Source organism: Mesoplodon bidens, assembly GCF_964165515.1.
Source record: "Mesoplodon bidens genome assembly, chromosome: 1".
NCBI lineage: Eukaryota > Metazoa > Chordata > Mammalia > Artiodactyla > Ziphiidae > Mesoplodon > Mesoplodon bidens.
Genome location: NC_138176.1, coordinates 102,216,544 through 102,277,491, shown reverse-complemented (window position 1 = coordinate 102,277,491; position 60,948 = coordinate 102,216,544). Strand labels below are relative to the sequence as shown.

General features: G+C 43.3%; 1 protein-coding gene across 1 annotated transcript; it reads right to left on the bottom strand.

The window, feature by feature from the left end:
• Positions 1 to 609: 609 nt before the first annotated feature.
• NOCT (nocturnin) lies at positions 610 to 21,163 on the bottom strand. Its single transcript, XM_081250276.1, has 3 exons — positions 20,628 to 21,163; positions 2,749 to 3,021; positions 610 to 1,644 (listed from the first exon to the last, which is right to left on the bottom strand). The coding sequence occupies exons 1-3, from the start codon at positions 21,124 to 21,126 to the stop codon at positions 821 to 823; spliced, it is 1,596 nt and encodes a 531-aa protein (XP_081106402.1). The 5' UTR covers positions 21,127 to 21,163; the 3' UTR covers positions 610 to 820.
• Positions 21,164 to 60,948: the final 39,785 nt, after the last annotated feature.

Here is a 60,948-nt window from a genome sequence, read left to right as displayed (position 1 = left end):
TTTTATTAGACCCCAAGTAAGAACATCTTTAACGCTTTAAGAAGATTACTATAAATTACTCTATAACTTATGTTTTGCATGGTTTTTAAATGTTCATAATGCTATAATTTATTTACTTAATTTTACACGAAGATATAAAAAAATAAATATTGCCATGCATAACTTGTTGATATTTTTAAAAAACCACAAATAAATAACTCGAAATGTTGTCTAGAGAAATTGTTCCTGCATACTTGTTAATTACAGGGGACTCGAGCAAGTCTATTTTAATATAGGATCCTCAAACTGAAAAAGCTTCCAAACAAAGCCAAATATAATGCCCTTAAATGATCAAAATGGGGCTTCCCTGGTGGCGCAGTGGTTGAGAATCCGCCTGCCGATGCAGGGGACACGGGTTCGTGCCCCGGTCCGGGAGGATCCCACATGCTGCGGAGCGGCTGGGCCCATGAGCCATGGCCACTGAGCCTGCGCGTCCGGAGCCTGTGCTCCGCAACGGGAGAGGCCACAGCAGTGAGAGGCCCGCGTACCGCAAAAAAAAAAAAAAAAAAAAAAAAAAAAAGATCAAAATGTAATTAATGCTAAGGGAAAGAAAACAATACAAACCAAAACTGGAGTGCAAACACCTTTTTTGCTGTAGGTTTTAATGGAAAAGGTTTGTGAGCAAATGGGGTTCCTTCCCAAGGGCATGCTGGAAACATGGAAAGTGAAGTGAGAGGAACTGGGGAGCCTTCCTCAGTCAACCTCTTATTTGAGCTTCCTGAAACGTCCCTGGTTAAGTCTTGTGATTAAAGAGACACAGACAAGCATTTATAAATGTCCATCAAGGTTCCTCGTTAAAGCTAAAGTCACACACTAGGGACAGGTGGTCCGAAGGGTAATTGAAGGACGGTAGTCGGTTGGGTCCAATCTGCTCCTCGGTGAGCAGATCCAGGGCTGACCTCACGCTGAGTGCATGCTTGGAATACCAGATATAATCCAGAGTGTGGCGGCACTCACCCGAGGTCCGGATCTTCCAGGTCGTGTACGGAGGTTCCGACTGCCCATCCGCGCTCAGCAGCTTGTAGGCGCTGTTCAGGTTGAGGCTGGAGGATGCGAAGTGCCTGTAGACCTCCTCTGTTGGCTCTGCGTTGAAGTCCCCACAAACGATAAGGGGGATCTTGGCTCCCTGGGTGAAGCTCTGCAGCTTCTGGAGAAGGTCACAGCCTTGAGCCGATCGAAACCGCTCCCAGCCAGTGCGAGCCTTTAGGTGGGTGACGGCGATGCAGAACTGCCGGCTGGACTCCTTGCACTCTAGGGTCTGGGCAATGGCCACCTGGTTGGTTTTCAACGTCATGGCCGTCAGCCTGATGTTGGCACTGTTGACTAGCTTGAATCGGTTTTGGAGAAAAAACAAGGCACAGCCATCTGGTCCATTGTTGTGTTCCACATCCAGACAAGGTGACCAGGGCTTGGGGAAAAACGCGCCCTGATAGCCCAGTCTACTGAGGAGGGGGTGGAAGGTGTCAAAGTAGTGGTCCACCTCTTGGAGGCACAGTATATCGGGCTGGTAGGCTAGGATTTCTTCCAGGATGAGACATTTCCTTTCTTCCCACTTGAGTGCTTCAAGGGGGCACTGTACAAAGTTGTCTTTGCCTTCTCCAAGAGCTGAAAGAAAAAAGCCGGTCAGTGGTCAGCTACTAAGAACCGCTACTAAGTACCTGCGAGTCTCCTTAGGTTTGACGCTACCCAAGACCTTCAGAGTGCTTCCCCTGCTTCAGATGCTCTGGGTGGTTCTTCTCCTACTGCACCGACCTACCAAACTGAATAACCTCTTACCATCCAGATGAAGCAAGCAACTAACTGACCCTTTCGTATTAAAACTATTTCTTGTCACTATATTCTAGGACATAAGATCTTCTTAAGTTTTACCTTTAGACAGTGTTCTGTGGCGTCCAACAGATCTAAACTATGCCAGATGAAGTAAATACACTTAACTCTATAGAGTGCTTTCAACACTGACTTATAATAAGCCACACTAGGCCTTTATAGACACCACTTAGAATAAATGACACCCATTTAAAATGGGCAGCTTTTCCCTACACCTGGAAAAAACAAATGAATCAAAGATTGGAAAGTCAGGGAGTATGCCCTTCTTTTCCAGAAAAAATGGTGACCCTGGTTTCTTCTTAAAATTTCAACTGCGACATGATCGGCAATAAAGTTGACTGACACACCTGTTTTTTAACTGAGCCGACCCAGGAAAGGAGTCCTTTCTACCGTACAAAGTAATATCTTAAAGCACAGAGAACTGAAGCAACATCTCTGGCCTCAAATTATGAAGAGGCGTCTGGATGAGAACCTGGCCTCAGGAGTACCCCGACTCAGCACCACCCCTACACAGCCCCCATTCCCTGCAGAAGGTTCAGGGTCACCCGTTCGGTAGACTCAGTCTCCCCCTTCCAGGTGCTATCTTAGTGCTGTGGACTCAAAGCGGGAGACAACTGGTGAAAGCTTATGGGCTAACAAGAGACAGGAAGCACGTGCCGGGAAGCAGACACTTTCCCCGAACACGGAAAGTCTGCACACGTGGAGGGTAAGGAGTACGTCTTCAGCTGATGGATAGAGGGCAGTGAAGGCCAGACGACACCCCTTCCTAGCCTCCCCGTGTGGGAGCTCCCCAGGCCCGCCTCCGCAGGCCCGCCCCGCCCTCTCCCTGCGCACAGGGCGGGGCACAGGCGGGGCAGGCAGGCGGTCACAGCGCAGGCGTACCTTGGGCAAGGATGTTCCACTGCATGACCCGGATAGGTGCGTGGTTACTACTGGGGCCATCGGCCCTCAGATCCACGAAACCCCGCTGGAAGCGGGGAGGCCGAGTGTGCAGGACGGCCCTGCACTCCTCAAGGAGCTCTTTAGGATCAATGGGCTCCAGATGTTCCGGGTCGGGTGCCACCAGATACTCTGGGTGCTGGGAGGCGGAGCTGCCGTCCAGGGTCTTGGTGAGAGCGCTGTAGAGCCGGCTCGTGCCGCTTCCCATGGGACACGCTGCGGGGAAGGAAAGCACAGTCACTCGCCCGGCTCCTCGCCAGCTCGGCTCAGCCAGAAGATAAGGCACTTACTGTCCACGGAAGCTCGCGAGCTCCCTTTAGGGCGATGTTGCCACGTTCGCGTTCTACAGGGTGGATCAAAGGAGTTTCCGGGTTCTAGCTTTCTCTTAGGGCGGGTACTTGAAATATCGCTGTTGAGATACCTCGATCTTTATGGCTTATTCTAACCTAGAATCTGTCTTTATAATTTACAGACACAGCCTTATGAAAGCATAGCTAAACAAAATCCATATTCCTTTTTCTGTGCATTTTAAGTGAGAACGTGAAGACCAGTGTGTACAGAGCCAGATATCAGAAAGCCCAGTTAATCCTGGAGAACAGATTCGGTTAGAGCAGGCTGTTGCCCTAGCCATGTCACCTATACAGATCCCTCTGCTATGGCGAGAATCGGCTGGATTAAATCCATATCCCACTTCTCGTACATGTTAACTGTACACCAGGGATCTGGCTTTCTGTGGGACTCTGAACATCATTGAGCAGTGTGGTCTGTAATCTAATATCGATTGCCAGATTTTTAACAAATCAGAAAAGGGGTTGGGAGCAGAGGCAGTTGTCCACATTTTCTGGGATCCTGGGAGAAGAAAGGGTGCAGGAAGCACTGTCAGTGCACTTCCTAGGGCTTCCTCTTGTTATCTAACTGGACAATAACTCACTAAGGAGACTACAGCACAACCTTCAACAAGTCCGCATGAGGAGAGTTGTGCCCGGCACCTGGCTTGTAAGTAGCCGCCTGCTCCTTTAAAGGTCAGCCTTGTTTCCTCTTCATTATAGTGTGAATTAGGGGCACGTTCTACCTGGAAGCACCTCCTCGATTCCACACCTGGTTCCTGGTATGGAGGAACCTGGATTTCCCTACCCCGTCCAAGTCCTGGCCTCCTCTTGAAGGACACAAAGTTTCCTTCATAAAACGTATTATTTGGCAAGCTGATTGCATCTGAAACTAGCAGTTGATCGAACTTGCTGTAGCACGTCACAAAAGCAGATTAAAGTGTTCACCACCAAGGGTTAACAAGCATGCAAGCATGCTTTCTATTGTTCCCTTTCATCAACTCAAAAGTAGTGCCCCAACAAGAAAGCTAGATGAAGGCAAAGAAACACACCAGTTTTCCCAACATACATTTCTGTGCACGTGCAACTGCCAGCAAGCCTGTTCTTCTCACAAACGCACATGCATGAACACACGCACACACCTGTTCCAAAACTGTTTGATTTGAATATATTAAATTCCTTTAAATAAATTTGTTTGCCTATCTGAGTACATGGGTCCAGAGGAATTTTCTTCTTGGCTGGCAGTACAACTCTGAAAATCTTTCTTCTGTACTTCTAGTTTTTTGGGTTTTTTTTTTAAGGCAGTAAAAATATTACTCAGCCATAAAAGGAAACAAAATTGAGTTATTTGTAGTGAGGTGGATGGACCTAGAGTCTGTCATACAGAGTGAAGTAAGTCAGAAAGAGAAAAACAAATACCGCATGCTAACACATATATATGGAATCTAAAAAAAAAAAAAAAAAGATTCTGATGAACCTAGCTGCAGGACAGGAATAAAGACGCAGATGTAGAGAATGGACTTGAGGACATGGGGAGTGGGAAAGGTAAGCTGGGACGAACTGAGATAGTGGCATGGACATATATACACTACCAAATGTAAAACAGCTTGCTAGTGGGAAGCAGCCACAAAGCACAGGGAGATCAGCTCGGTGCTTTGTGACCACCTAGAAGGGTGGGGTAGGGAGGGTGGGAGGGAGACGCAAGAGGGAGGGGATATGGGGATATATGTATGTGTATAGCTGATTCACTTGGTTATACAGCAGAAACTAACACACATACACAAATTTAAAAATAAATAAATAAATAAATAGATAAATAAATAAAAGGCAGTAAAAAGTCCTACTGGGGGACTTCCCTGGTGGCACAGTGGTTAAGAATCCGCCTGCCAACGCAGGGGACATGGGTTCGAGCCCTGGTCTGGGAAGATCCCACATGCTGCAGAGCAACCAAGCCTGTGCACCACAACTACTGAGCCTGCGCTCTAGAGCCTGTGTGCCTAGAACCCGTGCTCCGCAGCAAGAGAAGCCACCGCAATGAGAAGCCCATGCACCGCAATGAAGAGTAGCTCCCACTTGCTGCAACTAGAGAAAGCCCGTGCACATCACGGAAGACCCAACACAGCACCCCCCCCCCAAAAAAAAAAAGTCCTACTGGTTTCTCAAGTGTGGTTTCCAGATCAGCAGCATCACCCTAACGGTCGACCAAACTGTCACAGGGCGTCACAGCAAATCCACAGGGGCTCCAGTGTGTGGCATTTGTCAGGCTCTAGGCAAATGACCAGCCTGATGCAGCTCACTTTCAATAGGACTGCTCTACATCCTTTTAATGCCATCATATCCTTGCCAAGCTGAGCTCTGGGGTAGTTGCTGTGATAAAAAGCAAGTACCATGTGAAAAGGAGTGTGAAAAAGAGGGTAGCACAGTGTCCAACAGGAGTCGAAGGTTTGAGGAGTTTCGTGAAGCCAGAAAGACTATCCTGAGCCACACTTCTTTCTAAAAACGTAGAAAAACCTTCACATGAAATGAATAAGGAACAGGTTCACGTCTGTTCAGACAATAAACGTGTGCTGGAAAGATACAGTGAGAAAGCCAATCAAAATTGTATCCTATTGCAAAATGAGCTAAAAGACAATGACAGAATAGCCTAAATTAGAAAACTCAGAAGTGAGGCAACACAAGAAATTAGTAACAAAAAACATAACAAAAAGAAATGAGGAGATAAAGCATTTAAGAGACAGTGGCAAACATTATGTACTAATTTTAAGTGAAGATGCAACATATGGATAAACAGGGGTTCTTGTAGCAGGAAAACCAATGCCAGGAAATGAAACAAATACTAAAAAACTGTAAATCAAGAAAACTTTTTTTTTTTTTTTTTTTTAAGAAAACTTTTAGGAATACAAAGTTTCAGTCATGCAGGATGAATTCAGTTCTGGAGGTTTAACGTACAGCATGGTGACTATAGTTAACAATAATGTATTCCATACTTGAAATCCTCTGAGAGAGGAGATCTAAAGTGATCTCACGTCCCCACTCCCTCAAGCACACAGGGTAACTATGAGAGTGAGATATGTTAATTAGCTTGACTGAGGTAATTATTTCACAACGTTTACAAATATCAAAATATCGTGTGGTTTACCTTAAATACATACAATTTTTATTTGTTAATTATACCTCAATAAAGCTGGAAAAAATAAAGTGAATGGTTTAAAAGGTAAAAATTATGAGGTTAAAAAAACATGTATCATGGACACACGTACCTGAGAATATCAACCCAGAATGACCAACACCAACTGGGCTGTAAAGAAATAGAAAAAGAAAAAATCCCTTGGGCTCTAGGCAAAAACAGCAAAAACAAAACAGCAAGGACAATTAGAGTATCACCGGACTTCAACTGCAATGTTTTATACCAGAAGCAAATGAAGTTACGTATTTCAAATATATGTCAAACTTTATATATATGGCTCATCAGTACATGAGCCAAGGATTTTATATCCAGCAAAACTGGAATACTGATGCCAGGAGCACTTCTTCCAGAAACTACTAGAGTAGGGGATGGCAAACTGCAGCCAGATGTATTTTAGTACAGTCCTCAAGCAAAGAATGGTTTTAAAGAGATGTTACACACACACACACACACACACACACATAATGCAACAGGATTGTTTTTGGCCCTCAAAGCCTAAATGTTTACTATCCTGCCCTTTTCAGAAAGGTCTTTGCCACCCCTGGAACCAGAGAACAAGATTTAGACCAAAATGACCAGAGACACTGATTTAAAAACTGGTGGTACTATATTAAACATATAGCCACTTAGAAAATCAAGTCTAAATGAGGTTAAAAGACAGAGTACAATATGCAATGGCTATGCGATCTGATAATGAACCAATGAAGATTTAGTACACCCAAAAAAAGCATGGAGGTGGGGGGAAGCAAGGACCAGAAAGAAGCAAGCATATTCAATTAAAAATTGTTTAACTGTTTTTAGGGAATTCCCTGGCGGTCCAGTGGTTAGGACTCTGCTCTTCCACTGCAGGGAGCATGGGTTTGATCCCTGGTCGGAGAACTAAAGATTCCCGTAAGCGACATGGGAAACGGTGGTGGTGAATTTAACGACAGCGATTTTTGATTTTTGGTGGAGATGTTGGGAAAATAGGGAACAGGACAGAGAGTAGAGATGTATTTTGAGAAAATCTTGCCCCCCTCCCCCAAAAAAGGAGAGAAATGGAATGGTGGCTGGAGATGGAGGCATGAGAATTTGGGGAAGCTGCAGTATCATGTTTGTTTGCTAACGGGGGTGACACAGCAGAGGGAGAAACCCACGAAGCAGGAGACTTCAGGCATGACGACATGAGGAAGCCGACAAGTCCTCCCCCCAAACAATTATCAACCCGGGCGCGAGTGTCAAAACCAGCCATTTCAGTGCTCTGGATGTAGACCAAAGGCATACAACGAACTGAGAAGCTTTTATTCACGAAAGCTATTGAACTTCAGTTAAGGACAGTGCTAGCCTGTGCCCGGTCCTGCCGGGGCTGGTCCCACCCCTCCCCCTCAGCTCCATGGAAGTATTCAACTAGGGCAGCAAAGGTACTAAATTAAAATCTGCCCAAAAGAAAGGCCCAGGCCCTGATGGCTTCGCTGGTGAGTCTATCAAATATTTAAATAAGAAGCAGCAATCCTTCACAAACTCCCACTTACTACTTCCCACGTACAGCCACTCTGGAAGACAGTTTGACAGTTTGGCAGTTTTTACAATACACATAGAATTCATGCCTCTAGGTATTTACCTAAGTGAACTCCAGTTCATTCAGGAATATGTATGCAGGGACTTCCCTGGTGGCACAGTGGTTAAGAATCCGCCTGCCAATGCAGGGGACACGGGTTCAATCCCTGGTCCTTGGCATGTGGAAGATCCCACATGATGCGGAGCAACGAAGCCCGTGCGCCACAACTACTGAGCCTGCACTCTAGAGCCCGCGAGCCACAACTACTGAGCCCGCGTGCCTAGAGCCCGTGCTCCGCAACAAGGGAAGCCACCACAATGAGAAGCCTGCGCACCGCAACGAAGAGTAGCCCCCACTCACCTCTAGAGAAAACCCGTGTGCAGCTATGAAGATCCAACGCAGCCAAAAATAAATAGAATAAATTAAAAAAAAAAAAAGGAATCCCATGATACTGAGCTGGAGTCAGAGACATCAGCCTGAATTCATGTTTCACTTACTATACATATATAGATGTGTAGATACAGAGATAATTAGTGACGTGGACGGCTCTGTTTTTCCACTTGCTGTCTGCCATGAGCTAATCATTTGTTTAGTTAATGCTACCATCCACCTGCTTTATTCCCATGCTACAAATGTCTATTTTATATCTTTATATGTCCGGGGTTATTGTGAGGATAGAAACATAAATCTAAAACATTTTGGTAAAATATAACATTACTTCTTAAGGAATTTTGTTTGATTTTTTTGTGGGACCCTAGGAGGTCCTGATGCCTTGTCATGCCCCGGCAGATAAGGTACTTCTGTGGCAATGAACGCTTTCAGTTAAAACTGTCATTTTTACATGATGCTATGTAAACATATATAAGAAATACACATGAATATTTATATATTTACATGTATAACATAAGCTATATTTAGCCAACAAGTATAAAAATTGAAACGGACACATTCTACACTCACAACTCAGCGGGCGCACACGGCATACATAGATATCTAAGAGGAGGTTCACAGAACAGCTTTTTTCTGCATGACATCTGGGCCATTTTCTGGTGTATTCCATTTCTTTTTTAAAAAATGCTAGTTGTGACCCGACTACGTTTGGTTTCCGACCCACTGATGAGGCGCTGCTCCAGCAGCAGCTCAGGGCGTGGTTCATGGGCCACTGGGGATGTGTGAGACTCTTGGAGCCATGCACGGCCAAGGTTTTCATGACGCTGAGACCCCACGTGTCGTGTTCTCTGTCTTGGTGCTTGTTCTCCGCACAGCCGTGGTGACCGCTGCCCTGTCAGCACGTCTCGGGCACCGAGAGGCCCCAGGCTCCACTAGTGGCCACTGTGCGCATCCCCATCACTCAGGGTTTTAGTTTAAAAGTGCCTGTTTTACTTTAAAATGTCCCTTAGTGAGGTAGTAGTATCTCTGTTAAATGTGCAGCCTCGATGGCATATCTTTAATATGTGACAAAATGGAGCGTCCACAGAAACACTTACGCTGCACGCAAAATACGCTGCCTTAAGGAAAAGCGCTCGGGTGAGCGTCTGAGCTGCAAAATGAACTCGTCCCTGTCTTCATGGAATACCATTTCACCTCGAAGAACCGACAAACTATAGTTCATCACATATGGACACGAGGCAGACACTTACCCACTAAAATGTAAGAAGAAGTCAGCCTGGCACAACTGACAGCGTTTTTGCCCACGAGGAAAACGTCTGGAAAACATATCTGCCATCAGATATGGCAATTCTGGAAAACATATCTGCCATCAGGAGCCTGACAGGTCCCCAATACTTAAAAAATGTTTCTGACAAGATTGGTGGTGAGAGTAGCTACAGTTATTTCTATATTGTGTAACACTTGGAAGATCTGCATAACCCAGTGAAACACCACTTCCCAAATAACCAATACCAAAACTTCATTGATATATATGGTATCAGATTCCACGTCACAAATAACTACGTATTAACATAGAGACTACCACAAAAAAAGACTATCCACAATTATCTTATAAGGCTATTAAAATACTTTTTCCCAATTATATTATCTGTGAGAGACTAAATTTTCTTCATATATTTTAACCAAACTATATCACAACAGATTGAATGGAGAAGCAGATACGAGAATACAGCTGTCTCCTATTAAGCCAGACTTTAAAGAGATTTCCAAAACTGTCAAACAATGCCACTCTTTCACTAACTTTCTTTTTGTCTTGGAAAACAGTTCAAAAGTGTTACTTAGGTTAACACTGATTTTACTATTAAATGACTTGATAAACATTTAAAAATTCTCATCTTACTTTCTAACATGATATATAAACATAGGTCATATTAATTATTTATACATTAACCCACATAAACAAAATTCGGTGGGACCCTCCGTATTTTTTAAGATTGCGAAGGGGTCCAGAGAACAAAAGGTGAGACTGTCTCTTCTAGACCAACCGTCACCTGAGTGTAGACATCCCGTTCCAGGGGATACGAGCAAAGCAATCCCCGGGGAGAAAATGAGAACTAAAAAAGGTGAAATGAAATAACAGAAAGTAGACATGTCTGTAATTCACACAGCGCACGTATCTGAATTTTTCTCAAACTGACAGAGCATCTGATCACAAAAGGTGGGAGAGGTCACTGCTGCTAGGCTGCCTCCACGGCACTCCAGAGTCTAGTCCTACCTTCAAATCACGGACAAGCTTCCCTGACCTCTGGCCTTATATTTCTAAGCTAGATTTTCCATAGCTCAAAAATATTCTTCTCATAAAGTCAGGTTACTGAACCAAATCAGCAGGGATCTGGGTTAGTCCCAATTCATTTCTTCCTGTCTTCAGTTATTCTTTTCAGCTTTTATCCTAAGAACATACGAGCTTACTCAGTTATTTTTCAAGGCTTTATTTCCTAAAACTTTCTGGTAACATACAGACATCAATTCAAAGGAAGTGCTAGGGAATTAATAACTCCAAGTGGACACCATGGAGACTTCACATGCTATTTTTGTACTTATAACACCATCGTAGCAAGGCTCAGAGCCACCCAAGAACTGCTAGGTGGTAAGGCAAGTTATTTAAATTTGAGAACAAAGGAATGCTGAAGAGCATGTGACACCCTTCTGCCCCTCCCCCACCCTGAGGATGATGCCCATGACAGCTAATGACTGCTGAATGCTTACTATGCACCACTCGCAAATTAAGTCAATCTCACTCCATTCCTAGGAGGAAGCCACTCTGATTATTCCCCTTTTACAAGGAGGGATCACTTAGTAACAATTCTCTCACCTGTTTTAAAAAAGTCATTTTTTTTTTTCTTTTAGAGTATCGACCGTTTAAAAAATCTTTTCACACGTAAATACAAGTCCAATTCCAAAATTGCTTGCCTTTCTGCTGAAGTTTTATACCTTAATAGGGTTTGCCATTCAGGGCTTTAAAACGATCATCAAAGGTTCAGGACAGCAACATGGAAAGCCACTTTCCTGAGGCAAGGCAGCACAAACAATTCATCCAGGTGGTTGCTAAGATACTGGAAAGCATGAAATCTTGACAAAACCTCTACTGAACTTTTATTTGGCACTCATACTAGCTTCTGGGTCGAATTTTACATGTGTTTGGAGTGTTATTTATTTGACCCCATATTATATTCGGTTTTTGCCCCAAATTCATTTTTTTCCAGTCACTTTACTAGAGAAAGTATCAGTCATCATTTCAATGTAATGCATACGATGTAATTTATACAGGCAAAAGGCAGATGACAACAGCTTTATTTCTCACGCCTTTATTTCTCATTTAGCTGCACCACTCCCATCTCTTGCCACTTCCCAATCCTGTAAGCATATTTCCATATACACTGGGAACTGGATGCCTGCATTCCGTGATGATATGATGACGGTGAATAAATAAGTCACTCCTATTTTACTTTATAGGAATAACTCTTCTTACCTTTGTTAATAGCCTTTAAAGGTCTGCCAGAGAATTCAGATTATTTAGGTTCCAGAAATACAGCAGTGATATGTAAACTTCCCCCATTTTGTCATCCCTTTATTTTCCTAATAAAGCAAAAGTGGGCTAATTATTAAAATACAGAATACATTTACTCTTTAAGCTACTGATGACTAAATCAACTCTAAAGCAACAGGCAGACCAACCATGTGCCAGCTATCAGAGGCAAATGATCAGGGTTTAATGAAAACACCGTCAATCAGTAACTAGAAGGCTGGATGAGAACCCAAACTGACTGGGCTCACCACCCCAAGCAGTCCTAACAGCACTCAGAAATCTCAGCAGAAAAACCTCTCTCCACGTAACATTTCTCTACTTACCCAGCAACTGCTTCTTCTAGAGTCTGCCCAAACCTTTCAGTCTGTTAATAATTTCTCATAACCAGCCTGAGCTTAGTCTCCTGAAACGATGGCTTGGCAAAAATACTGGTTAAAAAGCAAAAACTGAAGGAAAGCCAGGATTCTCTGGGTCCACGTCTGAGAAGCTGCTGGAACTGACCAGGCTTGGGCCCACGGAAACCTCCAGGCGTAAAGTACCCAGAAGTGTAAAGCACAGACGTCACGGGAAGGCATCACTGAACAGCGAGCCTGTGCTGCCACCTACTGGCCGCGTGCTGAACCACCTCGGAAGTTTAGACGGCTAACTCAGCAGCTAGCTTTCACGGGGCTCCTTAGAGCAGCTTCCTGAACACACGCGGCCACCTTCAAAACAGTCACAAGATAACCATCGACCTAAAACAGCCTGGGTGTTGGATATGTGGTATAGTTCGTATTTACTGAAGAAGTCAAAGCTCCCCACCTCACAGCTTCATGGAGCAAGCCCCAGTGGCTCCCTTTTTCTTACACGTGGTCTTCTTCTCTTACTTAAATGACCCTTGACATTTGAACTACAATCCCTGTCCTTCACTCATTAGTTCTGTGAGGAATAGGGACTACATCTGCCTTGATTACCACTTCCCCTGGTAGCCGGTACCCGGCCTAGCGCTTTAAAAACGTTGATAAAAGAAAGGATGGCAAGTGGGTGCAAAGTGTTAATTAAGGACCCCTGTCAAACACTGGCAGAAGAACCGCCTTACGTTGGTAGAGCACTTTATGGTGCACTAGGCACTTTTACTTGCTGAGACACCTGTTACCCTCTCAAGAACCCCTTGGCTATTTTATAGATGAGGCTCAGAAGTGACTTGTCCTGAGTCACTATTAAATGTACTCTTTTTGGAATTTTGTGAGACTGTAGTCAGGGTCCTCTCTTTGTGTTTATGTACCCATCAGCTAGAACACCGAAACTCAAAACAGTGCAACACGTCCCCGGAAGGTCCACCTGGTAAAGGCACACAACCACCTTCAAATTCTGTGACGCAGTGTGGACTTGTAGTACATTACACTCCCTGGGTCCTAGAGACCAGATTCTAAGCATGGGAAAGCCTTACGGCGAAAGCTTTCACTTTTCTCAGTGAGGCAAAATGGTCTTAAACACATGGACTCGGGTTAGGCTGCCTCATTTCAAATCCAGGTTCCTCCTTTACTAATCAGATCCTGACCAAAGTATTTACCTCTGTGGCTCACTTTCTTCACCTGGGGATCACTGTGACCTACTTCACTGGGTTACTGGCCGCTGAATTAAACTAGCTATACCCAGCACATTGGAAATGGGAGCTAAATGTTAGCTACTTTGTTACTGTTAGTGAAGCTCACTTTCTGGGTTTCAAGAGAAGCTGCTTTTAACATTTGAGAGCCCAGCATGTGCCATACTCCTTGCATGTATTTTCATTACTCTTTCCAACAATCCAGCAAAGTAGGTATTGTGTTTGCCTACTTTTATCAACACGGAGACTGAAGTTAAGCGATTACCTGGTTCTCTCAGGATTGCACAACTGGCAAAGGGTCAGGCCCTGGAGAAGGCTGCCTGCACCCTGGACCGCTGCTCGTCAGCATCCCCGACAGTGCTGAGCCAGAGTCAGGACAACGGGACGGAGCCACACCAGGGGTGTGCACGGGGTCAAGAGGTCGAATTCCACCTCCTCCCTCTGCGAGGACGTCACGAGGACGTCACCGCCGGCACGGTGCGCACGCTGGCACAGCACAAAGTGTACAAAGCGGTGTAATGACCCACATGGAGTTACTAGAGATATCAAGTGAAGGTCACGGCTCTCAACCTAGCATGTCTAAAAATACAAGATCCTAGACACAGTGTGACAACCCCAACGACCTCTGCTAGGCAGCAGTCACAGACAGGAACGCCCAAGTGTCTTCCAGACAAGGCTAAGCGGTACCTTCAGTCACGCCCGATTCAGCTAGAGAATATGGCTAAGGGAAAAAGAAACCCCTCCACGATGAAAGCTGAGGTTAACCTGTTAAAATTGGTGCTCGATTGTTAGTGGCCTGGCCAAGCATTTCCACAAGCCGGGCTTTTCTAGCATAATGCTCTGCAGTGAAACTGAAAAGGCAGAAATGAAAAGAATCTGGTGGGACAGCAGCTCTCCAATAAGACATCAGGTCTGTGTTACTACCTGATGCCCATCACTAACATTCCCGGGATACTCAAGAAGTGGGCCAGGTTTACAGCTATGAATGGAAATATGGAGTGTGGGAGCCAAGAGGACTATTTTGCTGATATTCTTCCCTCTAGATCAGAGGTCCACACACTACAGCCCGGGAACAACATCTGGCCAGTGCCCTGTATTTGTGCTGCCTGTGATCTTTTACATTTTTAAATGGTTGAAAAAAAAACTAATAATATTTCATGATGTGAAAATCGTTTGAAATTCACACTTCAATGTCCGTAAATAAGGTTTATGTATTGTCTGTGGCTGCTTCCACACTACAGCAGCAGAGTTGAACAGTTGTAACAGATATTTGGGCTATAAATCCTAAAATACACATAGCTACATATATTTACAACTACATAGGACACAATGTAAGAGTAGGCTTCTGTGAAAAAAAGGAGTGGAGAACTAGAAAATGTCCAGAAATTGTAAACAACTGCAAAATAGACACATTCAGAAAATCTCATGAAATAAAGACTTGAAAAAATGAGAGGAGCCATAGAGGGTGGATCCATATGGACAACAATCTGTCAAACGGGACTTTTTAATAACATGAGAAGGGGGAATGATTTAGTGATGAATATGATAAAATAACCCAAGAAATAATAGAAAATTTTCCTGTGCTAAAGAATGGGATGTCCTTAGACTGAATGGGCTCACCTGACGCTGAGACATTTATCCTGACAGAACTTTTGAACACCAAGGACAAACAATCCTAAACTTCTGGTGATAACCAGTACTGACAAAGACATTTAAGCTCTGAGGGAAAATATTTTTATTAATGGGCATGTGTAACTTGTGTAATTAAAAAAATTATTTAAAAAAACTATCATGATGAAAAGCTGCTCGACATGACTAATTATTAGAGAAATGAAAGTCAAAACTACAACGAGGTATCACCTCACACCAGTCAGAATGGGCATCATCAGAAAATCTACAAACAACAAATGCTGGAGAGGGTGTGGAGAAACGGGAACCCTCTTGCGCTGTTGGTGGGAATGTCAACTGATACAGCCACTATGGAGAACAGTATGGAGGTTCCTTAAAAAACTAAAAATAGAACTACCATACGACCCAGCATTCCCACCACTGGGCATACACCCTGCGAAAACCATAATTCAAAAAGACACATGCACCCCAATGTTCATTGCAGCACTATTTACAATAGCCAGGTCATGGAAGCAACCTAAATGCCCATCGACAGACGAATGGATAAAGAAGATGTGCTACATATATACAATGGAACATTACTCAGCCATAAAAAGGAATGAAATTGGGTCATTTATAGAGACATGGATGGATCCAGAGACTGTCATACAGAGTGAAGTAAGTCAGAAAGAGAAAAACAAATATCATATATTAACACATATATGTGGAACCTAGAAAAATGGTACAGATGAACCGGTTTGCGGGGCAGAAATAGAGACACAGATGTAGAGAACAAACATAGGGACACCAAGGGGAAAAGTGGCAGGGTGGTGGTGGGATGAATTGGGAGATTGGGATTGACATGTATACACTAATATGTATAAAATGGATAACTAATAAGAACCTGCTGTATAAAAAAAAATAAAATTCAAAAAAGAAAAAAACTATCATGAAAATTTTCCAAATAAAATTCAGCATGAACCACCTAAAAGAGAAATGCACATCAACCTTGAATTGCTAAGTATTCATCAAATGTGATAACCATTCAAGTGGTTATCAAGGTCCTATGAATCCCGATTAGAGTGACTCCTAACAATAAATATATATGCTGAGGGTTTCCCTGGTGGCGCAGTGGTTGAGAGTCCACCTGTCAATGCAGGGGACACGGGTTTGTGCCCCGGTCTGGGAAGATCCCACATGCCGTGGAGCGGCTGGGCCCGTGAGCCATGGCCGCTAAGCCTGTGTGTCCGGAGCCGCAAAAAAAAAAAAAAAAAAAAAAAAGTGTATATATATATATATATATATATATGTATGCTGAGTCTCCCTCTTCCTTCCAAGAAGCTGAATATACCTGCCTCACCTCTTTTAGCAAACATCCCATCACAGGAACCTACAGAGTACATATTTATCCACCTACCTACTCTATAAATTGTACACTCCCGTTACGTCAGTGTCAAGTTCTGTCTCACTGAACTTTCACAGATACACCAGTTCTTTCCTTTTCTTTTTTTTTTTTTTTTTTTTTTTCTTTTTGCGGTATGTGGGCCTCTCACTGCTGTGGCCTCTCCCGTTGCGGAGCACAGGCTCCGGACGCGCAGGCCCAGCGGCCATGGCTCACGGACCCAGCCGCTCCGCGGCATATGGGATCCTCCCAGACCGGGGCACGAACCCGTATCCCCTGCATCGGCAGGCGGACTCTCAACCACTGCGCCACCAGGGAGGCCCCTCTTTCCTTTTCTTGAAGCTCGCTTTTGCTCAGGTAAACATTCTTGCTCAGGCGTCTCCTGAATTGTCTTAGGCCCCAAGCTCAAAACTCTTAACACTCTTCCAGAATTCTCTCCGGGTTTCCCAAACTTTCCAGGAGGAATAAGTACCTCTAGGAGTGGAGCTTATAAAATACTCCCAGATGATTCTCAAGTACCCCTTTTCCCAGGGTGTTCATCGCTGTTCCCACACCTGCCACCTTCTTCTGGCACATGGTCTTCTCTCACCCTCCTTTCTCACATTCAAAGCAAAGTTTTTTTCCAACAAATCTAGCCACACTCATGTCTTTCTTCTCAATCTCTGCTGCAATTAGTCATGAGAAGCAATAAAATATTTGGCCTTTTAAGTGTACTATGTTCAGTAATACTTGTGGATCAATTGATACCAATTTATCTTATTAATTTTTTTTTCCCTAGGAAAAGTCCAGCAAGAGAAGTTAAATGATTTGCAAGTGTTCATACAAGTGTGTTGAATGTGAGTCTGGAGCCATGGTTACTAATTCAAAAGCCCCCAATAACTCACTGTATTTAAGCTCTTACCATTAAATGCTACAGGAAAACAATACCTTGGTTCTCCTACAAAGAAAGCAATTTATCTTTGTAGAAGCTTGATAATTACAAGCTTTTGCATTTCTTCTCTCTCATAAGCAGCTTACTCACACCGTTAAGGGACATACTAAATAAAGCCGCCTCCTCAAATGAGCCGGTATTTGCTTTTAAAATTGCACCAAGAAAAAAAGCAACATGTTCCAGTGATGGAAAACAGTAATTCAGCCAACTCTTCATTAGCTGAGGAGGAAGGCATTTATAAACCCACAGATGACACTGGACCAGTACAGTCATCCAGCACAGTAACTGTGGCACCTGCTGCTTCTTTATGGGGGCTGCTGTCCTTCCATAAGAAAAGGTAGCAAAACACTGCTAGGTCCCCCTTTAAATTCTAATAACCCAGCATTTGATGACTGCAAAGAGGCTGCACTCATCTTTCCAGTGACTTCTGACTGCCAAGGGGCGTTAAGTTAGGAAGGAACTGATTATCAAATGGGGTCAAGTGTGGGGCTTTATTACCCATCCCCCTGCAAAAAGGTGCTGAAGGGAAGAATGGCTTCAGTTCTCTGAAGGTTTCTCTAGCCAGATGTCTAAACCTTGGGGTCTGTAAAAATAATCTGGTTTTTATCATTGTTGCTATTTTGTTAAGTAATGTGGAATCTGGGGCCCACCGGTAACGATTCTGTTTAGTAAGTCTACAGTAGGATCTATGAATCTGCATTTATTTAAAAAGCACCTAATGCTGGTTCTGAGGCTCTTTGGGAAACATTTTGCAAGGTATCTCTTCTCTCACCCTGCCACAACCATGCCTCATGCCTTCCACTTTGCTCCTGGCTTTTCCCAAGCGAAGTGTTCTAATCTCTTTCCATTCTAAACTGCACTTCAAGGCCCAGCTCAAATGCCAACCACGTTTTGAAGCCAAAAAAGATCACCAATGCTAAAAGGGACTTTGCGCTCTCTGGCATCCTTGTGCCATTTACAAACCTTTAATTGTAACAGACTAAGAATAAGAGGTGTTTGATTTCATTAAACAGTCATGTCTTTGTGCAAAACTCACCTCTTACTGGGCACTAAACTCCTTAGAGGCAGGCTAAGTCTCATGTTCTTTTACCTCCTATAATAAAGCACCTACAGAGTGAGATAGACTGTAAGTTTTTGAATGAATGAGTGATCAAGCGATGAGCTGATGAATGCATTCATGAGTGTCTTCCAACAAGTAGCTGAAGCGAAAACTGCGCAGAAGCCAGAAAATTGCCTAGATCTTGTAGTAGTAACTGTCTATAATAGTTTACAATAGTTTAACTACCATAAAATATTTCAATTCCCTTCTAAAACTTCAGGGAACTTCCAGAAAGTTCATTAAACACGTTTCTGGGTCCAAAGCCTAAGATTCCAAATGTTCTGGCCTTTCTTCCTCAGCCAACAGCACAGCTCTCTGTATGTGTGTTACGTAAGCTATCTGTACTCCCAAGATGAGCCTACTGACTAACTGCCCCGAGGGGCCTGGAGGAAATTTAAGGTGAAAGGTTAAGACAGGAGAGACGGCTAGGAAGACCCCAATTGGTTTCCTTTCATCCCTTCTCCCACCTCAAACCTAACAATGTTCCTCTTGAAAATTTCCAGCAAGAAAACCCACTGACCTTCCCTGGTGGAGCAGTGGTTAAGCATCCACCTGCCAATGCAGGGGACACGGGTTCGAGCCCTGGTCCGGGAAGATCCCACATGCCGCGGAGCAACTAAGTCCGTGCGCCACAACTACTGAGCCCACGTGCCACAACTACGGAAGCCCGCACGCCTAGAGCCCGTGCTCCGCCACCGCAATGAGAAGCCCTGCGCACCGCAACGAAGACCCAACGCAGCCATAAATAAATAAACTTATTTTAAAAATACTTTATAAAAAAAAAGAAAAAACACTATCAGATATTAGGTGGTAACCATTCTAACAGTTATTTTATTGTGCCAAACTCCTATAGAACTGGAAAGATCTCAGTGACTGCCAAATTCACCCATTTTAAGGACACTGAAGAATTTAGAGTCTCCGGTAACCACTTTAACATCCTAATTTTATTTTACTTTATTTATTCATTTATTTTTGGCCGCACCGCAGGGCATGTGGGATCTTAGTTCCCCCGCCAGGGATCGAACCTGCATCCCCTGCGGTGGAAGCGCCGAGTCTTAAACCACTTGACCGCCAGGTAAGTCCCTAGTCACATTCTGGGTGATCACTTTAAGTAAAGAAAGCCACACTGAACATATTCTTTTTACTGCTCAATCTGTCCTTAAGTAAATCTGGGAATTCCCTGGCGGTCCAGTGGTTAGGGCTCAGGGCTTTTACTGCCCTGGCCCTGGGTTCAATCCCTGGTCTGGGAATCCCGCAAGCCACGCAGTGGGACCAAAAACAAAACAAAACAAAACAAAAAAACCCAAAACCGTTAATCCAGAACTTTTGGAGCAAAATGTAGTTATTTACAATCTAAGATGCTCTTACGTCTTAAACAGCAATAAACTTGAGCACAAACAAAATACACTTTTTTAGTGTGATAAAATTGCCAGTTTTGAAAGAGAAGCTTTATTCCTCATTTTGAAAAGTATGACTACTTTGTATGTAAATTGTGGCCGCGGTAATGGGTCCTCAGGCAGAACCTCGTTGGGCAAAAAGGGGAAATCCAGAGCACGTGACGTATAAAATTGGCTCTTGGCCAAGACGGCATCACCTTTGCAAGATCTTAAGCCAGGTATACAGGACGCAGAATGACGCAAATATTAAGACGGGAAGGCTCCCGAAAGATTTCAAATGTATGTCCAAAGAGTCAAGGCGTGTTATAACACACTGTTCACATGACATTTTTCAAAATTCAGAAACCTAAAAGACACGCAGGTCACGTGATCCGATAAGTGTAACTTTAGATTTTTTGTTTGTTTGCATAAAATGTTCCATCATTAGTGCGATTAGAAACAAAACACAAATAATCTGTGGCCTCGGAAGGGGAAAACTTACAGGTCAAGAGCGAGAAATACAAAAACCACGGCATCGAACGCTAAGGATCAAACTAGAAGCTCCCGCGGGGTTCCGGTTCTTACCGGACGCGGTGCAAGCCCCAGGCAAGGGAAGGCGAGGGCAGAGCCGCAAAGGGGAGCGGAGACAGCGGCTCAGGGAGAGAGGGACCCGCTTCCCGGTCCGACCCCACCGCCCGGCGGCCCCCGGCTTCCCATTCATTCCGCGCCGTCTCCAGGTGGCGGCCGCGCGTTGGCCGCCGCCGCGTTCTCCGCCCGGAACCGCCGCGCACTCACCTGTTCGGGAGCACGACCTCGCGACGCCGCGGGCCGCCGAGGCCGCCGCCAGGAGCCGGGGGGAAGCGAGGCGGGGGGCGGCGGCGGGCGCGGGCGAGCGGCGGCGCGGCGGCGGGCCGGGCGGGCGGCGCAGGCCGGGCGCGTCCCTCTGCAGCAGGGCGGAGCAGAGCCGCCGCGGGCTCTGATACATGCCGGGCGCCGCCGCCGCCGCCGCCGCGGCCCCTCGCGCGCCCGACCCACCCGCGGGCCTCGCCGACGCGGGCAAGCCGAGCAGACTCTCGGGGGCGTCCGAGCGGAGGCTCCCGGGCTCCTTCTCTTCCCGCCGCGGCCCGGGGGAAGGTGCTGGGCAGGCGAGCCGGAGACTGAGCAGCTGATGCTGCGGCTGCTGCGACGCCAAGGCGCTGTCTGCAGCCAGCGGGCGAGAGCTGGGGGGTAACCAGCGAGCGCAGAGCGCTGACAAAGCGGACGCTACCAAGCGCAACAGGGAGGGGGGATCCATGGGACGGGAGCCCGGCGCGACCAGGCAGGGACTCCTCGAACCGGGGTGATACTGATTTGGGAGGAAGTGGGTCTTAAGCTATTCATAGGATGGGGGCTGTGGGAGGTTCAAAATAACAAGGATCCCTTGAGGAGGTTTTAAAGGAATGAGCCTCCCCTTCCGCTGGCTGCAGTGGAAACGCCCACAGGCTGGGAGACCCAAGACTGCTCCAGGGCTGTGGCCCTGGAGACACGTGGGTGTCCGAGTAGAAGACAGCATCCGTGCATGCGTGTGAGTGTACGTGTGAATCCGGTAAAGGGTGTCCGCCCCCGACGCCGTCGACGGGACATGTTGCGTTAAACGAAATTAAGCACGGTAAAGCCCCCACTGTGTGCGAGGGCGATGCTGAGGAAGACAACGTCCCTTTCCTCAAGAATGTTATCCTCAGGCAAAGGGGGGCGAAGGTGGCAAGAGAAATCAGACCATAAAGCTTTACAAGGTAGATTAAGATCAGTGCCACAAGTTTTCGCAAGTTTGGGGATAGAGGTCATAACAGGCCTGCGGTTTCTAGAAGGTTTATTAGAAGACTTGGCATTTGTGTTGGGCAAAGACTTGGAGGTCTCGGTTTTACACTTGTGGAATTTGGTGGGGGGAGAGAGTGATGGTGATTTACACGTGAAAAAGGGGAATAAAGAAAGCCCTGGGTGTATTTACAGGAACAACTCTTAGTTATGTAGGATGGAAGCTAAAAAGTAAGAAGACAGATGCTTGGATAGGTTATACTGCGGGTGGCAGACGTTATATTAGACGTAATTTGGTAGGAAACGGTGAGCTGTTTTATGAGCTGCGCAAGGATATGATTTGGGGCTGTGGTTTCCTTGAGGTCATGTATCTCGGGCATGTGAAAAGGCAAGAGAGAGAAGTAGGCCAGCTGATAAAAAAAGTTATTCTAGACTTGCATCTAGTACTGGAAAAGAATGAATGGAAGAAATCTCTCAGCTAGATTTGGGCAGGAAATGATGACTAACCAGGAAGGGAAGTGGGGTGAGGGGGAGGGAGGCCCAAGACTGGATTCCTCTCTGAATGATTTATGACCTAGAAATGTTTTCTTGCCGGATTTCCCATGGTTCTGGTGATTCTCCTGTCTTGAGGAATTGGAAGCTTTTCGTTACCGAGGATATTCAATGTATGTTCAGGCCTGGGCTATATATCTGACAACCCGAAGGTGTGGTTGCCATCAGCTGGCACAGGTTGATCATAACTCCTGGGAGATATACTTCTTGGCAAATCATTAACTCTCTTAGTCTCACTTTCCTTGTCTATAAAAACAGACAGAATCATACCTTAGTCACTAGGTGAAATAAAAAGTGCTGATAAAACTAGCCTATAAAAAGTGTTTTGCAAATATAGCAAAATGTTGAATTAGAATCTAGGGTCCATGGGAGTTCACTTACAATTCTTTTTCTTTCCATCCCATGTGTTTGGAAATATTCATAATAAAGTGTTGGAAGAAAAGTGCTTTGAGGGACTTGCCTGGTGGCGCAGTGGTTAAGAATCGGCCTGCCAATGTAGGGGACACAGGTTCGATCCCTGGTCGGGGAAGATCCCACATGCCGCAGAGCAACTAAGCCCGTGTGCCACAACTAGTGAGCCTGTGCCCTAGAGCCTGCGTGCCGCAACTACTGAAGCCCGCGCGCCTAGAGCCCGTGCTCCACAACAAGAGAAGCCACCGCAATGAGAAGCCTGTGCACCAGAACAAAGACCCAACGCAGCCAAAAAAAAAAAAAAAAAAAAAAAAATGTGGTGAGATTATTAAAAAAAAAAAGTGCTTTGAAAAATCAAAAGTACTTTCAAATATAAACTGTCATTATTAAAAGGGACTCAGGGACTTCCCTGGCGGTCCAGTGGTTAAGACTCTGTGCTTCCACTGCAGGGGGCACAGGTTCGACCCCTGGTGGGGGAGCTAAGATCCCACATACAGTATGGTGTGGCAAATATATATAAATAAATAAATAAATATTAAAGGGATTCAAAGAGCATGCTGTCCTAAAAGTGGGTCAGTAGTATCATTTTTGTTATATGTTAAATACTGTATGGGAATTCCCTGGCTGTCCAGTGGTTAAGACTCCGTGCTTCCATTGCAGGGGGCATGGGTTCGATCCCTGGTCAGGGAACTAAGATCCAGTGTGCTGCTCAGCGAGGCCAAAAAAAAAAAAAAAGAAAGAAAAAGAAGAAAAAGAAAAAAAAATACTGTATACTTTAATCAATCAGAAAAGTGTAAATTAAAACTTTATTCATGAGCTTCCCTGGTGGCGCAGTGGTTGAGAGTCCGCCTGCCAATGCGGGGGACACGGGTTCGTGCCCCGGTCTGGGAAGATCCCGCATGCCGCGGAGCGGCTTGGCCCGTGAGCCGTGGCCGCCGGGCCTGCGCATCCGGAGCCTGTGCTCCGCAGCAGGAGGGGCCACAGCGGTGAGAGGCCCGCATACCGCAAAAAAACCCCACAAAAAACAAAAAAAACTATTCATTTCAAAAATCCATTCAGTAAGCATTTGTTGAGTATGCATTATGTGTGGGTCTCTACATTAGGGCATACGATAATGAACTGAACAAAGTGTGCTCATAGTTTAGTGGGTGAGACATTGTATAAACACAAATACAATCATCCAATAATAAATATAGAATCATGATATGAACAAGGTCCTGTGGAAACACAGAAGAGGAAGTATCTAACTGCCTGGAGAAGTCAGGAGAGGTCTTGTTTTTGAACAAGATAACTTCCAGGTGGAAAGGGCTGATGGAGGAGATCCACCGAGAATAGCAAGGGAAGGAAAGGAGGAATGTTCCAGGAACAGCAAGCAGCACACTTCCTTAAGGCTTGAGTGCAGGGTGCCTGTAAGGGAGTGGCAGGAGATGAGGTGGAAGCTGTGGGCAAGAACCACAGTGTCAAGGGTTTTCTGAGGAGTTTGGACTTTATCCTGAAGGTTTTGTGGAACCTCTGAAACGACAGATAGGTTGCACTTTGACAGTTGCCTTTCGGAGAGATCATCTGTCAGCGGTGTGGAGGATGGATGGGAGACCAGGGGAGAATAAGAATAGCGTGGTGAGGAAGAGGATGTGCTGGTTCAGAATCTCTGGAGGAGGGGCAGGACAGGCACACTTATTTAAAAAGAAAACCAGGGCTTCCCTGGTGGCGCAGTGGTTGAGGGTCCGCCTGCCGATGCAGGGGACACGGGTTTGTGCCCCGGTCTGGGAAGATCCCACACGCCACGGAGCGGCTGGGCCCGTGAGCCATGGCCGCTGAGGCTGCGCATCCGGAGCCTGTGCTCCGCAACGGGAGAGGCCACAGGAGTGAGAGGCCCGCGTACCGCAAAAAAAAAAAAAAAAAAAAAAAAACCACACAGGTGATTCTGATGCACATTCCTGTTGCTCCCTCAATACTACCTCCCAAACAAATAAATTGGGGGCAGTGATGCAAAAGAGATGGGTTTAAGAAATATGAAGGAGACAGAAACTATGGGGTTGAGTTAGAAATTAAATCCAGGGGGTGAGGGAGGAGAGGACAGAATCTAGGGACGACCTGGGTGACTGGTAGATGATGATGCAAAATAAGGAAAACAGGTGGAGATGCCTCTCTTAAGGCGGACACTCCCTGAGAGTTAAGATGGGAACATATCATTGAGACGCGCCCATGGAACACCCAGGTGGAGTCACTTTGTAGGCAAATAAAACTAAGGACTGGATGCTCATAGCAGAATCAGGGCCAGACATGTTTGAGGGTCCAGTAGTTGAAGCCATGGGTAATGAGATCACTCACAAAAAGTCTCTGAGTGAGAGAAGAAAAGTGTTAAAGGATGAAATTCCTGTGAAACACATAGCTTTAAGGATGGCTGGAAGGGGAAAAGACTTGAAACCTCATCAGAGAAGGAGAACAGGGGGAGACTGGTATCTTCGAAGTAAGGGAACCGAAAGTTTCTACAAGGGTAGAACAGTGACGAATGCTCCCAAGAGGTCAAGGCAGCGAGTGGATCCTTTGGATTTGACAACGGGAAGCCCACTCTTTTTTTTTTTTGTGATACGCGGGCCTCTCACTGTTGTGGCCTCTCCCGTTGCGGAGCACAGGCTCCGGACGCGCAGGCTCAGCGGCCATTGCTCACGGGCCCAGCTGCTCCGCGGCATGTGGGATCCTCCCGGACCAGGGCACGAACCCGTGTCCCCTGCATCGGCAGGCGGACTCTCAACCACTGAGCCACCAGGGAAGCCAGGGAAGGGCACTCTTTACGTGAACAGTTGTAGGTCGGCCGTGGTGGTGGAAAGGAAGCGTCAGCCGTCAGCGAGGCTGGAAGGCAGGAGACCGATGAAAGGACAATGGCGTAAAGAACCAGGTGAGTGTTTTTTCTCTGAAGATTGGAGCAGCCTCAAAATAGAAATAGAGGAGATGGAGCCAAGAAACATAGAAGTTGTGGTTTTTCTCCTGTTGAGACTTTCTGCTTAGCACTGCTGTTTGCCCAGCAGTTTCACTAGTTCCTTTGTTAACGTCTAACTTCAGCTGTCTGAAGTGAAGCTATATACACGTGTACACATATATGTATACACACATACATAGATATACACATATATGAGCATGAGGGGAAGGGAAATCTCTCTCTCTTCCTCTTCTTATAAGGCCACCTATCCTATTGGATTAGGGCCCTACCCTTATGACCTCATTTAACCTTAGTTACCTTCTTGAAAACCTTATCTCCAAATATAGTCATATTGGGGGTTAGGATTCAAAATAGGAGTTGGGTGAGGCGACACATTTCAGTCCATAGCACTGTCAAAGACCGGAAGTACATCAGTCAATGAATAGTCCAAACAAAACAGAGTAATGAGGTCTCTAGTTCTATCACTATAAATGATTCTTCACTTCTAACTGAAGTGATATCATCTTTAACATATTTAAAAATGCAGAAAAATCCCAATTGCTTTGAGTGTATTTTTATATTTATTAAAGAAATTCATTCAAAAATGTATGTTAAATTCTGTTGGAGTTTTTTCACTTATTATATCCCTTTTCTCAGAAGGTAACACTGTTCCAGGCGTCTTTTCAGAGGATCATCAAGTATCCTGAACCAGGAGAATGTGGCTCTCAGACCTCTCACTGGGACTGCAAAGGTATGATTGATCCATGCCCTCAGTGGCTTTGCTCTGACACCCAACACCGCTGTGGAGCCGGGGCCTTGCTTCTTATAAAGTGGGCCCAGCCCACTGCTGAGCACGCTGGGAACACTGAGGCAGGCGCGTTCCTGCGAGACAGGGAGTGAGAGGTGAATTTGGCTGGGGAATTCCCCATGGCCTTACCAAACTCTTATAATTGCACTGCCACCTATGGTCCTGTTACCCCAAAACTGGTTTCTCCTCTTGGCGGGTGTCGAGACAGTGGACACAACCAAGCCGCACATTGGGAGAAGGAAGCATTTATTATCATTTACAGCAAGTAAGGAGAACACCGGGGATCTTTCCCAAAGCAGCATCACCCTGAACAGCAAAACTGAGGAAGTGTTTTGTTTTTTTTTAATAAATTTATTTATTACTTATTTTTGGCTGCGTTGGGTCTTCCTTGTTGTGCGCGGGCTTTCTCTAGTTGCGGCGAGCGAGGGCTACTCTTCGTTGCAGTGCACGAGTTTCTCATCGCGGTGGCTTCTCTTGTTGCGGAGCACGAGCTCCAGGCGCATGGGCTTCAGTAGTTGTGGCACATGGGATCAGTAGTTGTGGCTTGCAGGCTCTAGAGCACAGGCTCAGTAGTTGTGGCACAAGGGCTTAGTTGGTCCGTGGCATGCGGGATCTTTCCCGACCAGGGCTTGAACCCGTGTCCCCTGCCTTGGCAGGCAGATTCTTAACCACTGTGCCACCAGAGAAGCCCAGAGATTCCATCCTGAGATTCCATCCTTAAATTTACCTCATTGTATACGGCAGGGCTGTTGGAACTATCATGTCTGCATTCTAGGCAGGAAGCAGAAGAAGGAAAACAAGGGACCGCATCAGCGATTTGTTCCCATTTCAAAGATATTTTCTAGAAGGAATTCCAACAATTTCTGTATATATCTTAATGATTATCTGACCACAACCTCTCTGCAAGGGAGATTAGAAATGTGGTCTTCTAGTCGAGTATATGCTCTTCAAGATAGCAAGAGAACCTGAAATCAGATTGGTAATTAGCAGTTTCTCTTACACATAAGAACTAAGGAATGCAACTTTTTTATCTGAAGTAGACATGCAATAAGTGATTCAAGCTTAAATTGTGTCATGATAAATAATACCAGAGAATGAGATGGGCATAGGGACATATTCACTTGACAGTTCTGTTGTAACCTGTGATTAAATCTTGCCATTGGGACTACATAATCATGATTCAAAAACAAACTTCTTCTTATTTCATTTGTTCTTGAAACAAATATTTTAATGTCTCCTATATGCCAGGCACTGTTTAGATGCTTGAGATATACCAGTAAACCAAGATTCCTGCCCTTGTGGAGCTTATATCCTAACAGGAGTATAGAGACAATGAGCAATACATAAATACTTCAGAGATGAAGATGTAACATAAATTCCAGGTCTTAAATCACACTTTGTAGCACACTGTCAAATGACCAAACTAAAACCATTTACTTATACGTTTGAGATCCTTTATTCAAGGGAAAATAACCCATTGCTTGGGGGAGGACAGTGCTTCACAAGCAGTGGGGCCTTCTTCTGAAGGGATTTTGGGCAAGATTTGTACAGAGCTTTAGAAAGGGCAAGCAGAAACAGGGCATGATTGGCCTGGAGGTTGGGAATTTCCTTGTAAGGCTGGCAAGTCCTGTTTTCTCGGGTAAGGTTAGCTGGTTAAAGCTGATGTGGAGGACAGTGATTAGTGTTTGTTCGGTTTCCTTGACAGTGAGGCATTTGGGGTAAGTGCAGGCTGACTTAGGTTTAGATTTGTGACATGTGTAGGGTTACTGGGGTGCCTCCATTCTGTGGGTCCCAATATACAAATTAACTTTATCACTTCTCAGTATAAATAAACTGGTACAACTTTTGGGGAAAATGCTACGAAATGGTCCTGTCCTTTGTTTCATTAACTACTTCTTAGGAATCAGAATCTATCCAAGGAAATAATCCTAAATACCAAAATGCTTTCTGTATAAAGATATTAATCCTTTTCCCCCATTAAGATAGGGGAAAACAGGAACCAGTCAGTGATAGGGTAATGGTTAAATACATCATGACACCTCCATGGGCATTAAATGACGTTTACAAAAAACTCTCTGGGGAATTCCCTGGCGGTCCAGTGGTTAGGACTCCACGCTGTCACTGCCGAGGGCCAGGTTCAATCCCTGGTCGGGGAACTAAGATCCCACCCGCTGCGTGGTACATCCAAAAACAAACAAATAAACAAACCACCTGATGACATGGAGATAGGCTTATAATATAGTGTTATGTGAAGAAAAAACTATGATGCACGATTATTGGAAGAAAACACTCCAAAATATTAATAGTGATTATCTTTGAAGGTTAGCTCCTTCACCGCCCCAACTATTTGGATACATTTTTCTAATTTTTTTGACTGGTCATCTATAAACTGGTTAAAAATTAGAAGTTAGCACAACCACTTGATTTACTTGATTCTAATGTGAGTTTTTTTTTTTGTTTTTTTTTTTTTTTTGCTGTACGCGGGCCTCTCTCTGTTGTGACCTCTCCCGTTGCGGAGCACAGGCTCCGGACACGCAGGCTCAGTGGCCATGGCTCACGGGCCCAGCCGCTCCGTGGCATGTGGGATCTTCCCAGACCGGGGCACGAACCCGTGTCCCCTGCATCGACAGGCGGACTCTCAACCACTGCGCCACCAGGGAAGCCCTAATGTGAATATTTTTAAAAAATATATTTATTTATTTATCTTTGGCTGCGTTGAGTCTTGGTTGCTGCATGCGGGCTTTCTCTAGTTGCGGCAAGCGGGGGCTACTCTTCGTTGCGGTGTGCGGGCTTCTCATTGCGGTGGCTTCTCTTGTTGCGGAGCACGGGCTCTAGGCGCACAGGCTTCAGTAGCTGTGGCACACGGGCTTCAGTAGTTGTGGCACGCAGGCTCAGTAGTTGTGGCTCGCGGGCTATAGAGTGCAGGCTCAGTAGTTGTGGCACACGGGCTTCAGTAGTTGTGGCATGCGGGCTCAGTAGTTGTGGCGCACGGGCTTAGTTGCTCCGTGGCATGTGGGATCTTCTGTGACCAGGGCTCGAACCCGTGTCCCCTGTATTAGCAGGCGGATTCTTAACCACTGAGCCACCAGGGAAGCCCTCAATGGTTTTGAATACATTTGCAGAATTGTGCAACCATCAGGACAGCCAATTTTAAAACATTTTGATAAACCTAAGAGGAAATGCCATAGATATTAGCAGTCACTCCTCATTCTCTGCAAATCCTCCATCCCTGGGCAACCATGAGTCTACTTTCTGTTGTTGGGGGGAAGAAAATTTCCTCTGTAGTCTTAGGTTCTCCTGGCTGGTCTAAGAATTATATTGACATGGGACTGATTAACAGGAGAAAATCAAACCACACTTAATATTACATGGGAGAGACACAGAAAAAAACAGTAACTTGCCAAAAGGGCCAAAGACCTTATTCTAAATACCATCCTCAGCTAAAGAGGAACGATGATGTTAAGGGTAGGCAGAGTCAGTTGTGGGAGGTTACAAGGAAAAGCAGGGTTGATAAGAGTTTGTAGAGATTCGGTAATGCTCTTTCAGGTACGGGGAGGGAGACACCCTTACAAATGGAGATTTCCCTTACAAATGTAAGTGTTTCTTACAGAAAGCAACTCCCTACTTGGTTTGCAGAGCCCATCCCTTGCCTGCTTTTTCCCAGAAAACAACCAGTTTAGCACAATTAATAGGCCAAAAACATATTTTAGGGTGGGAAATTCTCCTCACCTACTCTGTCTCTATAGATTTACCTGTTACAGACATTTCCATAAGTAGAGTCATAATACGTGGTCTGTTTTTTTTTTATATAAGTTTATTTTATTTGACTGTGTTTGGTCTTCGTTGCTGCACGTGGGCTTTCTCTAGTTGCAGCGAGCGGGGGCTACTCTTGGTTGCAGTGCACGGGCTCCTCATTTCAGTGGCTTCTCTTGTTGTGGAGCATGGGCTCTAGGCACGCGGGCTTCAGTGGTTGTGGTACATGGGATCAGTAGTTGTGGCTCGCAGGCTCTAGAGCGCAGGCTCAGTATTGTTGACACACGAGCTTCAGTAGTTGTGGCGCGTGGGCTCAGTAGTTGCAGCACACAGACTCTAGAGCGCAGGCTTAGTAGTTGTGGCTCACTGGCTTAGTTGCTCCATGGCATGTGGGATCTTCCCAGACCAGGGTTTGAACCTGTGTCCCCTGCATTGGCAGGCGGATTCTTAACCACTGTCCCACCGGGGAAGCCCAATATGTGGTCTTCTGTGGCTGCTTTCTTTCACATAGTATAATGTTTCCAAAATTCATTGATGTTATAGCATGAATCAGTATTTCACTCCTTTTCATGACCAAATAATATTCTATTTTAGGGATGACCACAAGTTACTTATCCATTAATCGGTTGGTATATTTGAGTTGTTTTCACATTTTGGCTATTATGAATAATGCTGCTGTGAACATTTGTGTATAAGTTTTTGTGTGGACATATGATTTCATTTCTCTTGGGTATAAACTTAAGGCTGGAATTGCTGGGTGCTATGGTAACTTTTATGTTTAGCCTTTTGAGGGACTGTCCGACTGTTTTCCAAAGCAACTGCACTATTTTATATTCCCACCTGCAATGTAGGAGTGTTCCCAGTTCTACCCATACTCACCAGCAGTTGTTAGTATCTATTTGTTTATAGCCATCCTAGCTAGTAGGCGCAAAGCAGTATCTCATTGTGCTTTTTTTTTTTTTTTTTTTTTAGCTGCATTGGGTCTTCATTGCTGTGCATGGGCTTTCTCGTTGTGGTGCGCGGGCTTCTCGTTGCGGTGGCTTCTCTTGTTGCAGAGCATGGGCTCTAGGCACGCAGGCTTCAGTACTTGTGGCTCGCGGGCTCTAGAGCGCAGGCTCAGTAGTTTTGGCGCACGGGCTTAGTTGCGCCGCAACATGTGGGATCTTCCCAGACCAGGGCTCGAACCTGTGTCCCCTGCATTGGCAGGCGGATTTTTAACCACTGCGCCACCAGGGAAGCCCTCACTGTGCTTTTGATTTACATTTACCTAATGATTAATAATGTTTGGAAAAATGTCTATTCAGATTTTTTGCCCATTTGAAAAGATTGGATTGGAAAGTTTCCTGGTACCTATTGATTAGGATTCCGGGCTTTCACTGCCTGTGGCCCGGGGTTCAATCCCTGGGAACTGAGATCCCACAAGTGTGTGTAGCGCAGCCGAAAAAAACAAAACAAAACATTGGATTATTTATCTTTTTATTATTGAGTTGTATTGCATATATTCTGAATAGAAAGTCATTTTGAGATATATGATTTGCACATGTTTTCTCCTATTATGTGGGTTGTCTTTTCAGTTTCTAGACGGTGTTATTTAAAACACAGAAGTTTTAAATTTTCATGAAGTCAAATGTATTTATTTTTTTGTCACTTGTGCTGTTGTTGTCATACCTAAGAAACCATTGCCTAAACTCAAGGCCATAAAGATTTACTCCTATATTTTCTTCTAAGAGCTTTGTAGTTTTAGCTCTTATATTTAGATCTATAATATATTTTGAGTTAATTTTTGTATATGGTGTTAGGTAAGGGTCCAACTTTAAATTGTCTTGGCACCCTTGTTGAAAATCATTTGACCATAAATGTAAAGGTTTATTTCTGGACTCTCAGTTGTATTCCCTTGATTTATACGTCTATCATTTCGCTAGTGCCAGACTGTCTTGATTGCAGTAGCTTTGTGGTAAGTTTTGATATTGGAAAATGTGAGTCCTTTAAATATGTCCTTCCTTTTCAATATTGTATTCCAGGGACACATAGTTTTTCAGGAGGCTGCCGTGTCCCCCTTTGCCTGGCAAAACAATAAAGTTCTCCTTTTCTACTTCACCCAAAACTCTTGTCTCCGAGATTTGACTCAGCACTGGGGCAAAGAGGTTGAGCTTTCGGCATCACAAGTTCCTACTTTTTGTAGGGGTTGTTGACAGGGGCAGGGGCAGCAAGACCGCACTTCAGAGTGGGTGCTTTGTATTCATTAGAGATGTTAATGTGGGGGGCAAGGTCCAAGCAGGGAGGTTGTGTTAGGGATGGGATGTGAACTTCAAGAGGGGTAGCTTTAGCAGACCTGTTAGCCAAAGTGAGAGTGAGGTTGTCACTCTTAGGGGTAAAATGTAGGGCTTCCCTGGTGGCGCAGTGGTTGAGAGTCCGCCTGCCGATGCAGGGGACACGGGTTCGTGCCCCGATCCCGGAAGATCCCACATGCCGCGGAGCGGCTGGGCCCGCGAGCCATGGCCGCGGAGCCTGTGTGTCCGGAGCCTGTGCTCCGCAACGGGAGAGGCCACAGCAGTGAGAGGCCCGCGTACCGCAAAAAAAAAAAATAAAAAAAAAAAATGTAATATGTTTAACCCATAGGTGCCACTTTGTGGGTTGGGGTGACAAATGCAGCACCGGGATAGATTTTGTCCACGGGCTCTAATGCTTGAGAAATTTACTCTTGCGTTGAATTCCCATTCCACGTGGACGGTTGTAAGAGAGAAGAAAAGACAAGAAAGAATAGACAATAATGGCCACTCATACCCCATACCCAGCATGGACAGAGGTGTTTGCCAGAAGGAGGGGCTTTCACAGAACAGCAGAAGCCAAGTAAGGCGAGAGCAATGACAAAGCCAGCTACTAAGCCTGTCCACCACATCACATATCTATTGGTAAGTTTGTCCTTTTGAAAAGTAACTTAAGGTCTATGACAGGTTCACAGGTGTAAGGTGTGGCTGGCTCAGCAACTTCTTCCTCAGGTATGCCCTCACTCTGGTATGGTGGCCCACGGAGTTAAGCCCTGTAATTTTCAGGCAGAATGAGTGGTCAAGATTACTAGGTACTGGCCTGTCCACTTGGGGTCTAACTAGACGTGTGGATTTCCAGCCTTCCAGGTTTTCAAATAAACCCAATCCCCAGGGGAGAAAGGGTGTAAAGTGATGTCAGAAGGGGAAGGCAGTTCCAGATCCCTGTAGGTGTGTAAAGCTTTGATTATTTCCCCTCTCTGTAAGGTATATTTCTGTTGGTCCGTATTCCTAAGGTTGGTCTTCGAGCTGGGTCCTTCAGGAATGGGCCTCCCATACATGAGCTCATACGGACTCAACCTGAGCTTTCCTTAAGGACTATTCGCATTCTCAGAAGTGCTATGGGGAGAAGGGTGATCCAGGGTTGATGAGTGTCTTGACATAGTTTGGCTAAGTTTCTTTTGAGAGTTTGATTTGTTTTACTTTTCCTGAGGATTGTGGTCTCCAAGTAGAGTGTAAACCCCATTTAATTCCTAGGGCTCTAGAGACTCCTTTAGTAATTTGGGAAACAAAGGTGGACCTATTGTGACTCTGGATGGACTTAGGGAGCCCAAACCGAGGGATTATTTCTTTGAGCAGGGCCTTAGAGAACTCAAGGTAGTCTTGGTTTGGGTGGGGAATGTCTCCATCCAACCAGAGAAGGTGTCAGTCAAAACCAGCAAATACCTGAAATTTCCTTGTGCCCAAGGGCATTACTGTAAAATCAGTTAGCCAGTCTTGACCTGGATATGTGCCTATATAGTGGGTGGGGGTCACTCCCTTGACCCCAGTGGGGAGGGGAGGGGTGTGAGTGTTGAGCTTAAAAAAGAAAAAAAAGAGTGTATTTTAGGTCCCTTGAATTTCTATATGAATTTTAAGATCAACTTATCAATTTCTGCCAAAAAGCCAGCTGGGATTTTTTTTTTTTTTTTTTTTTTAAGTTTATTTATTTATTTTTTTAATTAGTTTCTGCTTTATAACAAAGTGAATCAGTCATACATATACATCTGTTCCCACATCCCTTCCCTCATGCATCTCCCTCCCTCCCACCCTCCCTATCCCACCCCTCCAGGCGGTCACAAAGCACCGAGCTGATCTCCCTGTGCTCTGCGGCTGCTTCCCACTATCTATCTACCTTACGTTTGGTAGTGTATACACGTCCATGCCTCTCTTTCGCCTTGTCACAGCCCACCCTTCCCCCTCCCCATATCCTCAAGTCCATTCTCAAGTAGGTCTGCGTCTTCATTCCCGTTTTGCCCCTAGGTTCTTCATGACATTTTTTTTTTAAAAATTCCGTATATATGTGTTAGCATACGGTATTTGTCTTTCTCTTTCTGACTAACTTCACTCTGTATGACAGACTCTAGGTCTATCCACCTCATTACAAATAGCTCAGTTTCGTTTCTTTTTATGGCTGAGTAATATTCCATTGTATATATGTGCCACATCTTCTTTATCCATTCATCCGATGATGGACACTTAGGTTGTTTCCAGCTCCGGGCTATTGTGAATAGAGCTGCAATGAACATTTTGGTACATGTCTCTTTTTGAATTATGGTTTTCTCAGGGTATATGCCCAGTAGTGGGATTGGCCAGCTGGGATTTTGATAGGAAACATGTTGAATCTATAGATCAGTTTGGGTAGGATTGACCTTTTAACAAAATTAAGTTTTCTGATCAATGAACATGGGATATCTTTCCATTTGTTTAGGTATTCTTTAATTTCTTTCAACAATATTTTGTAGTTTTTAGAGTATGACAGTTTGGTATTTTGGAAAGAACAATGGCCTTGGAATTAGTCAGGTCTGGATTTGAATCCCAATTTTACTACTCAGAAACTGAGTGACAATGGGAAAGGTACATAATCTCACCAAACTACTTTTTTCATCTGTATAATGGGAGCTGCCATACCTAATTACAATTGTTAACAATTGTCAGGGTTAGATGAGATACTGGAAATACACTCAGTGATAGAGACTATCACATGGTAGGTGTTCAGCAATATTATTCCTTTTGGAAAATTCCTTTTAGCATTACATCATCTCATAGTATACTTTCTGATTGATCTATGTTGCTGTTTTGTTTTTGTGTGGACCTGTTTTTAAACAGTAAGCTCCCTATTTACTCTTGTCCATTTTCTATACCATGACAGCCAGATCAATTTCCTGAAATCCTATTTCCAATTATATTATACTTTTTCTTTTTTTGGCCGTGCCGTGTGCAGCATGTGGGATCTTAGTTCCCCGACCAGAGATCGAACCCATACCCCCTGAAGTGGAAGCGCAGAGTCTTAACCACTGGACCAGCAGGGAAGTCCCCTTTTATTTTATTTATTTATTTATTTATTTATTATATTATACTCTGTTGAATAATCCTAAGTTTCACCCTGTTACTTTGTCTATAGAGTCCAAACTTCCTTAAATTTCCAGGTCTTACCCTACCCAGTCAACATTCTCTTCAGGGTCATCTTCTCTCTATAGAAATTAGACAAGAGATTCTTTTTCTTTTTTTTAATAAATGTATTTTATTTATTTATTTTTGGCTGTGTTGGGTCTTCGTTGCTGCTTGCAGGCTTTCTCTAGTTGAGGCAAGCGGGGGCTACTCTTCGTTGCGGTGCGCGGGCTTCTCATTGCTTCTCTTGTTGCAAAGCTCGGGCTAGGCACGCAGGCTTCAGTAGTTGCAGCACGTGGACTCAGTATTCGTGTGTTGCAGGCTCTAGAGCGCAGGCTCAGTACTTGTGGCACATGGGCTTAGTTGCTCCGTGGCATGTAGGATCTTCCCGGACCAAGGCTCGAACCCGTGTTCCCTGAATTGGCAGGTGGATTCTTAACCACTGCACCACCAGGGAAGCCCTGGACCAGAGATTCTATGTTGTATAGCAGGGCAGAGAGAGTTGGGATGCCATCTTGGGCTTGCTGTCACAGGTATCTATTCCTTTACCCTCACAACAATGCAGGCAGCTGTATAATCAAGAACATTCTATTCTCTAGGCTTCAGGTTGCATGGCTCTGTTGTTAAGCAGAACTCCTCATTATTGATAATGAAGTAGTAAAATATAGACTGTCTTGGTCATACAGGTAACTGACAGGATTGAAAATGTAAAATGTTGAAACAAATAGTCCATTATTACGGGATTATTTGAAATCATGTGTGTGAAACTTTTGAAAAATTTAAAGCACTATAGAATTTAAAGAATATTTCATTCAATTAAAAAAAACACCAATAGTCCAAAGCCATTCAGAATGTAAATAAATAAGCAGAGAAAATATTATACTGTAATTATGAATATAAACATGATAGAATAGAATCCTTTTGACTAGAGTTATCAGTCTCCAGCTGACAGAATCCAAAGCCTACCATGGCAACCAAAATTGATTTAAATCTCCAGTGTCCATCTGTGAAACCCTTAACAATAAAAAATAAAATAAGATAAAAATTTAAAAACCTACAACAGGGACTTCCCTGGTGGTACAGTGGTTAAGAATCCACCTGCCATTGCAGGGGACATGGGTTCAATCCCTGGTCCGGGAAGATGCCCACATGCCCGGAGCAACTAAGCCCATGTGCCACAACTACTGAAGCCCACGTGCCTAGAGCCCATGCAAGAGAAGCCACAACAATGAGAAGCCCGTGCACCTCAAAGAAAAGTAGCCCCGCTCACCACAACTAGAGAAAGCCCATGTGCAGCAACGAAGACCCAACGCAGCCAAAAACAAAACAAAACAAACAAACAAAAAAACCTACAACATACCAATTGGTTTAATGACCATGTGAATTCCACACTTCCCTGAAGATATTTTTTTTGGAAAAAGAAACCAGTTAAAAAGTTTTCCCTTGGGTATCTCTGTAGCACTAATGCCCTGGGCTTAGAGGTAGGTGTGAATATTTCAGTACAACCTAAAGACTTCACAGGGCCCAGGTACTGATACAGATCCTCCTCTTCTTTTTCTTTTTCTTTTTTTAAATGAAATTTGGAGTTTAATTAGAACAGAGATATGATACAGATCCTCTTCTTAATGGACTCTTGTCTAATAGCAATTCTCCCACTCAGAGCTCCTAAGGAACCTGGCCTCCAGTTTGTGCTGAAACGTACCCAATTCTGAAACTTGTCCCAGAAACAGTTTTGCCAACCTGAAACAATTGTCGTTATGTTTTTGCATACAATTCTTTCTGGCTTCTTTCCCAGTTAAGGAAGTGTGTTTCTCCAGTCCAGCCCTCACCTACAGAGCTATGTGTCATCAATTCTAAGATATAAGATACAAGTTTGATTTTTTTTTCCCTTAACATGTTAACACCTTGGAAATGGAGATGGTCTCTTAAATTCAATGAAATTCACTATTCACAATCATCAGATGTGTAAATTATAACTGATCCTTTCTTAACCCCTTTTTGAGATCTGCTTTTCTTCACCTGTACTAAGCAATTCATGATTTTCCTGTCCTCTGCTAAATCCTGGTTGGCTGAGTTAGCCTGAACTGTGTAAGTAACAGGGTCATCATGGAATCTGAGTCCCAGGTACCCAAGGATACAAGTTCTTTGACTTTTAGGATGTTCGTAGACATTTTTCCCCCAATGTCTAAATATTCTGTCCTTCAGTGTAGAAAATGTGATGGCCCCAATCTTACTTTTTTATTTGGCTTAAATATCATCTGTTTATTAGAGACCGAACTATTAGAAAATGTAATTCCCCATCTAATATTTCAGATGCTCCCTCTCCTTTTTCCCCATCCAGTCACCTAACAAAGCTGTGTGTTAGCACTTAGGCAAACTAAACAACCTGATTTTTGTTCACATTAGAGAGTCAATCTCTGAGCTACTTGTCCATGTAAATAATAACCAATTTATCTCATGATCAAACTGTGGTATAGTTTGATAAGGCCTTCTGCATCTATACCTTAAAAAAAAGAAACATCTTTTTTGTGTGTGTCTAAATCTTCTACTCATTTGCATACCCACCCCTCAGATGTCTGGAACCAATTTGATAGTCCTCCAAATTGTATTCCTTTTTTTTTAATTGTTTTTTTTTTGAATTTGATTTAATTTGATTTTTTATACAGCAGGTTCTTGTTAGTTATCTATTTTATACATATTAGTGTATATATGTCAATCCCAATTTCCCAATTCATCCTCCCCACCCCCTGCTTTCCCACCTTGGTGTCCATATAAGCAAATTGTATCCTTAAACTTTTCATTAACTGGTATAATAGCTGTAGGGAGAACACACCAAAACTGGTAATTCTACCAAAGCTTTATTTAAGATAGAACCACAGCCTTCCGGCAGACACCATAATAGGATCTTACCAGCCACATGGAGCTCCACAATGAAAAGAAAGATCTATCTGTAGGAAACTGTCTGGAAGCTTAACATCAAAGGAACTGCAAGGCTATAAACATCATCATGAGTTAAGACTGTGTGCCCTCAGGGCCACATAGAATTATTCATATCAGAATTGAGACCCTTTCTTGCAAATCAACAGATATCCTTAAACCTGTGTGAACTGACTGGGAAATTATATTTTGTAGCAGCAAATACAATATTATTACATAAGGGCTCTATCCAAAATGGGATCACCAGCCATTTTCAACGTTTTAAAAGTATCTGAACATTTCTATTAAAAATCAAAATTTTTTTTGTTGCTGGTGTTTTTAAATCAATTGGCAGCCTGTGATATTGATACTATACTATAAGAAGTGAGTACTGGGGCTTCCCTTGTGGCGCAGTGGTTGAGAATCTGCCTGCCAATGCAGGGGACGTGCGTTCGATCCCCGGGCTGGGAGGATCCCACATGCCGCGGAGCAACTAAGCCCATGTGCCACAACTACTGAGTCCACGTGTCGCAACTACTGAGCCCGCATGCTGCAACTACTGAAGCCCGCGTGCCTAGAGCCCGTGCTCCACAACAAGAGAAGCCACCGCAATGAGAAGCCTGCGCACTGCAACGAAGAGTAGCCCCTGCTCGCCGCAACTAGAGAAAGCCCGCGCGCAGCAACGAAGACCCAACAACGAAGACCCAGTGCAGCCATAAATAAATAAATAAATAAATTTAAAGAAGTGAGTACTTACGTATGGCTGATTCATTTTGCTGTGCAGTAGAAGCTAACAGAACATTGTAAAGTAACTATACTCCAATAAAAATTCATGAAAAAAAAAGTGAGTACTGCTGGGTTCTAGAAGGCTATAGGTTCCAAGCAGAGTTAAACCCTGCGATTGGTGATAAGACTAGAAAACAGCAGTGAGTACAGTCACCATATAACAAGGAGCAGAAGACTGTGATGGGGATAGTGCAGGGTGATGAGGGGCTTCCCAAGCTTTGCTTCATCTACAGGGACTAACATGTAAAATTTCTTTCAAGTCTCCTGTTTCATCATAGAAATCAGTGAAATTTGGCCCTCTTCACCATAATGTTTATCTTAAGTAAACTCGTTTTATTCCTAAATCATGGAGTGAAATGTGTACACAGAAAAGATGTGCTGTATTTATTGTGTGGCTTCAAAGAATCTCCTGGCATGTTGCTGAGGATCAAACTCGCATGGTGAGTGAGCCAGGTTAGTATGGGTGCTGGAAAGTACACCGGCTCTGGAATGAGATAGAGCAGAGGTGGAGTTCCAGCTCTAACATGTAGAAGCTGCATGAATTTGGGCAGGTTATTTAACCAGTCTGAGCTTCAGTTTCCTCAACTATAGAATGGTTTTAACATTTCCTGTCTCAGAATGGCTATGCATTCTCCCCTTCTTCTTAAGCAACAGCACCCTGAGTTTTGGCAAGGCATGGTGCCGAAACCCTGCAACTCACACTGGGACTTGAACCCAGGTTCTTCTTTTTTTTTTTTTTTTTTAATAGATCTTTATTGGAGTATAATTGCTTCACAATACTGTGTTAGTTTCTGTTGTACAACAAAGTGAATCAGCCATATGCATACCTATATCCCCATATCCCCTCCGTCTTGAGCCTCCTTCCCACCCTCCCTATCCCACCTCTCCAGGTCATTGCAAAGCACTGAGCTGATCTCCCTGTGCTATGCTGCTGCTTCCCACCAGCCAACTGTTTTACATTCGGTCGTGTGTATTTGTCCATGCTACTCTCACTTCACCCCAGCTTCACCCTCCCACCTCATGTCCTCCAGTCCATTCCCTGTGTCTACATCAAAAAAACAAACAATCCAATTAAAAAGTGGGTGGAAGACCTAAACAGACATTTCACCAAGGAAGACATACAGATGGCCAAGAAGCACATGAAAAGATGCTCAACATCACTAATTATTAGAGAAATGCAAATCAAAACTACAATAAGGTATCACCTCACACCAGTCAGAATGGCCATTATCAAAAACCCTAGAAACAATAAATGCTGGAAAGGGTGTGGTGAAAAGGGAACCCTCCTGCATTGTTGGTGGGAATGTAAATTGATACAACCACTATGGAGAACAGTATGGAGGTTCCTTAGAAAATTAAAAATAGCACTACCATATGACCCAGCAATCCCACTGCTGGGCACATACCCTGAGAAAACCATAATTCAAAAAGACATATGCACCCCAATGTTCATTGCAGCACTATTTACAATAGCCAGGATATGGAAACAACCTAAATGTCCATCGACAGATGAATGAATAAAGAAGATGTGGAACCCACGTTCTTTCAACTGAGATTACACACCTGGTCTCAGGACTTAATGAAACTCTCTTTCTTGATGTCTCATCACAGAAAGAATTCAGTGAGAGACAAAGTGGTAGGTAAGAAGTGGATTTATTTAGAGAGAAACACACTTCACAGACAGAGTGTGGGCCATCTCAGAAGGCAAGAGAGGCACCAGGGTATGGGGTTGTCAGTTTTTATAGGGGTGGGTAATTTCATAGGCTAATGAGTGGGAGGAATATTCCAGCTATTTTGGGGACAGAGTAGGGATTTCCAGGAATTGGGCTACTGCCCACTTGTTGACCTTTTATGGTCGGCCTTGGAACTGTCATGGCACCTGTGGGTGTGTCATTTAGCGTGCTGATGTGCTACCATGAGCGTATACTGAGGCTCAAGGTCTAGTGGAAGTCTTATCCGCCATCTTGGGCCTAATTGGTTCTAACCATTTATGTTGTGTCCTAAGGCTGTGTCATTCTTTTAAAGGTTGTGCCCTGCCCCCTTCCCTCCTGTTTCACTACCATTTGGGTTCCCAGCTGCATAGCATTTCTTAGTCTCCCCAGGAGGTAGGTAGAGCCAAGTGACTAAGTTTTCCAATGGAGTATGAGCAGAAAGGATGTGTGCTACTTCCAAGCCTTGTCCAAAAAGTATCCCATGTGCTTTCCTTCATGTTCCGTCTTCCCTCCTCTCAGGAGCTGAATTGGCCTTTACAGTGATGGCCAGAGTGACTTGAAAAGCAATGTACTAATGATGGCGGAGATTCAGTTAGCCTGGATCCCTGAATGACTGTGAATCAGAGCCCTTGCTAACTTGGAATCAGTGCTGAAAGCTCGGCCTCTGTGCACAGGTGCTGAATTGAATCTCAGAGACACAGTTTGGGGTGAAGTAGAAAAGAACAGCTTTATTGCTTTGCCAGGCAAAGGGGGAACACAGGAAGCTCATGCCCCTCAATAACCGTTTGCTCCAACCTGGGAGGATTTGTTGAGCAGTTTTATAGCAATGGTTCAAGAGCAGGGTTGCCGATAAGGATTAGGGTATGTGCAGGGCCTGTACTCCTTTAATCCGGCCTGAGGTGGTTTCTTGAAGAGCTTCTCTGGTTCCTTTAATCTGGAATGAAGAATGCTAACATCTTCCACTTGTTGGGGTTTTAGTTCTGTAAGGAGCTCGAAGATATTGTTATGTATATCCCTTGAAGTAGAACCAGGACCCTGCCCCAAGGCTGCACTTTCTGGACTGTCCCTTCCTTGTTTCTGCATCCCCTCCCTTCCCTGATTAGCAATTCTGTGAAAGCCTTCCATGCCCAGGAGCCCCACAGGGTGCTGCTTGGGTTCAGTTTCAAAAGAAAGTATAACACTCAGCTATGAATATTAGATTGTAATTAATTGTCTTTGAGGTTTTGTTTATCCACCTATAAACCAGACTGGATCCTGAACTTTACTACTCGACTATTTGGCTATAACTCTGCAAACTAACATTTCCAATTTTTCTCCCACTTTTGGCTTGGAATCATTGAGAACTAAAGCTGCCCTTTTCCTGAAGCCCTGCAAACTGAAGCTCAATACTTGATATACATTTAAGAGAGATCATCACAATAGCCCATGTTTAGATAATCTCCCTGCCTATTGCTGTGTGAGCCACTTAGAAAGTTTACCTGCACACTGATGACATCATCAGAGACATTTCAAACTGCAGAAAGATGCTTTGACCACGACATCTAAATATCTCTTCAAGGGGCTTCCCTGGTGGCACAGTGGTTAAGAATCTGCCTGCCAATGCAGGGGACACAGGTTCGAGCCCTGGTCCGGGAAGATCCCACATGCTGCGGAGCAACTAAGCCTGTGCACCACAACTACTGAGCCTGCGCTCTAGAGCCCATGTGCCACAACTAGTGAGTCCACGTGCCACAACTACTGAAGCCTGCGTGCCTAGAGCATGTGCTCTGCAACAAGAGAAGCCACCGCAATGAGAAGCCAGCGCACCGCAACGAAGAGTAGCCCCCGCTCACTGCAACTAGAGAAAGCCCGCGTGCAGGAACGAAGACCCAATGCAGCCAAAAATAAATGAATGAATGAATGAATGAATGTCTCGTCAACTGGCAGCTCTCAGGACTCAGACAGTGGGTTTATAATTTGTTCCAACTACTAAGCTTTGTTTTTCTTCTGTCGCAGTAGAAACGCCTCTTATTAAATACCTGATTTCACATAGAGTACTGTACTAACTTTGAGAGCCCAGCCCTATCACCACCTCCTGCAATGAGACACAGCCATTTTACTGAACTGACCTATTCTCAGGACTAACTGCTTCAAACAAGATATGGAGTCATGTATCAACTTAGCTTCTGGATGGTGAAACTTCCCTGGGAAGTTTCAAAGCGGGGACTGTAGCGGAACAGAATCTGCTGCCCCAAAATGTGTCTCTTTGGAATATTTTAAGCTGGTTGATTTCTAAGAAACAGCAGATCTGGGAAAAACTCTGAAAATCAAGTAGGAGTTACCCTTTTGTAAGAAATATTTACATTTGTAAGGGAAATCTCCAATTGTAAGGGTGGTTCCCTCACTATACCTGGGAGAGGAGGTTGACCAAATCTCTAGAAACTCTCATGAATGGAGAAGGCAATGACTTAAATCTGCATAACAACCTCACCCTTGTTTACTGTGCCTTTGCCTGTAACCCCCTGAAACTGACTCTCCCCATCCTCCATGTCCTCTGTGGTCTTTAGTGAGAATGGTATTTAAGGTGAATGCTTCAGCCATCTTGGCGAGTGACTCAGTTTTCCTGCGTCTTTCCCATGTTATTAAATTTTTGTTTGATTTTTCTACTGTTAATGTGTGTCATTCCAATTTAATTTCTAAACCAGCCAGAAGAACCTAAAAGCGTAAAGGAAAATTTCTTCCTCCCTGACAGAAGATAAGCTAACTGTTGTTTTAAAAGTAATATTGTTTTCTCTTTTTATCGTAAGTAATACATGAATACAGTCTCACTTTAAGACATTAAATCATTCAAACAATGGAAGACCAGTCTCACTTTCAGCCCCTCCTGTAAGCAGATAGGTTTGGGGGGTGGGTCCCCAGAGAAAGAGAACCAGGCATGACTTTCTTGACAGAAGAGAATCCATTTTTGCCCTAAGCAATTTTGTGATCTAAGCCCTGCCACAATGCTTGCCCTTGAAAAGGTCTCAGTAATCAATGATCTCAAGGGAACAAAGGAATGAAGGAACAGAGAAAAGGCAGCCAAACAATAGTGCAGGGATAAAGCAGAGTCCTAGTTCCTCCTCAAGGGATTATACATAATAATAGATCTCTGAGTTCAGCAGGAACTAAGGTCCCCACCCAGGTGGAGGGTGGAAGGATGATGTTGACCCTCCTGACTTCAATCAACTCAAGCTTGGACTCTGTTGACCTTTGCCCCAATTCTATGCTGAATTCTCTGCTCAAGCTCATGAATATGCGTGTACCCTTAGCTTAAAACTTCCTCCGTTTTGGGCTTCCCTGGTGGCGCAGTGGTTGAGAGTCCACCTGCCGATGCAGGGAACACGGGATCGTGCCCGGGACGCGGGATCGTGCCCCAGCCTGGGGAGATCCCACATGCCGCAGAGCGGCTGGGCCCGTGAGCCATGGCCGCTGAGCCTGTGTGTCCGGAGCCAAAACTTCCTCAGTTTTGCTGTTCAGGGTGATGCTGCTTTGGGGAAGATCCCCGGTGTTCTCCTTACTTGCTGTAAGTAATAATAAATGTTTCCTTCTCCCGATCTGTGACTTGGTTTTATATATTGGCTCGACACCCACCAAGAGGCACAACCAGTTTTTGGGTAACATTCCTTCCAGCTAACTCTTACTAATAGTTTCCTTGGAAGGAGCCTACCTAAGGCCCCTGGGAGGAACTTGAGCTGCGTCATCTGGGCTGGCCGAACAGAAGGGAGAGGAGGTGCCTGAGAGGGGATGAGCCCTAGGCTTCTAGCTATAAAAGGATTGCTTTCCTGCTTTTGGGGAACAGTCATGTTTATTATGACTTATTTATAAACATTCTTTCCCCTAGAGTATACAGTGTTTGAAAAACATAGGTGAATTCCTCCTGATACTCATTATTTCTAGACTGGGTTTAACCACAGCTCCCTGGGTACAAAAGAAGTTTAAATTTCTTAGCATCTCTGCATTCTAGTTATATCCTGGATTCCTGAGGATACACTCTAGGTGGAGATTTAGCAAACACCTGGTCTTTTCCGTAGCACCTGAAGGATGTGGGTACAAGCCATTATGTGTTCTGTTTTCAAATGGTAAATTCATCCTAGTTTTTTTTGATTCTGGGGGTGGGACAGAGATACCTTAACTGTGTAATTCTTAGCACATTGAGTATTGAGTATTTGCCTTTCTCTTTAGGAGTGAACATTAAACTATAAATTCTTGGATTGCAGGATGCTGTTTTTCCCACAAGATGGTGTATATTGGGGAGCTCGGTTTCATGGCCACTAACTCTTTAGAGGAATCTTGTCCATTCCATGAAAGTTTATATTGAACACCTCCATAATCCAGGCATAGATGTAGGTGCTGGGCATGTTACCCAAAAAACTGGGTGGGTGTTGAGCCAAAAGATACAACCAAGCCAAAGATTAGGAGAAGGAAGGATTTATTATTTGTAGCAAATAAGGAGAACACCGTGAATCTTTCCCAAAGCAGTGTTTCCCGAACAGCAAAACTGGAGAAATTTTAAGCTAAGGATACATGCATATTCACCAAGGGGCTTGAGCAGAGGAGAATTCAGCATAGAATTGGGGCAAAGGTCAACAGAGTACAAGCTTTAGTTGATTGAAGTCAGAAGGGTCAGAAAAGGTCACCATCACCATCCCTTAAGTTCTAGTTGATCGGGCAGTGGAGCGCTTGAGGGGGGTTTGAATTCTGCACAACAGCTCAAAAAAATGCTTCAGGCCAATCTTTACAACTGAAATAGAACTGGGAGTCTTTACAACTGATTTGGTATCTTTGCTATCCTTACTTCTCTTGCCTGATAACAGTTTGTTCTTTTGTTCCCTTAAGATCATTATTAAAAGATCATTGGGCTTCCCTGGTGGCGCAGTGGTTGAGAGTCCGCCTGCCGATGCAGGGGATGTGGGTTCGTGCCCCGGTCCGGGAAGATCCCACATGCCGCGGAGCGGCTGGGCCCGTGAGCCATGGCCGCTGAGCCTGCGTGTCCGGAGCCTGTGCTCCACCACGGGAGAGGCCACAACAGTGAGAGGCCCGCGTACCGCAAAAAAAAAAAAAAGAAAAAAGAAAAAAAAAAAAAAGATCATTGATTACTGAGACCTGTTCCAGGGCAAGCATTGTGGCCAGGCTTAGATCGCAAAATGACTTAGGCCACAAATGGCTTCTCTTATGTCAAGAAAACCATACCTTGTCCTCTTTCTCCCAGGACCCCCTACCCTATCTACTTACAGGCATACAACAGTGAATGAGACAGACAAGGGTACCATTATGGAACTTACATCCTAGCTGAGAGAGAAGACAGATAATAGGCCAGCAAAATAAATAGGGTAATTACACAGCGTGATCAATGCTATGAAGGAAGTAAATAAAACGATGTGATAGAGAGCAGTACTATCTGAATTGAGACTGAAGGATGAGGATGAGCCCCCCACCGTGGGAAGGGCTGTGGCAGGGAACTGCCAGGGTAATTGCCTTGAGGTGGGAAAATCATTTGATGATGTTCAGGTACAAAAGGAGCCAATGTGACAGGAGTCAGATCACAGCTGTCATATAAAGAGATTTGATTTTTTGTTTTTTGTGGTACGCGGGCCTCTCACGGTTGTGGCCTCTCCCGTTGTGGAGCACAGGCTCCGGACGTGCAGGCTCAGCGGCCACGGCTCACGGGCCCAGCCGCTCCGCGGCATGTGGGATCTTCCCGGCCCAGGCCATGAACCTGTGTCCCCTGCATCAGCAGGTGGACTCTCAACCACTGCGCCACCAGGGAAGCCCAAGAGATTTGTTTTTTGTTTTTGTTGTTGTTGTTGCTTTTTACTTAAAGAAAAATGCACAACATAAGAGTTGTGAGTTTTGGGAATTCCCTGGTGGTCCAGTGGTTATGACTCTGCACTTTGACTGCTGAGGACCCGGGTCCACTCTCTGGTTGGGGAACTGAGACCCCACAAACCATGTGGCACAGCCAAAAAATTTTTTTTAAAGTTGTGAGTTTCAAATAAACAATCTAACCTTACACCTAAAGGAACTAGAGAAAAAACAAACAAAACCCAAAGTTAGTAGAAGGAAAGAAATCATAAAGATCAGAGCAGAAATAAATGAAATAGAAACAAAGAAAACAATAGCAAAGATCAATAAAACTAAAAGCTGGTTTTTTGAGAAGATAAACAAAATTGATAAACCTTTAGCCAGACTCATCAAGAAAAAGAGGGAGAGGACTCAAATCAATAAAATTAGAAATGAAAAAGGAGAAGTTACAACAGACACCACAGAAATACAAAGCATCCTAAGAGACTACTACAGGCAACTCTATGCCAATAAAATGGACAACCTAGAAGAAATGGACAAATTCTTAGAGAGGTATAACCTTCCAAGACTGAACCAGGAAGAAATAGAAAATATGAACAGACCAATCACAAGTAATGAAATTGAAACTGTGATTAAAAATCTTCCAACAAACAAAAGTCCAGGACCAGATGGCTTCACAGGTGAATTCTATCAAACATTTAGAGAAGAGCTAACACCCATCCTTCTCAAACTCTTCCAAAAAATTGCAGAGGAAGGAACACTCCCAAACTCATTGTATGAGGCCACCATCACCCTGATACCAAAACCAGACGAAGATACTACAAAGAAAGAAAATTACAGACCAATGTCACTGATGAATATAGATGCAAAAATCCTCAACGAAATACTAGCAAACAGAATCCAACAACACATTAAAGGGATCATACACCATGATCAAGTGAGAATTATCCCAGGGATGCAAGGATTCTTCAATATATGCGAATCAATCAATGTGATACACCATATTAACAAATTGAAGAAGAAAAACCATATGATCATCTCAGTAGACGCAGAAAAAGCTTTTGACAAAATTTCAACACCCATTTATGATAATAACTCTCCAGAAAGTGGGCATAGAGGGAACCTACCTCAACATAATAAAGGCCATATACGACAAACCCACAGCAAACATCATTCTCAGTGGTGAAAAACTGAAAGCATTTCCTCTAAGATCAGGAACAAGACAAGAATGTCCACTCTCATCACTATTATTCAACATAGTTTTGGGAGCTCTAGCCACGGCAATCAGAGAAGAAAAAGAAATGAAAGGAATACAAATTGGAAAAGAAGAAGTAAAACTGTCACTGTTTGCAGATGACACGATACTATACATAGAGAGTCCTAAAGATGCCACCAAAACTATTAGAGCTAATCAATGAATTTGGTAAAGTTGCAGGATACAAAATTAATGCACACAAATCTCTTGCATTCCTATACACTAGTGACAAAAGATCAGAAAGAGAAATTAAGGAAACAATCCCATTTACCGTTGCAACAAAAAATAAAATACCTAGGAATAAACCTACCTAAGGAGGTAAAAGAAAATCTTCAAACAACAAATGCTGGAGAGGGTGTGGAGAAAAGGGAACCCTCTTGCACTGTTGGTGGGAATGTAAATTGATACAGCCACTATGGAGAACAGTATGGAAGTTCCTTAAAAACCTAAAACTAGAACTACCATATGACCCAGCAATCCCACTACTGGGCATATACCCAGAGAAAACCATAATTCAAAAAGAGTCATGTACCACAATGTTCATTGCAGCACTATTTACAATAACCAGGTCATGGAAACAACCTAAATGTCCATCGACAGATGAATGGATAAAGAAGATGTGGTACATATATGCAATGGACTATTACTCACCCATAAAAAGGAATAAAATTGGGTCATTTGTAGAGACATGGATGGATCTAGAGACTGTCATACAGAGTGAAGTAAGTCAGAAAGAGAAAAACAAATATCATATATTAACGCATATATATGGAACCTAGAGAAATGGTACAGATGAACTAGTTTGCAGGGCAGAAGTAGAGACACAGATGTAGAGAGCAAAGGTATGGACACCAAGGGGGGAAAGTGTTGGGGTGGTGGTTGTGGGATGAATTGGGAGATTGGGATTAACATGTATACACTAATATGTATAAAATAGATAACTAATAAGAACCTGCTGTATAAAAAAATAAATAAAATAAAATTCAGTAATTCAAAAAAAAAATGTTGTAAGTTTAAGATTTATTCCAGGTCTTACTGAGGACTATAGCCCAGGAGACAGCCACTCAGTAACTCCAAGGGAGCTGCTCAGAAAAGGTAGAGCAGGAGTCAGTTTATACATGATTTCTGGCTGGGAAATATGTGCGGTCAAGAATACCTCTTGGTAAAAGATTATTACTGTTTAGAAAAACCAGCTCTCTCCAGTTAATGATTTTAGTGCTTTTTTATGTATGAGAAGGTGCCGGGGTGTGGGTTCATTAAAATTGTTCCTGGGACTTCTCTGGTGGCGCAGAGGTTAAGAATCCACCTGCCAATGCAGGGTACACGGGTTCAAGCCCTGGTCTGGGAAGATCCGACATGCCGCGGAGCAACTAAGCCCATGTGCCACAACTACTGAGCCCACGTGCCACAACTACTGAAGCCCGCATGCCTAGAGCCCGTGTTCTGCAACAGAGTAACCACCGCAGTGAGAAGCCTGTACACCACAATGAAGAGTAGCCCCACTTGCCCCAACTAGAGAAAGCCTGCGTGCAGCAATGAAGACCCAATGCAGCCAAAACAAAACAAAACAAATTAATTAATTAAAAAAAATTGTTCCTAAGGTATATCTCTAACTATCTAAAGGGCCTGCTTGTCCAAAGTACAGGGTAACTCATCATGTTATCATCACGTTATCATGAATTTCCTCTTTGTGCAGCTGTCGGTCAGTGACTGCAGTGGGTTAGGACTTAATCCTTGTAGAACTGGGTGGTGAGCAATGCTCTGTGTTTTTTTTTTTTAATTAATTTTTATAGGAGTATAGTTGCTTTACAATGTTGTGTTTCTACTGTAGCTCTGTGTTCTTCTTTGTTTACAATTTTATTCTAAGAACAATGGAAAGCTATTGGAGGGTAAGCAACCAAAAACAACATCTGACTTATGTTCTTAAATATAAAATACATTTAAAAACATAAAATATAAAACATAAAATAGCTGCTGGGTGGAGAAGGAGGTTCTACTATCTCCCCATGACCTCCTCACTATAGACAGATGGGTCCCATCAAAACAGCAGGAATGGGAAACTGTGCCCTTTCAATCCCACTCCTCATAACCATGGGCGTCCTTTCTTTCTGCGTCCCAGCACTGTGGAAAAGCCCCATGTATGTGTGAAGAGAGTTGAGGCACCCCAGGAGAACTTAGGTTTTGGGGCCTCAAAGGTGGGGTGAGTTTTTCTGTGAGCTCCTTTCCCAGACTTTGAGGTTCCCTGGGCTAAAGGAAAGTCCTAGCTTCTTGGGTGATGACTCAGTCATCTGGCCACAGGACTTGTGTCACCAAGTCATATAGTCTCCAATAGTAACTGAAGAAATGTTACTTCATGATAATGAAAATGACAGAGAATAATGAAATAGGAGCAAAATACTGGATGAAATTACCAAAAAAAAAAAAAAAAGAAAAAAAATCAGCAAGTATTAGGAAGATGCTCTCTAAGGCTTTTGAACTAGAAAAGTATAAAGGGAATTAAAAAACCCAGACATCCCAGAAAATTTGATAGATTATTTTATTTTCTCAAACATAGTTTGATACATAAATGAACTTAAAGTAACTTTCTTTTCTGAAGTAAATTTGCAGCGGTGTAAGCAAAGTCTTTAGGATGAGGATATGATTTATTCATGTTTCTCTAATATGCCCTTGACTCTCTATCCAATTTATTCATGATGTGACTTTCTATTTTATAAATCTCAAAATAAACAAGGATAGATTTAATCTTTTAAGGAACCCATGTTTTTTAGAGTATAGAAAACAGAAGTGGGATGTTAGCCACGTTTTCTTTTTTTTTTTTTAGCCATGTAATCTTTATTCTTTCTTTTTTTTTTTCTTTTAAGGAAAGTAGATCAAGAGTCAATCCTTTTGTTATAAACTGATGAAGTGGGGACTTCCCTGATGGCACTGTGGTTAAGAATCTGACCTCCAATGCAGGGGACGAGGGATCGATCCCTGGTTGGGGAATTAAGACCCCACATGCCTCGCGGCAACTAAGCCTCCATGCCGCAACTACTGAACCCTCACACCGCAACTAGCGAGAAGCCCATGTGCCACAAGAAAGACCCCACATGCCACAATGAAGATCCCGCATGCTGAAACTAAGACCTGATGCAGCCAAGTCAATAAAAATAAACTAACGAAGTTAAAATTCTTATATCTGTACCTATGTGTTTATATATGTAGATACGTACATCTATATCCATTATCCCAAATTAGAAAACATGAAACTATTTCCACTGCTTTTGCATTTGGGACAGGCATTGAAGTTGGATCTTATTTTCCAGGTACTTCACTTAAACCTCCAGAGTGTCTAATAAAACCATTTATTTAAAACCTACATCTTCTGGGCAGCTCCTAAAGAAGAAATACAAATGACAAAACAAAATAAAACATATCAACTCCACCAGTAGTTAAAGAAAAGCAAACAATACCAACTACTACCAAACCCCCCCCCCCCCGATTATTTCTCACATATCTTATTGATAAAGAGGGGGAAAAAAAGATAATACCCAGTGTTTGCAAAGTGATGGTGGGGTAATGTATTTTTTTAGAATGTGGTTTGACCATATGTATCAGAATTTTATTTATTTTTTCATGTATAAGGAAATTCAGGTGTAGAAGCTATGTAAATTAACTTGTTCAAGATACCTAGGTGGTAAATGGCAGGGTTAGGATTCAAATTCAGGTAGTCTGGCTCCTATATTATTATTATTTTTTGGCTGTGTGTGGCATGTGGGGTGTGGCATCTTAGTTTCCTGAACAGGGATCGAACCTGTGCCCCTTGCATTGGGAGCACAGAGTCTTAACCACTGGCCCACCAGGGAAGTCCCTGTATCAGAATTTTAAATGAACGTACCAGCAATTCTCTTCAGAAATAATTCTAAGGAGTCAGTCACACATATGTGCTAAGTTTTATGCATAAGTATGTTCAGCACAGTATTATTTATTTGAATGAAACACTAGAGACAACCTAATCATTTGTCAATATCAGATTGGGTTAAGAATATTATGATACATTCACACAATGGAATGCCTTGTGTTCAATTATATGGTCAATTATAAATGACAGCACAGATCTACACTAATACAGAAAGATTTTTTTTTTTTTTTGGCAGTATTGCCCAGCATGTGGGATCTCAGTTCCCTGACCAGGGATTGAATCCTCACCCCCTGTAGTGGAAGCTCAGAGTCTGAACTACTGGACCACCAGGGAAGTCCAACACAGAAAGATTTATATCACATATTGTTGAATGAAAGAGGTGGTTACTAAAAAAAAAAAAGAAAAAAAAGAAAAAGAAAGAGGTGGTGATACTGATGGCATGCATAGTATGATTTCATTTATATAAAAATGCATGTTTAAAAAAATGCATGTTTTTGTGTGTGTGTGTGTGCGCGCGCGCGCGTGTGTGGATAGACAATTCTAGATAGATGTCTGAAAGGATCTTCAGAAGAGTGTTAGCAGTATTTGGTTAGATTTACTTCCTTTTGGGTACTATTCTCTATTATGTGATTTTTTTTTTCTATGAGAATTTTTTTCTTTTTACTATAAGAAAAACAATAAAGGTATTTTCTACTTTAGAACAAAAGTTAAATAGATCAGCATATTTAAAAATAAATAGGATTGGGACTTCCCTGGTGGCACAGTGGTTAAGAATCCGCCTGCCAATGCAATGGACACGGGTTCAAGACCTGGTCTAGGAAGATCTCACATGCCATGGAGCAACTAAGTCCGTGCGCCACAACTACTGACACTGCTCTAAAGCCCGTGAGCCACAACTATGGAAGCCCGTGTGCCAAAACTACTGAAGCCTGTGCAACTAGAACCCGTGCTCTGCAACAAGAGAAGCCACCGCAATAAGAAGCCCGCGCACTGCAACGAAGAGTAGCCCCTGCTCACTGGAACTAGAGAAAGCCCGTGCGCGGCAATGAAGACCCAACGCAGCCAAAAATAAATAAATTTTAAGAATAAATAAATAAATAGGATAAAAAGAGAAAAATAGGTATAGTTCTACCCAAATAAAATTGATAACTTAGATGAAACGGATCATTCCTCAAAAAACACAATCATAACTTACCCAATACGAAATAGATAATATGACCGCCCTTATAACTATTAAGGAAGTTGAATTTATAATTTAAGAATTCCCAAGAAAGAAAACCTCACGTCCAGATAGTTTCACTGGTTAATTCTATCAAACATTTAAAGAATAGTTAATACCAATTCCATGCAATTTCTTTCACAAAATAGAAGAGAAGGAAACATTTCACAATTCTTTTCAGGAAGCTAGTATTACCTTACACCAGAACCAGACAAAGGCAGTACAAAAAAGAAAACTACAGACTATATCCCTCATGAATATTGATGAAAAATTCCTTCACAAAATATTGGCAAATAGAATTCAGAAATATATACCAAGACTTATACACCATGACTAGGCGGAATTTATCCCAGAGATGCAAGGCTGGATCAATATTTGAAAATCAATCAAATTATTTACCATGCTAAGAGGCTAAAGAAGAAGAATCACATGATCATATTAATTGATGCAGAAAAGAGCATTGCAAAATTTAACACCCGTTCGTGATAAAAATTCTCAGAAAAATAGGAATAGAGGAGAACTTTCTCAACTTAATAAAGAGCATCTACAAAAAACCTATAGATAATGTTATATTTAATGGTGAAAAACTATGAGCTTTTAGTTTGCTAGGACTGCCATAATAAAGTATCACAGACTGGGTAACTTAAACAAAAATTTATTTTCTTCCAATTCTGGAGGCTAGAAGTGCAAGATCATGGTGTCAGCAGGGTGATTTCTTCTGAGCCTCTCTCCTTGGCTTGCAGATGGCTGTCTTATTCTGGTGTCTGCACATGGTCTTTTTTCTATAAATCTGTGTCCTAATCTCTTTTTATAAAGACACCAGCCATATTGGATTAGGGGCCACCCTAGTGACCTCACTTTAACTTATTAACCTCTTTAAAGACTTTATCTCCAAATATAGTCATATTCTGAGGTACTGGGGGTAGGATGTCAAGATATGAATTTTCAGCCCATAACACCCCCTAAGATCAGGAACAAGGCAAAGATAGCCACTTTCATCACTCTAATTCAATTATAATTCTAGAAGTTACAGCCAGGGCAGTAGGGCAAGAAAGGGAAATAAATGGAATACAGATTCAAAGGAAGAAATAAGACTGTCCCTATTGGCAGATAATGTGATTTTCTAGTTAGGAAATCCCAAGAAGTCTACAAAAAAACTCCTAGAACTAATAAGTGAGTTTAGCAAGGTCACAGGATACAAGATAAAAATACAAAACTCAATTGTATTTCTGTATACCAGCAAGGAACATGTAGACACTGAAATTAAAAATACAATACCCTTTACATTTGCTCAAAAAAGAGAAATACCTAATTGTATATCTAACAAAACACGTATAGGACTTGTATGCTGAAAACTACACAAAACTGATGAAAGAAATCAAAGCAGACCTAAATAAATGGAAAGGCATATTTTGTTCATGGATTGGAAGACTCAGCATAGCAAAGATGACAATTTTCCTCAAATTCATATATAGGTTTAATGAAATTCCTGTCAAAATATCAGTGAGATTTTTTTGGTATATATAGGCAAGATTATTCTAAAATTTATGAGAAAAGGCAACGGAGCTAGAATAGCTAAAACATTTTTGAAAAAGAATAAAGTAGGAGGAATCAGTTTACCCAGTTTCAAGACTTATAAAAATCAAGACTGTGCAGTACTGGTGGAAAGATAGACAATTGATTAATGGCACAGAGTAGAGAACCCAGAAATAAGACACACATAAATATGCCTGTTTCTTGATGAAGGTGCAAAAGCAATTCAAAGGAGGAAAGGTAGCCTTTTTAGCACATGGTGTTGGAGAAATTAGCCATTCATAGGTAAAATAATGAACCTTGACCTAAATCTTATACCGTACATAAAAAGCAACTCAAAATAGATCAGACTTAAGTGTAAAATTTAAAATTGTAACATTTTAGAAAAAAATAGGAGAAAATATTCAGGATCAAGGGCTAGGCAAAGGGTTCTTAGACTTGACACTAAAAGCACAATCCTGGAGGGGAAAAATTGATACACTGGACTCCATCAAAATTAAAACTTTTGTTCTACAGAAGACTGTTAAGAGGATGAAAAGACAAGCTCAGAGTGGGAGAAAATATTTGCAAATCATGTATCTTACAAAGAACTAATATCTAGAATACTTAAAGAACTCTCAAAATTCAATAGTAAAAAATCAAACAATCCAATTAGAACATGGGCAAAAATATGAAGAGACATTTCACCAAAGAAGACATACAGATAACTAAGCACATGAAAAGATGCTCCAGAGCATTAGCTGTCATGGGAAATGCAAATTAAAATCACAAGGAGAGGGACTTCCTTGGTGGCGCAGTGATTAAGAATCCACCGGTCAACGCAAGGGACACAGGTTCGATCCCTGGTCTGGGAAGATCCCACATGCTGCAGAGCAACTAAGCCTGTGCGCCACAACTACTGAGCCTGCGTGCCACAACTACTGAAGCCTGTGCACCTAGAGCTCGTGCTCTGAAACAAGAGAAGCCACCACAATAAGAAGCCCGCGCACCACAATGAAGAGTAGCCCCTGCTCGCCGCAGCTAGAGAAAGCCCACATGCAGCAACGAAGACCCAACACAGCCAATAAGCAAACAAACAAACAAACAAATAAATAAATGTTCCTTAAAAAAAAAAAGAAATAGTAGCTTTAAAAAAAAATCACAAGGCGATATCATTACATGCCTGTCAGAGTTGCTAAAAAAAAAAAAATAGTGGCAACACTACACATTGGCAAGGATGGGGAGAAACTGGATCTCTTACACATTGTTGGTGGGAATTTAAAATGTTACAGCCAGTCTGGAAAATAGCTTGGCAGTTTCTTACCAAACTAAACATGCAACTACCATACAACCCAGCATTTGCACTTCTGGGCATTTATCCCAGAGAAATGAAGACTTAGGTACAAAAACCTGTACATGAATGTTTATAGCAGCTGCATTTGTAATAGCCAAAATCTGGAAACAACCCACATGTCCTTTGACAGGTAAATGATTATGTACTCCATACCATGGAGTAGTACTTAGCAATAAAAAGAGAGAGCTATTGATACAACAACTGGATGAATCGCTAGATAATTAGATCCAAAAAGTTTACATACTGTATAATTCCATTTATATAACATTCTGTAATGACAATCTTATAGAAAAGGAGAATAGATTAATGGTTACCAGGAGGGAGGGAAGTAGATGTGGCTATAAAAAGCCACCAGGAGGGATCCTTGTGGCGATGGAGCTGTTCTGGTATTGATGACTGACTGTATCATTGTCAATATCCTGGTTGTGATGCTGTAGTATAGTTTTCCAAGTTGCTATCACTGGGGGAAACTGGGTAAAGGCTACACAAGATCTCTCTGTATTATTTCTTTCCCTCTTCCTTCCTCCCTCCCTCCCTCCCTCCCTCCCTCCCTCCCTTCCTTCCTCCCTCCCTCCCTCCCTTCCTTATTTTTTTAGTATTTATGTATTAATTAATTTATTTGGCTGTGCCAGGTCTTAGTTGCTGCACGTGAAATCTTTACTTGAGGCATGTGAGATCTTTTAGTTGTGGCATGCAGGCTCTTAGTTGCAGCCTGCGGGGTCTAGTTCTTTGACTAGGGATCGAACTCAGGGCCCCTGCATTGGGAGCGCGGAGTCTTAACCACTGGACCATCAGGGAGGTCCCTCTCTGTATTATTTCTTACAACTGCCTGTAAATTTACAATGCTCTCACAAAAAAGTTCAATTAAAAAGACACAATCTGCTTGCTCAATTCTCTGGCTTCCTTTCCTGGCCTTTGCCTTGACCTGTTGGGAAGCCTTGTTCTTGTTCTTTTCCTGTGCCCCAGGGACTGTGTCAGTTCACTAGAAAGCGGTTCCAATGACACCTCCAAATATGTCAAAGGGGCCTGCTGTTTGTCAGTCATATGGGAAGCAGCACAAACATTTCCTTAGCAGATTTCCCTGATTTTCAGTGGTTAAAATTGGCAACAGGGACATTAGTGAATTACAACATGAATTCTCATGGGAGAAGCCTAGAGGAAAAATATCAGGGTTTGGAGCTCTCTGTTATGATCCCTAAAGCTTGGGAGGAAGTGAGTGGGGAAGAATTTGTAAAACAACTCTATGGGGACTGGCAGCCTTTTACAGCCTTGCTGTGACTTTCTCATCTTCTCCCTTTCCCTGCCTCCACTGGAGGATACATCTGAGTTTAGATGGTTGCCTCCCAAAATTCATCTTTTCAGTTTGCTCTTGGATTGTTTCTTTGTAGACCCTGTCTTTTGTTTTTCTTTTTCTATCAGTCTTTGAAGTTTTAAAGTTAAGGATTATGTGTGTATGTATATCTATCTCATCAGGTTTTTTTCAGTTTAATTAAACACATAATTTTTTTCTTATTAGTTATCCATTTTATACATATTAGTGTATACATGTCAATCCCAATCTCCCAATTCATCCCCCCCCAACACTTTCCCCCCTTGGTGTCCATACGTTTGTTCTCTACATCTGTGTCTCTATTTCTGCCCTGCAAACCGGTTCATCTGTACCATTTTTCTAGGTTCCACATATATGTGTTAATGTATGATATTTGTTTTTCTCTTTCTGACTTACTTCACTCTGTATGACAGTCTCTAGATCCATCTGTGTCTCTACAAATGACCCAATTTTGTTCCTATTTATGGGTGAGTAATAGTCCATTGTATATATGTAGCACATCTTCTTTATCCATTCATCTGTCGATGGACATTTAGGTTGATTCCATGACCTGGTTATTGTAAATAGTGCTGCAATGAACATTGTGGTACATGACTCTTTTTGAATTGTGGTTTTCTCAGGGTATATGGCCAGTAGTGGGATTGCTGTGTCATATGGTAATTCTATTTTTAGTTTTTTAAGGAACCTCCATACTGTTCTCCATAGTAGCTGTATCAATTTACATTCCCACCAACAGTGCAAGAGGGTTCCCTTTTCTCCACACCCTCTCCAGCATTTGTTGTTTGTAGATTTTCTGATGATGCCCATTCTAACTGGTGTGAGGTGATATACCTCACTGTAGTTTTGATTTGCATTTCTCTAATAATTAGTGATGTTGAGCAGCTTTTCATGTGCTTCTTGGCCATCTGTATGTCTTCTTTGGAGAAATGTCTATTTAGGTCTTCTGCCCATTTTTTGATTGGGTTGTTTGTTTTTTTCAAAATTATCTCATCAGTTTTCATAAGCAAAAGGGGAAAAGGAACTCACGTTTATTAGTGCCAATATGTTGTGCTAAGCATTTTACATTTGTTATCTAATTCTCTTGGCAAGGTAGGTAACGTTTACCGCATTTTCTGGATGAGGAAATTAAAGCTCGGACAAGTTACGTGACTCCTTCAAAGGTCAGACAACCGGTAAATGTCAGAGGCAGTATAACAACACAGGTCTACCTGGCTCCAGTGCCCTATCTATCTATCTCTCTATCTTTATCGATCTCTCTATCCATCCAACCATCCATCTATCCCAGACAGTAAACATCTACATGTTATATATGCTGAACTGTCACTTTCACATGAATGGCATGTTAATCCTAAATTGATATATTAACTATATTCTCTAGGGTGGCAAAATATGAGTTTTAAAGCAGGTTTCTAGCTCAGGTAAATGTTAATAAAGTGCCTTAGAGTCTTAAGTGGTCTCTTTGATGAGGAAGAGTATCTATGGCCGAATGAAAGTCCTCTGCTGATCTGCTTATGTCACTTACACTGATATGCTGTCAAGCATAGAGTTCTAGCACTGGAATAAGCTCAAGTTCAACCTTTCTTGTTTACAGATAAGGAAACTAAGTCCTAGAGTGGTTAATTTGCTTAACATTGCACAGTGCAAGAGTCAGGATTAGAACCCAGATCAAGTGTCTCCAGTCCAGTGCTCTTCCTAGGTTAGCACGTTGCCATAGAAAGAATACTGGGCTTACTTTCCATGCTCCTACCTCTTTTAATGGGAAAAAGCCTAGCCTAGTGTTTAAGATCACATCCTCTGAAATTATCTGGCTTCACCTTCAGGATGTGTGACATGAAACAGACTATTAACTCCTCAAGACCCGTTTCCTCCTCTGTAAACTGGAATAAAAATAGTATCGGGGGCTTCACTGGCAGTCCAGTGGTTACGACTCCACCATTCCACTGCAGGGAGCGCGGGTTTGATCCCTGGTCGGGGAACTAAAATCCCACCTGCTGCGCGGTGGTGTGGCTAAAAAAACAAAAACAAAAACAAAACCAAAAAAACCCCCTAATAGTACCAACCTCCTTGGACTGTGAGAAGAAATTACTGCCCATAAGTGCTTAGAACAGAGCCTGGTACACAGTAAACACCTGATAAGCTTTAACTAGTATTTAAACAAGGGGTTTAAGAGGATGCCATAAAGAGATGCCAGGTGTTTATGGAGATGATGACTTTCTAAGGTGTTGGAGCCAGGTGTCTATCTTTGTCATGCTGCCTCTGTCACATGCTGGCTGTCTGACCTTTGGAGAAGTTAACTAACCTGACCGAACTTTAATTTCCTCATCTAGAAAATGGGGGAAATAGTACCTGCTTTGCAGAGAGAATTAAATAGCAAATGTAAAATGCTTGGCACGATGTACTGGCACTCAATAAACAGAAGTTCCTTTCCCCTCCTTTATAAAAATTAATTAAGTAAGTAAGTAATTTTTTGGCTGTGTTGGGTCTTCGTTGCTGCGCGCTAGCTTTCTCTAGTTGAGGCGAGCAGGGCTGCTTACTCTTCGTTGCTGTGCATGGGCTTCTCATTGTTGTGGCTTCTCTTGTTGCGGAGCACGGACTCTAGGCGTGTGGGCTTCAGCAGTTGTGGCGCGTGGGCTCAGTAATTGTGGCTTGTGGGCTCTAGAGCGCAGGCTCAGTAGTCGTGGCGCTTAGCTGCTCCTCAGCCTGTGGGATCTTCCCGGACCAGGGCTCGAACCCATGTCCCCTGCATTGGCAGGCAGATTCTTAACCACTGTGCCATCAGGGTAGCCCTCCCCTTTTGTTTATTGAAACAGCTATGTAACTTTTGGTCCGAAATTCTGTCTTCTGGCTGCCAAGTGGTTGTACGGTTCAGTCACCAGGAATGTGGCCATAATTTAATCTGGAACAAAAGTAGCCCTGAAACTCACTTGTTTAACCTAGAGTTAGACAAATGTAGGGGAACAGGTTTTATGTCAACTGTGCTTTTAGGACATAGGTGATATCCATCTCATAATTAATGTCTTGTTTATTGTTTTAAGCCTTCGAGAGAACCAGTTGCAGCCTCCTGGAAAGTGTCAGGCTGTAGAGAAAAGGTCAGAGCTTCGGGCTAAGAAAACCTTTGGCAGGAGGGCTAGGGTGCTGTGTGCTAGTCAAACACAGACCTTGAAGGGCTGCTGTGACAATGAAGCTGTATATTGTGTGGGGAAGTAATAATGGCTAATATTTATTGAGCATTTATTATGTGCTACACTGTTGCAAGTAACTCATTTAATTGTTACAACCACCCTGTGAGGTGGGTGCAGTCGCCACCCTTTTGTGGATTAAAAACTCAGACACTGGGCTTCCCTGGTGGCCACCGCAATGAGAAGCCCGCGCACCACAACGAAGAGTAGCCCCTTCTCGCCGCAACTAGAGAAAGCCCGCGCGCAGCAACGAAGACCCAACACAGCCAAAAATAAATAAATGAATAAATAAATAAAATTAAAAACTCAGGCACCAAGAATTTATGTTACCCACCCAAAGATTACACAGCTACTTGTGGTGTGGAGTCTGGATTGAAACCTAGGCATGTGGTTCCAAAGCCCAAGCAATTAGCTGCGAAGCTTTATTGCCACCTTGGCACATAATAGATAGTAAATAAATACTAGTTTCCCATCTTTTCC

Coding starts and splice junctions, on each gene's coding strand:
- NOCT (XM_081250276.1), bottom strand. CDS start 21,126: ATGGATCCCCCCTCCCTGTTGCGCTTGGTAGCGTCCGCTTTGTCAGCG. Junction 3,022..20,627: donor GAGGTCGTGCTCCCGAACAG/GTGAGTGCGCGG, acceptor CCTTCCCCGCAG/CGTGTCCCATGGGAAGCGGC. Junction 1,645..2,748: donor GTGGAACATCCTTGCCCAAG/GTACGCCTGCGC, acceptor TTTTTCTTTCAG/CTCTTGGAGAAGGCAAAGAC.